We start from the raw sequence: 70,820 nt of genomic DNA on the forward strand, positions 1-70,820 counted from the left end.
GAGTCGAGTGAGCTTGTATGGCAAGGTCGAGCATGACAGAAATTCGAAATAAGCTTGAGTGAGTTGGAGTTACCAACCGAGTCTTGAGATAAGCTCGGCTCGGCTCATTAATAACCATAATTTATATATTTTTTTTATTTCTAATTAAATATATAAATTGTAAAATTATTAAACAAATAAGAGACTTATAATTTTTGAGCCAAGCTCGGGTTCGCTGGTGAGCTTTGAGCTTGACTCGAATCTCAGACAAACAGGTCTTGAATCGAGCTTTTATACCGAGGCAAGATCAAATAGCTCACGAGCATGTCCCCGTTGAATCGAAGAGTAATGCTACTCAGAGCTGCACGAAAATCCTGTTTCAACGGAAGTTTAAACTGTTTTTCTGAGGTTGGAAGTCTTGCATTGATCGACCGATCATGGGCAGAAGCAAAAGTATAAACAAGTTTGCAGATAACACAAACAGATGCCAAAAAAGAAAGGAAACGAGCAGATTTTTCGTCAACATACATAGAGTTCGAGATCTAGTGACCCAACCATGGCGAGATAGTCATCAAGCCTAACAGTTAAAAGTCTACCAAGAAAACAAAACACGTCCATTAAAAAAAACGAAAAACAGATTATCTATAGGGTTGAGTTACAACACATGGGAATCAATCAACAGGCCCTAAAGATGAGAGGCAGCACGGAGCTAGTGCCTGCTGGATATGCTGAAGGAGGTGACCTTCATGGGCGTGGCCACCACCAGCGGCGCCTCCGGGGAGTCGCTGACGGCGTACTTGTCGTGCATGAAGCGGCTGGCGACGATGGACTCGTCCTTGGGGATCACCTTGTAGCAGTAGCAGCTCTTGAGCCCCTCCTGGTACTGGTAGCACTCGTGGTGGCTGTTCTTCACCTGCAGGAAGTTCCACACCACGCTGTACTTCCCCACTGTGGCCACCAGATGTCGCTCCTGCTTCCCGTTCTCCGTGACCTACACAATCCGATAAAAGTAGACAACGGTTTTTTGTTAATCAGAAAAACAGCATCCAGGATGTTTGCTCATTACATTTACTAAATACATCGTTGTCATTTGCTTATACGGATGAGTATTCGGTAACATGGAAATCGCTGTGCAGGTAATTCAAGATGTAGCAGATGCAACAATGTTCCACTACCATAAGTTTCCTAATACAATAATGAGTAATGACTATTCTTTCAAAAGCAGCTCAGACAATGTGTACCATAAAACTGCATCATTTGAAGTGGTACAACAAAGCACACAACCTGGTTTCCTGTAACAGTCCAATTTTTCAAAACCAAGAAAATTAAAAAAAACTTTTCCAAAGAAAATAAAAAAAGTCTTGTAAAAACTAAATAAAAAGGCTGAAACCCATCTCTCTTTCTCTCTGATCCTGCCCAGCCCAGGCCGCCATCTCCTCTCCTCTTTCTCTGCTCAGCTCGCATAGCAGCAGCCTGCCGCCGCACACATGGAGATCGTCGAGTCCGAGCCAGAGAGCAAGCAACAACCACCAAAACGGATTCACTGGGGACCCTAGAAGCTAAGGCCTGCACCGAAATGCACAAAGCCCGAGCCGGTCATGAGATGACAACAAGATTGCATCCGCCAGCCGCATGGGAAGGAGATCAAATTCGTGAGATCGTGAGATTGAGTTAGAGATAAGCTTCGGATCAAAAGAAGGAAGAATACAAGGATCATACACGAGTTTTTGCCCAATAGATAAGAATCTGAGGCCACTTGAATCGTCGGAATCGAGTTTGATCCGCCGCCGCCACCTCTTTTCAAATCCGAGTCGAATTGGAGATAATAGAGCCACCTATGTATAAATATGCGATCCCAGAGCATTGCGTAACTTTTGCCCATCGAGCCGAGGAGAAATCGTCGACAAGAGCCTAGCTCCGACGAGAGCCAAAGCTTCAAGCAGCTGTTCACCGTCGCTAGCCCCAACCGCGCATTGCCGACGACAACTAGTAGCCTAGCCAAGTTCGTCGTGAGCACATGGTCCTGTTCCGCCGCTCGTCGAAGCGTTTGGAGCACGACGATGAGCTTTTCACCGTTCGCCGATGACATGCCATCGCGGAAGCCCTCGGAGCCGCCATCCTCAGTGTCGGGGAAGGAAACTAAGGTGAGTCGTCCGATCTCGGGTTAACGATCGCGATTAGATGAATGTGTACTGATTTGTCGGATAGATCTGAGCCATTCGATCTGAGATGAACGGTTAGGATTTAATGAACATAACAACGCTGTCACGAGACCCTAACGTCGTTCGTCTACCATGTCGTCTACCATGTAGGTTGGCCACGTCAGCGTATATGCACTCATGGCAGTCCCACATCAGCAGCTGAGCTGACGTGGAGTGCACAGTCAACTTTTGTTTTTCTTTTTGATTTATTTCTGGATGCTGATGTCATAATTGGTATATATTATGCAAGAAATAGATTTCCATTGTAAAAATAATTTTAAAAATAATAATAATTAGGAAATTAACTTTTAATAATGTTTTATAGGTTTATTTAATTCTGTTTAATAGTTTTATATAGTTTAATAATTCAAATAAATTCTAGAAAATTCCTAGAAAATTCCAAAAAATCCCAAGCAACATAATTTCATATGTAGATAATCTTTTTAGCTCTGTTTTGGTCTTTAGAAAATCATAACTTGTTAACCATAGCTCCGTTTTGACCCGTTCTTCCGTCGAAGTGTCCGGAAAAGCGTGATCTTGTATGTGATGATGTTTGTTGTGTGATGTTTGATCCTCTTTGGATCTTGGTGTTTATGTATTGCCTTTTTCGTGCATGTTGCAAGTAGAAGCCAACGTTCCGGATGAGGTAGAAGGACTGCAGGATCAAGATTTCGAAAGTCCAACTGAGTTTAGTGAAGGCAAGTTGTGTTTTTGAACTTATTTATCCCAATTTTTAAAATATTTTGTTTTACAAACATGCGTGCTAATAAATTGGTCGGGAAACCCAAGAGTTAGGCTTTACCCTAGTTTTTCCTTATCACCATAGTATGGTTTTGGGTTATGAAAGGACAAATGATACTTAGACTTGCTTTGGGATGGAAATCATGATAATTACTCTACGAAATTAATAATGGTCATATGTAACAATGATAAAATAATTATCATCGCATAGGGATTTGAGCATGTCATATGAGGAGACCGGCATGGGATGTACGGTTAGGAATGTGATAGTCTTGCTCAAATCTAATGACCGGTCCATGAGGTAATATTTCGGTGCTTACAGTGCACCCACAAGCTTGATATGGGATGAGCCTTACTAATTAATTTATTTTACTCTCAGTATAGTCTAGATCAAACAGAAGAACGGTGAATGGATGAGATGTCCTGGGATCCGAAAGGCGCAAGAGGTGGCTTTCGTTGTTGAGGTGTATTCACGCGGCAATGAAACCTTAACGGGTAGGCACATGCTGAGAGGGGAATTGTAAAGATTTTGCAGTGGATTCCTAACGCACACCTCTGAAGCGTGTAAGAGTTTTTCATCAGCCAACGGATGCTCGGCAAGTAAGACGAAATGTCTTGTGGATAAAGTGTACAATCTCTACAGAGTGTAAAATGGTTAATCAGATGTGTTCACAGTTAAGAGTGACATAGAAAACCTACCATGATTAGAACTTGATATTTTAGTTAGTTTGGTCAGTTATGATTATGGGAATCATAGTTGATGTGTTGTTAATCGTAGTAGTGGGAACTATGATTGAAGTGTTCAACCATGATGGATAGAACTTTGGTTGAGGAGAGAGTTGGTTAAGTCAAGATGATTGGAATCGTGAGGTGGTTTGCTATTTATAGTTGTTACTTAATTAGTATTGGTTTTCGAATATTTTTACTTAAATGTTGTTTTATGCAAAAGTCATTTAGCCATATTCTTGTCAAAGTCTTCATATGCATAATATTTCCTTCACAATTTATTGAGTACGACACGTGCTCGCTTTTGCTATCACCAAACACTTAGTTGGAGAAGGTATTGAGAAGTACGCTAAACATGGATCGTTCTAAGACATTTTCTACATCGATCATGCATGTGAAAGAGTCGTAAAGGATTAGAGTATTTATAGTTGTTTAGATTCCGCTGCAATTTAATTGGTTCTTCAACCCTTGAAGGTCATTTGTGTAAGACAGTTTATTCGATTAAGGTATGGATATTATAATGATTATCATTAATGAAATCACTATATGTTGGAATTGATTCATAAGCCCATCACATAGATGAGATTGGTTTGTTCTTTAAACCGGTCTCAACATTTCTATATAGTCACAAAAATGTTGTGTTTATCAGCATTGAACTTGGAGCCTAAACACTCGGTAGTTAACTCAAAGCATGAACTCAATTTAAGCCAATGTGTTGATGGCAACACTACACAAGTCAAGGTAGATAGAAATTTGCAATAGCTACATTATTCTGTTAGTGTGGCAAAGCTAACAATATTCCATCCTATCTGCTACTAAACTCAAACTACTGAGTTGCTGGTTGTGACAGTATACAGCACCATAAATAGAACAGAGCATCATGCTGTCGTGTGTAGGACTAAAAACTCCTATGTATCAGGCTACATATCTAGTACCAAGCAACTCCTATGTATCAGTCACAATTCCATGTAGTAATAATAACTTAATATTAACATATGAAAAGGATGCACAATCACTGAAGTGAAATCCTAACATCAATAAGGAAAAGCTGCGTAAAAAATCTAGCAGGGAATGATCTGGGATAGATAGATCTAATAAATTCATAGTCACAGATTACAAGGTATACTAGATAACCAAAACTGTCATTTTTTATCATGCGAATTGCTACCAGATAAGCGCAGCATCATTTTCGCATACTGCACCAGTGATAAATTTGAACAAAAAGTCATAGAAAAAGAAATGGTAAGATATACTGACCCATGAGAACCTGCCCTCGCGAAACTTGCTGTTTGCCCCTGCTAGATGAGAATCCAGTGGATTGAGCTTCAGCAACCTTGGAGCAGCAATTCTATTCCCCATTCTCCCACCAAATCCGGTCTTCTCCTTCCCATCCTTGTCGATGAAAATGGTACAGATAAGAATCAGGTATGTATCAGTTGTCCCCAAAATCCACTTCCCATCATAAGTCACATCCACATGAGTGATTGGCGAACCCAGCCCTGGGAAGGCTGTCTTCGCCATCCTCATAGAGCTCTTTGAATACAAGCGGATCTTCCCATCCAATGATCCAACTACAATGGAACCATCACCAGTAGAAGCAAAGCACTGAAAGTTTGTCCCCCTGGAAAATTGATGGCCCTGGGTCCATTGCAATACTGGTGATTCAGCTGCACTTGCCAAGTTCTGCACAATGCCCCTACGGTCCCTCATATCCCACCGGCACAACCGGTTGTCATCCAGACCCAAGAAGGTGGACTCGGATGGATCCATCTGTGCACCTTTGCTATCATTTGTGATATCCCTCATGTTAATATCCGCTCCATCCTTCTCAAACTTCCATTCCGACACCACCTTCCCTGTCTCAATATCCATTTGATGCACCCCTTTGGCATGTGGCTTCCCATCAGTCGCTGGGCTCATCAGGAGCATGTTAGTCTCGGCCCGCATCAGAAGGGCCTTCTTTGGTGTGGAGAAGTTTGTGCTCCCTCCAGAGAACTTCACGGACATGCCCTTCCCGTGTATCCCATGCTCGAAATTTCTCACCACCTGAATGCCCGAATCTCCGACGAGGAAGCTGTTATCCAATGCGCCTAGCGCAAGACTCTGTATTCCACTCCCTTCCTCAACTGGCTCCTCAAATTCCCGTAGATCCTCCATCAATGGCTTCAGCATCGGGCTCCGCGCAGGCATCGGGCTGCCCCTGGGGCCTGGAGAGAACCCGTCCGTGGCGTCCTCCCATATGGACTCGTCACCGTCCTCCGGGCGCGCCCACGCGGCGAAGTCCTTCCCGAACACCTTGGCGCGGCCCTCGTCCGTGGCGGCGACGCCATAGCTGTTCTCGAAGAGACAGCTGTGGTACTTGGCGCAGAAGTCGCCGAAGCCATCGGCGTTGAGGAACTTCAGCGCCCAGACGCCGTCGGCGACGAAGTCCACGCGGCGCTGCGCGGGGAAGGTCTTGAGCTGCAGCTCGGGGCCGACCCTGGCCCGGATCTTCGACCCCACGACGAGGCACCACGGCCCGGATGCGGGAGCGTCGTCGTCCTCGTCGTCGCCGGAGCGGACGAAGGAGGCCGCAGCGAGGCGGTCGGAGACGATCCACTTGGCGGAGGGGGAGGAGCCGCCGATGTGGAGATAGAGCTTGACGGCGTTGAGGGCGGCGGGGTTGGCGCTGGGGGCGGGCCCGGGGCTAGGGTTCGGAGAGATGGGCTCGCTGTACTTGAGGTGGAGGTTGCGGAGGTGGCGGTCGATGGCGCCAACCGAGGCGGGGGTGGCCCCTGCTCCACCAGGCTTGGAGGAGGCGGAGACCGGGGGAGGCGTGCCGTAGTCGGAGGAGTTGTCAGAGGCGCGGGACTCGGTGTCGTCGTCGGAGTCGGAGAGGTCCAGTTCCTCACGGCTGTGCGAACCCCCCATGGCGGCGGCGGTTAGGGTTTCGGCGAGGATGCGGATGGGAGGGGAGCGTGAGCGAATTTGAAATTTGGGAGCGGACAGGGAAGGTGGGGTTTGCGTTGCAACTAGCAAGTGAGGGGAGATCTGGGAGACGAATAGAACACCGAGATGAGGGTTGGGGGGGGGGGGGGCAGAAAAAAATTCAGAATCGAAGACGACCAAACGGTACACTGATTCAAAATTTTCAAAATGGAATCTATTTCTCAAATTATCAACAGCTTCAACTAATTTTCGAAGTTAAAGATGATCAGCTCTATCAAACAGGTTCTCGCTGATCTGAATCACCCATTATGCTGCTCAGATTAATTTTTCAAGACCATATTATCCAGTAAACCAGAGGATGGACCGAATCACCTTTCTTTTTTTACGAGAAGGGAATGGGGTTATATTAAAATTTAAAGCATAGTACATCCTCTTTTACAGGACAACCTCTTTTACAAACAACTCCCAAAGAAATAAAGAAAAAAAAACAAAAAAGAACAACAATGTCCTTTTTGTAATCTTCTTCGTCTCCGGAACCTTCCACCAGTCGTCGAGCTGTTCCGCAATGAAGCGAAGCAGACCATTGATGTCGAAACCCAGACCTCCACCCGAGACCAACGAAGTAGTCCAAACATTGGGTCGTCGCATCATCCAACACCCTAGACCTACTGTCAGGGTGTAACTTGCACACTGAACGGATATCGGCAACCACCTCGCTAGCAACAGAGGAGGAACCTCGTCCCCAACATCTGCACCGTCGAACACACCGAAAATGGAGACCTGGTACACCAAGTTGTCGCCATCGAGCCAAAAACCAGCAGCCCGGGAGCACAGAAGCAAAACAAAGGTAATTCGTTCGGTAATCATTCTTAGGAGGTCCGTAGTTCATTGTGTGGTCAACTAGGATGATTTAGTGGTTGATTCGCTCGGTTATTGATCCTATTGCGTCGGTTTTTAGCCTGATGCGCATGGTTATTACCTTGTACTGGCAAGGGTTGTTAATATTGGTCAAGTTAATTATTACTTGAGACATTTATGTATGACTAGGAACATGACAGCACATGTTTATCAATTTAACATGTATGAACATAATTATTAGTAGGTTAACCATTGAGCTTTCTTCTTCCAACAGAGACAATACAAACTAATTGATGGCGAATAGAGATGTGGTGTGGCCGCACGGGGACAATTTGGCCCCGAGGTTTAGTGCAATTACTGCAATAAGGAAAAGAAAGGCGGTGGTGCCACAAGGTTAAAAGAACATTTGGTAGGGCGTGGAGAGGTTAAGTGTTTTGAGAGAGAGAGAGAGAGAGAGAGAGAGAGAGAGAGAGAGAGAGAGAGAGAGAGAGAGAGAGAGAGATTGATTTTCACTGGGCCTGAGGGACTTCCGGTTCTCCATGCGCACCACCTTGGATTTTGAGCGGTTCGGATGCTGCGCCAGTTGAGGTTCCTCAGTACTTCCAAGAGTGAGGTGTCATAACGAGATGTGTATAAAAAACTAAGGTGTTGGTGTCCAGACATAGCCATGCATGTACGGTTTTGACCGGGAAGCGCCCATGAGCCCCCTGGGTAGTAAATGATAGGACCGGGGATATTTCCCAAAGTGGCTCCACCTTCCACCCTAGGCGTGAATCAATAGTTGGTCAGGCTATAAAAGCAGGAGTTACCCAGCCGGCCACCCATCAATGCTTTTTTGCAAGGCAAGAAGACAACTCTTCTTGTGGATCATGGCATCCTCCTCCCATTCTTCGTCAAGAAGGTCGATAATTTTGGAGGATTTGGAAAGGGTTGAGTCACCTTAGACGCTAGCTCCACTTGCTGTGGTTCCCCTAGGGGCAGAAAATCTCAAGATCCTACTCGCAGGGTTGGAGCCGGCCGCCATTGTGCTTCCCTTGCTACAGAGAGGGTCTCCCCTTTCCACTCCCACTTGATGTCCAGCCCGAGCGATTGTCCCGGTCGAGGTTATTGACATCTCCGGCGACGAGGAGGAGATTGATTGGGACCTTCTGAAGGAGGAGGCCGATGAAGAGGAGAAGCAAAAGGAGGGTCAGCTGGGTTCACTGGCACCGGTCAGCAGCTCTAGCAGGATCTTCGCGCCAGCCACACTCCCTAGCCCCCACGCAGGCCGTTGTCTGATTCCCGAGGCGACTAGCTGCTGCCCCAAGGAAGAGTATAAGAGGTTCCTCGACTCGTTTAAGGACAAGTAGGAGTCCATATACTTCTGAATTCTTGGAGGTGGTGGATCTTTACGATTTGCAAGAGTTAGGCGGAACCTTTCCGTTAACCTGGCTCTAGCCACTCGAGTCGAGAGGGAAGAAATAAGCATGTAATAGGGTAGTTAGCCCAGTTGAATGTAATCGACATGCCTGTAACCTATCTTTCCCATGGACGAACATATTCCGTCCATTTCTGATGGTCTCGTCGATGGCTGGAAGACCGTACGGGAGCCCCACGGGTTTTGGACCGTCTGGTCCAAACCACTGTTTGGAGTGTTCAGAGAGTTTTTCCTGTGCTATCACGGTGATTAGGCTTTGATCATTCCGCCTTCCTCGTTAGTTAGGCTTTCAAAGCGTAGGACAACCCTTAGCACGACAAGTCCCTCGGCGGCGACCAACGCCTGACCTGAGTGGATACTTGTTGCCTTGCAATCGCTATCCCGAGCCGTTCGTACCTTTGATATTGCACGAGCAATGATCCTACACTGTTAAAGAGCCCCTAACCATTTGGTTATTTTAACTTCTTGGTCGCGAGATCCCATAGTGGTTGTCAAGCGTTGTCGTGTGTTGTGGTCGGAGAGCCACTGTGACGGGGGTCCGTTGTTGGTCGTGAAATCCTGCAAAACAGAGAATCTGGTCGTCCGGAAGATTCTACAAAATAGAGAAATAGGCTCGTCTCCGAGCAACCCTACACATAGAACTTGCGCAGCAGGGCGATGTTTCTGGAGTTGTGTAATTCACAGGTGTCCTCTATGGCTAGCTTGACCGCACCAGGTCGGGTGACATTGACCACTTTGTAGGCCCCTTCTCACTTAGGGGAGAGTATATTTCGACCAGCCTTATTATAAATTTGCCTAAGGACGAGATCACCTACGACCAGTCTTCGCTCCCGCACCTTGCAGCTATGATAGCGTCTAAGGCTTTGCTGATATCGGATTGCTCAAATTAGAGCACGCTCATGGAACTCTTTGGTCAGGTTTACATCATCCTCTCATTGCGCCACCTGGTCGTCATTCGTGTAGTTGGCCACTCGAGGCGATTGAAAGGTGATCTCAAAGGGAAGCATTGCCTTTGCGCCAAAAACAAGGAAGAAAGGGGTTTCATCCGTAGCCCTACTTGGAGTCCTTCACAACGACTAGAGTACTGTGAGTAGTTCATCCACCCAGCATCTTGAATAGCTTTTAAGCCGATCAAAGACTCGGGTTTTGATCCCTTGCAGTATTATCCCATCTGCCCTTTCGACATGTCCTTTGCTCTGTGGGTGTGCCACCAACGCATAGTAAACTTTGGTCTCGATCTCTTCGCAGTAGTCCTGGAAAGCACTACTAGCGAATTAAGCCCCGTTGTCCGTAATTATGCGATTTGGACTGCCAAACCGTACTACCAAACCCCATATAAACTTACTTGCTACTGCGGTGGTGATCTTCCTGACGAGCTCAGCTCTATCCACTTGGTGAATTTGTCGACTGCAACGAACAGGAACTCAAAACCGCTTGGGATTTTAGGGAACAGTCTCACAATATCGAGCCCCTAGACGGCAAAAGGCCAAGAGAGTGGTATAGTTTGCAATGCTTAGGCTGATAAGTTAGTTTATCGACCATGGTATTGACATGATACACACTATTTCAGCAGGTCGCAAGTATCCTGGAGGACAGTGGGCCAATAAAATCTTTGTCAGAACGCTTTTTCGACCGATGTGTGGTACGAAGCATGGCTACCATATATGCCTTCGTGGATATCATAGAGCAATGTGCTCCTCTCTTCTTGAGTGATGTATTTCAGTAAAAGGTTATTGCTCCCCCGACGGCAAAGACGTCCCTCTACCAGGGAGTATCTGCGGGCTTGCCACGAGACCTTTTCTGCTAACGTATCATCATCAGGGATTGCTCGATCCTAAAGGTAGTCCGAGATCTGATCCATCTATGCTGAACCCAAATCGAGCAGGACGATCACATGATAGACACCCGAGGTCGATGACATAGAAGGAGACGTTGCCTCCAAAGGTGTTGCCTCTGGTACTCCGTTTCCAAGTGGAGCATCCCCTTCACCTTGGTCCGAGACCATGATGGATGGTAGTGTGAGTCTTTCTTCAAAGATTTCGACTGGGACAGGTTCATGAGAAGAAGCTAGACCGATCAGCTCATTGGCTAGGAAGTTGTCCTTACGAGAGACGTGCTTGACATCGAAACCGAAAAAACATCGCTCTAGTCTTCTCACTTCGGTGAGGTATGCCACCATTGTTGGATCAGAGCACTAAAACTCTTTATACACTTGGTTAACAACCAATAGCGAGCCCCTTATTGTTAATAGGCATTTAATCTCAAGTGCGGTGGCTGCTCGCATTCCAGACAAGAGGCGCTCGTATTCTGCAATATTGTTAGTGGCTGTAAAATATAATTGAACTACGTACTTGAGGAGGTCATCGGTTCGTGAGGTCAGGACCACTCCATCCCCCGCTCCCTTCAGCGTGAACGATCTGTCAAAGTGCATGGTCCAGTGCTCATCTGCCTCTAGTTACTGTACCTGCTCAGGCTCAAAGCACAACCACTCAGCCAATGTTTGGGACTTGATAGTCATTCAGGGGATGAATTGTAGATCAAATTCCCTAAGATCTATTGTCCACTTTGTTATTCTTCCTGTTGCATCCCTATTATGAAGAATTTCTCTAATAGGGTGAGGAGATCACCTTGATTTTATGGGCCTAGAAGCAGTATCTGAGCTTGCGAGAGGCCATCAGAATGGCGTATAGTAGATTCTGAGCATGTGGGTACTGAGCCTTCGCATCGTGTACGACCTCACTGACGTAGTACAATGGTCCCTGAAGATCTTCTCGCTCAACAACCAGTACCGCGCTCGTGACTTGTGGGGTAGCTGCAACATAGAGCAAGGGATCCTTGTCTGGTCGAGGTGCGGTCAGTACATGAGGGTAGGAGAGGTACCTTTTTAGATCTTGGAGGTTCGTTTCCGCTTCTGGGGTCTACCGAAAGTGGTCGCTCTTCTTCAAGATCTTGAAGAGTGGCAGCAACCCCTTTTCTCCCAGCCTTGATATGAACCTACTCAAAGTTGCCACACATCCCGTTAGTTTCTAGACTTCTTTTAGCCTGGTCAGGGATTTCATCCGGTCGATAGCTCTGATCTTGTTAGGGATTGCCTTTATTCCTCAACTGGAAACGAGGAACCCGAGCAACTTCTTGATGGGACTCCAAACATGCACTTCTCAGGATTCAGCTTCATGTGGTATTTCTGAAGGTTGTCGAACATTTCCTGGAGGTCCACAACCAGGTCATCCTTGATTCTACTCTTTACAACCACATCATCAAAATTTGCCTCGATGTTTCTACCGAGCTAAATACAACATAGGTAAGTGGCACAGACACTTTTTAAACCAAAAGATATTTTTACATAGCAAAAGACCTGGAATGGTGTCACAAAAGCAGTATTCTCCTCATCTTCCCTATACATGCTAATCTAGTGATACCCCGAACAAGCATCTAAGAAGCTTAGAAGATCACTACCAACGGTTGAGTCAACAAGTTGGTCGATTTGGGGTAGAGGGCAGAGATCTTTTGGGCACACCTTATTGAGGTCGATGAAGTTGATGCACATTCTCCACTTACCATTATGTTTTTGGACCATGACTAGGTTAGGCAGGTATTCTGGGTATTGTATTTCTCGGATGAAGCCTGCCTCCAAGAGCTTGTCAATCTCCTTATGAAATGCTTCCTTTCGGCCGGCTGCAAACCAATGCACTTTTTGTTTAACTTGTCGCGCGTCAGGTCGCATTGATAACTTGTGCTCAATCATGCCCCTAGGGCCTCCTGGCATATCAGACGAACTCCATGAAAAGATGTTTGCGTCCGTCCAGAGGAAAGTGATGAGCGTAAGTTCCTATTTGGTGTCCAGGCTGGCCCCTATCTGGACCGTCCTGGTCGGGTCAGAGTCATCAAGGCATACTGCCTTAAGCCGTTCGTCCTAGCTAGGGGCGACCAGAACCTTCATTGGGCAACCACTAGGCATAGCGTTCTCCGACTGCGACCTGGGAGTTAGCTCGACCATGTTGAGGTTCCTCTTGTCGCAGTGTAGGGTCGTCTTTGCATCGCCAAAGATGGTGATAGCTCCGGTCGGACCAAGGATCTTGATCGCCTGATACGCATGGTGGGCAACAGCCATGAACTGGGCCATTGTTGGTCATCCAAGGATCATGTTATAAGCGGTCCTGAAATCCACCACATCAAACATAACCTTTTTGTTCCTAAAGTTACTTGGTGAGCTGAAGGTGACAGGCATCTCGACCTGCCCAAAGGGTTTAGCTGAAGAACCCGGGGTGATCCCAAAGAGGGGGGAGACGATTTCAACGTGCTCCTTGGGATTGGTAAGGCGTCTAGCGTGTCGGCGAAGAGGAGGTTGATGAAGCTCCATCCATCGATCAGCACACGACCAAGTTAGATGTTCTGAAAGATCGGTTCGACCACAACAGGGTAGCGACCATATCGCTTAACACTCGTGGGGTGGTCGGCCTGACTGAAAGTAAGGGGCACCTCTGACTACTTCAGACGCTGGCTTGGGCCCCGCGTGGTCATCCACACCTCCCGGATCACTGACTTGTATTCCCTGTTCGAGGAATATATCGTGGCACCCCTGAAGATGTGGTGGACCATGTGATCGGCCTGCTGGTACCCCACTGCCAACTAGTCGGGGTCGCCCTCATTCTCAACATCTTCGTCGTGCCTAGACTTATGGTCTCCAAGCACCTTGTTGATGATGCCTTGCACGACCTTACACTCGACCAGGTCATGGGAATCTATGCGGTGGATCAAGCAGTAGCCGTGGCCCTTCTTACCCCCCTTTTTTCTCGAAGCGCCAGCGTAGTTGGCCGGTTTGCTCAACCTCCATGACGTCAAATGGTACTTCCTTGCGTTTGTTCTTCTTTTTCTACTTCTGGCCAACCCCTTTAGAGGAGGCAGGCTGGTCGAAGGTCGGCCATGACCTGATGTCAATCTGACGCTCTCGAGTCTTGGCGGCCTATGCACACTTGTCTGCGAGCTTGAAGAGCTCGGTAGTGCTTTAGGTTTCCTTTGTGGCTAGCTTCTCAACAATCTTTTGGTATCTGACCCCTCTCTTAAATGCTAAGACCACGAATTCACCTGTGATCCTTGGAATAGTGTTTTGGTGCTCAGTGAAGTGCTGAATGAAGTCTCGCAATGACTCACCTTGTCGCTACCTGACTTGGTATAGGTCGTCCTCGACCCTAGCTCGGGCATAAGTCCCCTGGAAGTTGGTTACAACTAGTCGCACAGATCCTCCTAGGAGTGAACCGACTCGTGAGGGTGGTTCATAAGCCAGGACCAAGCTAAACCAATCAAGGTGGTCGTGAAGTAGTTTGCTATGACTTTCCCGTGGCCTCTTTCTATCTGCACTATTGTGATGTAGATCTACATGAACTCCTTGGGGTTGGTCGAGCCATCGTACTTTTCGGCTAGGACCGGTCAGAACTTGTCCAGCCAGTGCACATCTCGTAGCCGGGTTGATAGGGCATTACACCCTATTCCGTAACGAGGAGTCACCCGCTGATGGGCAACAACACGTGCTCGGAGAGAGAGACAACAGTCACACGATGCTGGGGAGGGGATGGAGGAATCAGATGCCTCCCTATGTGGGGGAGGCAAGTGGTAGGGTTACTTGCCCTTTTCCTGCTCTCTCTGAGCGCGGTCATCCTGCTCTTGTGTGGCCATCTGGCTCTAGATCACGCCGCGGAGGTCACGTTGGCACAGAGAGTCATGCAGGTCAGAGGGTTTGTTGTCCTGATGCGGCGGACATCTCTGAGCACTCCCCGTTACCGAGGGAGGATGAGATCTTTCCTGTCGTGGGGCCTGCCATGATTTTTGGTGATCACGATCTTCACCAATCCTAGCGATAGACATGGTGTTTGTAGCCGTTGTTTGGTGTCGAGCGGTCTCAACCAGGAGCGCGAGTGTCACGTCCAAAATCCTTAATCACGCAATTAAGCATAATTATGCTTTTTAAGCATTATATTTAATTTTGCGTAATTGTAATTCGGAACACTAATGCACTTCGTTAGAAGTCAATTGGATGAAAGAAGGAAATTTGAGAGGAAAAATAATGAAATTTGTAATCAAAACAGACCATTTTCTCTAAAATGTGGGCCCCACATGTGGACCAACCACCCAACCACTCAAGTGGGCACCCCCACCTGCTCTCTCTCTCCTCCCTCACTCCCCATGCCTCCACCTTGCAGCTGCAACTGCAGCTCACCCCTCCCTCTCACTCCCCTCTCTAGCTCTCTTACTCTCCCTTGGATTTCTCTCTCTAGGAGCAAGGACAAGGTATGTATATGGTATCATTGCATTCTCTAGCTCGTGAGCTACTCATCTATCCAATTCATTTTCGTTTTCCCGAAGGATTCGAGCCAATTTTGATGATTTTTGGTGATTAGGGTTGAAACGTGAAGAACACTGAAATTCTTCGTCTCCCGGATGTTCCCTCCATTCCCCGGCGGTCACCCAACTCCACAAGCATCTTGGGTAAGTCCCTTAGGCTTTCTATGGTATGAATTCGTAATTTGGGTGGTCGATTTTGACTTGGAGCAAAGTTCATAATTTTTGAAGTTTTGGACCAAAATGAGGATTTAGATATGATTTGAGTTAGGAATCGAGTTGCTAGGTTGATGAGTAAATTCTAGACTCAATAAACTATCTAAAACATGTTCCCCAAAATGGAGCTTTTTTGGACAGTCCAGAAGTTCCAGACAATTTTTTGGAGGTTCCACAGTCCGGAACTTCTGCAGAAATCTGCGGAACTTCCGCAGTTACTATCCATTAGGCAGTCCAAAAGTTGTAAAATTTATAATAAATTCTTCGTAGCTCCAAAAATTATGAAACTAATTTTGTTGGTTTCATAATAACCTAATCTACCTATTAAAAATTTCCCCAGCCATGAAAGAGTTAATTAACTTTATGAGATAAATTAATCAGGTTAAAGCTTTATTAATTCACCGTTGGTTCCTTGCAAGTCCAAAATTGATGAATCCAATTTTGCTAGTTTCCTTATGACTTGTTCTATCTAGGAAAAATATTTTCAGCCATTATATGCATATTGTGGCATATATTTGCACATCATTCATACTCATTGCATTGCACGCGTTGATCCTTTTTAGAGAACGACAATACGTCGATCCCGGAGGCCGAGGGCGATCTCGACGCGTCCCACCTATTTGAGCCAGTGCATCAAGGCAAGCAATTAACTATATTAATCCATCTTGTGTAATTGGATAAGTCTAAAATTGATGAAATATGCTTATGTATGTATGCATGTTTAGTGAGTCAGTGTTAGGTACCAATGGGTAGAACCTATGCCGATTGCACTCTTTTACCTTGAATACTTGTGTATTTACATTCCTTGTAGCCTTGAGATGTTGTTAATGTCTAGGTATGAGTTCGACTTATATTCTTAGCCATGCTTAGGTCATTCGGTAGAAGTTGAACGACGGCGCATCTCGTTGTTCGCGAGCATAGGATCTTCTTATGATTATATACACTTGTTGAGGTTGAGATGGCTGTATGAGTGGTGAGTATGAGACGAGGTATGGGCGGTGCTAAGAGGTGTTTTATCCTACCCGGATGTGGAGTTCCCCTGGGTAGGTCGGTAGAGGAAACCGGACACCGTAGACCGCTTTACGTCGGTTAAGCACCGATCGTTGGTGTTGTTGGCTTTAGCACTTACCTTACTCATCACATGCCGATCTAATGGTAAGGTGAGCCGAATACCTTCGCAGCTGTGGCTTTTTGGGCGTGGACATCAACGGTGTGATCGGGCGGGCTTGTAGCGGTACTAGTTTGCTCTAGGAGTAGTTCTAGTACCGCCGCGCCGAGTGATGCATGATACAAACAGTTGGGGCTGGTTGGGAAAGGTTGTCATGAGTACTCCCTTATGTGCACTTTGGCCGGTGGCACAAGAAGAATGGTCATCGTGTCATGTGGGCCCAGGAGTATCCCCCTGCAGGGTGTATAAACGGTTCGAACTGCCGCGCTCTCGGTCGTGAGTATGCTTCTGTCCATCTGCATCGGTCATAGAGTTTCAAGTATGGTTTGTGGTTTGGTATGTGGGAGATGGTGACGTTGGTTCTTGTTACTTATTGATACACATGTTGGTTACAGTTACACTTGTTCAGTTGTTAGTTGCAGGGTAGTTTTCATATGTTTTGGTTAAGTTTCAGTCGCTCACACATATGTCTAGAATGCTGAGTGCATATGTTTTACCTAACCTGTGGCTCATCCTTGCTAATGATCAAAGCATAATCCTTGGAGTCGAGCTATGTATATGTGCTCTATATGGTTTAAGTCTTGCAAGTACCTTCATACTCATTACTGCGCTTTCAGGTACTCCTGCTGCTGAGGAAGATGCTGTTTTTTGCTACTTCGTGCCTACCGATCTTTGTGGCGGGCAAGAGTAATGCATCCTACTCTGAAAGTGGCATTTTTGAGACGGTGCCTAAGGGCATGCGGCACCGTTCTCTTTTGTTGTTTATAAGTTTAACTTTCTGCTGCGTAGTTCTTTTGTGGTTAGGAGTTGAGGGGTTTTGTCTCCTCCTAGCTCGCTTTTATTGTAAATTGTTGAAATCAGTTGCATGCTTAATACTTGTAATATAAATGTTTATTACTCGCTCTTTATTAAGCTATGTTGTCATGTACATGTTGGAAGGCATTTGTTCCGATCCTTAGGCACAAAACACGTGCCGGAACTGCCGAAGCAGTATTCTGTTTAATCGCTGAAGTCATGATCGTGTCAGTGATCTACTTAGTAATTAATTAGAATACCGTTTAGATGGCTCCCCATAGTGTAGTCACGCAACCATGACGCTAGTGGTGAACCCTCCGATACTGCTAATGGTGGGTGGCTAAGAAGCATTCACACAGTCTGTAGATTCCGTGCAGGCGTCATGGCCTCATAGTTGAGCTACCGAGCGCAAAGTGGTGACATATCATGAGGGGGAGCCTGCGACATTTGTGCAGCATGACAGTCTTGGTGACGATGCCACCAAGGACCGCATCCTCTGCGGCGGCTCCTCCGGGTGACGCTGTGGTGGTTGGGACCGTGCCAGAGTGTCCCCGTGACCTGTGCCAATCTGGTTCTCCTCTGGGCATGTGGCCTAAGGATCATCGTCGGCACTCAGAACACAGGAGCCTCTGTTGCCCCCTGTTGCATGAACTATAATGCAAATTTCCCGTTGAGCCTCGGAGCCTTTAGACTCCGATTCAGTGTCTCATACCTAGAGCACACCGGGCTCATCTGGGTCGTACCCTATGACGAACACCTCGTCGTGACTGGGGTTCTCAGAATGGGACTCAGCGGTTGCTGTGGATCCGGCCATAGGTAGCCCACTCTAATCTCCAACACTTACTAAAACGCAGAAATGCGCCCCCTACCTGGTGCGTTAACCGTCGAGGGTTAGCCCTTGATAATGATTCCAGGATGTACTAATCGATGGGCTCGTGAACAACACTTGTGGTGTGTGTGTGTGTGTGTTTGTAATGAACTCAAGAACACAGGGGTTATCCCGGTTCATGCCTCCTGAAGGATAACAACCCTATTGCAAGTGTATTTTATTTTCAGTGTTTGTGAACTAGTTAAACATGAGTCCCCCTTTGCTAGACCAGTTCTCTTCTTTATATACAAGAGAAGGAGAACTTACAAGCGGACCCTTTTCTGTTGACCCATACGTAGCTAGATGTACTTTTCTCAGGCCATCATCACGCGGAGCGTGCACGCTGCACCTTATGCTGGTGGTACTGCGGGGCCCATCCCATCCTCTTGGACTCCTCCACTCTTATCTTACCTCGGTAGCCCTGCCTATCCACTCGTCGTGCGTTGCAAGCTTATCTGCCAAGTCATTCTGTCCCAACCTTCCGTGAGTCCTCCTGCAAACTCATCCACTTACTTGGTCATTCTGCAGACCCTGTCACATCTGTCATGTGGTGCTAAGTCAGTATGTACCACACCACTCCATAGAAATTAATGCTACGAGATGGGGTACTACCCATCTATGCTGGCCAGGACTTTGTTCGCTGGAGGAGGAGCCTTAAAAGGAAAACACTTTAGTAGATATCAATAAATGTGACTAGACAGGTTAGATATGGATGATCCTGTGACCAGCCCTTCGCAAGGAGGTTCGTCATGCAAGCCTCGCGCTGGTCGTGCGAGCCAATGGCTAGTCACATGATGGGCAAGGGTTTATAAAATATTCCCCACCGGACGCCATATCCCATGTGGGGCCCGTTAGCCAAGATGCCCCCTTACTCAATACTCCGATAGATTCATTTTCTATATCTTAACATTCTCGAGTTCATATCTGTTTATGGATTTCCTTGTTTCGATTATGTTTTTGAGAGAAAATATGAAAATATAAATGGTTTGGGTTTTTGACCATTTCTGTCTGTTTTTATCCCTGCCTCTACAGCGTCATGGCTCTGCCTTGGCCCCTGTCTCTGCTGCGGCAACGCTCATTCACATCGAGCATGATGGGGTTGGTGGGCTAGTGAAGCACGACCCGAGCCACCACTTTCTCTCTCTCTCATCCACGTGGGCTGCGCGTCGGTGGCCATGTGATTCTCAATGGGCTGTGCCCGTCAGGTTAGGTCGCATTGCCATAAGGCTGACACCTTTTTTAAAATATTTTATAATATTTTCAAAATTACATGGCTATTTAGAAAATTTTCAAAAATAGGCTATCGTCGTCCATTCATAAGGAGAAAGCAAGGTCTCACACGATGAATGGACAAGACCTTATGGGCCCCAGTGGTCAAAGCATATTAAATGCATTTCACTAAGGTCTCACTCGTTGAGCGGATGAGACCTTGCTCTCGCCCGCTGAATAGGTGAGATCGTCGTTGGTGTGATGTTGGGTGGGCCCACCCAAAAGGTGTCACCCACTGTTGGGGTGAGACCTTTTGGGTATAAAACGCAGTGTGTCACTCTGGTCAACGTCAGCACTATCATTTCTACTGAACCGAGCCGAGAGAGAGGGAGTAGAGGAGAGGGGAGGGGAGGAGGAGAAATTTTACAACGAAGCCCTGCTGGAGGAAAAATGTATATTTTTTCTCTATTTTTTTACAAACCCAGTATGATATCCACTAGTGCTAGGTTTTGACATAGGTTATAAGTTAGATCTAGGATTTTTTTTTTTGTTAGAAACACGGTAAGATAGCCACTAGATGTTGGTTAGAATGTAGATCTAGGTTTAGAATTAGGGTTACACATAGTTTAGTAATGGACGTATATTTTAGCAATTAGATGTAATATTTAGGCAAATGTTAGTTATTATACATAGGATTTAGATATAGTGTAGGCATAACTGAGGTAGTAGCTGTAGGATTTAAAGATGTTTGATGTAGCAACACGGTTAGTTTTTGTTGTAGTATAGACTACATGTTGGGCCATGCTTTTGATGAACTTTTGTATTCTTGTAGATGTATTTTTATGTAATTATTTATGTTATGTCACAATAATGTTAGGGTTTGTGTCAATGGTTGCTAGGTATGTCAGATTAGCGACAGTTTAGGATTTTTTATGGGGACATTAAATAATTATATGGTCCGAAGGGGGCAGTATTGTCCGTATTTCAGGTAATGGATAAGAGTATCTCCTGGCCTATGCACAAAAGTGTCGGACACTTATACGTCAGGTTGATGCGGGGTTTTAAAATAGACCCTGAGGTTAAAGAGATGATCGTTAGAATTGTAGGCAACCGTATGAGATATGCTATGTACTAGGATGCGTATCCGCTCAGGGAAGATCAAGCCTGTAGGAGGTACATGCAGGATATTGTGCATAGAGGTTGGTCTCCTATGTTGCTTGTGCAATGGAATAATAAGGAGCCAATTAGAGAGATACATGGTGGGAGGTACATAGAGGAGGAGGGTGATGAGAAAGAGTATGCTGAGGATATCGATCCGGATGGTTCACATTCATCGGATTATCTAACTGAATCGACCGATGAGATAAACAAGAGGGAACAAATCCATTCTCTAATTGAACAAATGGAGTGGGATGATCTTGAGGTTGACGAATCTCTTGAGTCTGATATATCGGATGATGAGGACGATGCTCGTGTTCCAGTGAACTAGAACAATCCACAGTTTAACAACCTTGTGGTGAATGAGGGGAATCAGGTGTCCTGGGAGTATACGCAGAATGAGGTGACCAAGGGTGCTAGGTATCCGACCAGTCAGACCATGAAGGATGTTGTGACTCAATGGGTGATATCGTTTAGACGATAGTTTTATGTTGCACTACTACAGAAATAGGCTTATATGTCGGTCTATCTCAGTTTCTTATGAGCTGGCAGTGATGAAATATCACTGGCGTTTCGTATCATAGACTAGCACTAAAAGGCCATTCGAAAAGAACCGGCAGTGAAAATTCATTTGATGTCATTTAGATATCCAAATAATCGTTTGAAGTTTCAGACAGAAGATGTCAAAAGTATTGTATATGCTAATGGTATCACTAGTACTTCTGTGGTGGGATGATAAGGACGTATCCCGCAAGCTGAGAGGTTCTGAGTTCAAGTGTTACGAACCGCATGCACGCGTATTTCACATGAAAAATCGCGTGACTTGTGACTTGGGACGGCGCAGGCGTGGGGGTTCCTCAGGTGTAAAAAATATATTTTTTCAATTTTTCCAGCCCCAAAAAGATTGATTCGGTGCCCAACTACCACTACGGCTGAAGCCTTCAGTCGGTAGTGATAACCCCTTCACTGCCGGTCCCCACTGCTGACTCCAAAACCGGCAGTGAAACCCCTTTATGGGTCGACAGTGAGGGGTTTTTTTGTAGTAGTATTTTCAAGTCAAGCAAGAAGAAATGTGATGTGAAGTGTGTGAAGGAGGGTTGCCCGTGGTGGGTGCACGATTTTAAGGGGAAGTGTGTTGAGTATTGGGAGGTATCGATTGAGGTAGACCACACTTTCACGATGGACGAACCTGAGCCCAGTCATAGGAACATCACCTTAGCATTTGTTGCCAATGTGATGTAGAACCAAATTATAAACAATCTGAACTGCGAACCAGGATTCATAATCAGGCAAATTGAGAATAAGTACAAGTACACTATCAGTTACATAAGACATGGAGGGCAAAGAGAAAGACAATTGAGATGAGATTTGGGACCTACAAAGCATCGTATGACAATCTTCCACACATGATGCAAACCATGACTCGAAGGAACCCGGGAACGTATTATGATATTGGCAAGTACCTATTATTGTTCAAACCTAGCAAGTATGTCAAGCGATGCTTCTTTGCATTAGGACTATGTATAAAATCTTTCGAGCATTGTCAGCTTATCCTTTGCATCGATAGCACATTCTTTACCGGCATGTACAAGGGACAGATTCTGACTGCTATTGGGGTTTATTTGAACAACCAAGTGCTATCGTTGGCCTTTGTATTTGTGGAGAGTAAGAACACTACCAGTTGGTATTGGTTCCTGTACCATGTCAGGATGATAATTGTTGGTGCTCGGTCGAACGTGTGCCTTATACATGACCAGCATGCTGGGATGCTCCCGGCAATTCAAGATCTGCAGAATAGAACAGAATATGGCATGATGGGACCTGTGTGTCCAGATCTACAGAGTAGGTTGTGCATGAGGCATTTGGGGTGCAAACTTCTTCCGCCAATTCAAGAACAAAAACCTTATGAACATGTTCAAGAGGCTATGCGGTCAGAACTAGCAGTGAAAGTTTGATACTCTTTGGAAGACACTGGATGAGCTGATGAAGAAGCAAACACAAGAGCATGCAGGGAGACCCGTTAGGGGAACGGAGGAAGAACCAGTACCTCTTGAGTCCCTACCAACGGACAATTGTCACATCCTAAAACCGTAATCACGTATTAAGTCTAATTATGCGTCATTAGGGTCATGATTAATTTTGGGGCATTTTACTATGGAACGTTAGTGCGATTTGTATAAAGTCAATCGAATGAGAGAAGGTAATTCAGGAGAGAGAAAAATAGAAATCACATTGAAAATGTATTGTTTCTCTAACACATGGGCCCCATCGAAGTGGGCCAAGCACCCCTCTCTCTATCACTCCCGTGCTCCCAACCGGCCCAAGGAGTTGAGAGTTCTCTCCCTCCCTCCCTCTCTCAAGCATTCTCTCCCTCTCCCCAAAATCCAACCTCAAGATAAGGATTTGAGGTATGCATGTGGTACTCACGTAATCACGAGCTCATAAGCTACACATCCGACCAATTCATTTTCGTTTTCCTAGAAGATTCGAGCCAGTTTTGACTCGTTTTGGTATTCTTGGTTGAAGAACGAGGAGCACCAGCGTTCTTCCTCTTTCCGAGCTTTCCTCCATCCCCCGCTGGTCACCAACCTCCACAAGCACCGTGACTAGGTCCCTTAGGCTTCCCATGGCAAGAATGCGTGATTTGGTTGGTCGATTTTGAGTTTGGAACTAAAGTTGTGAGTTCTTGAATTCTTGAGCTTTGGAGCTAAAATCAGGATTTAGGTGAGATTTGAATAAGGAATCGTGTTGCTAGGTTGGTGAGTGAGTTCTAGACTCTATGAACTATCCCAAACATGTTTCCCTTTAGCTTGGAAAGGCTCGCAAATCAAATCAGCCGAGTTTTCCCCCCTCGAAGAAACGTCTCTGGACAATCTAGATACTCCTGATCAAACCGGATAGTCCGGGTAGCCCAGTGAAAACCCCATCAAATTGTATTCAAATTCATGTGGAGTTAATGTATAATTTAAGTCTAGAACCCTTTGTATAGTGCATATACATGTTTGTGTAGCATAGATTTAACATTCGAGTGGAATAGACCGAGGAAAAACACTTTAGAACTCAACTTGGCCAGAAGCCGTAGAGTCTGGGTTAAACCTGGAGAGCCTGAGTAGATTCGTTTTGGAGTTAGCAGAGAGCCCCACTCAGAGCCTCACCCGGAATGTCTGGCCTGACCCGGAGTATCCGGACTCACCCGGAGGTTTCGGGTTAATCAGAAAATGGCTAACCAAGACCCCAGTCCGGAGGATAGCCCGGAGGTTTTGGAACCCAGAGTCTCCGAGTTCAACCTGGAGTCTCTGGCCTCCTATTACTTTCCCGGTGTTGTTTAGATCGTAAGTTTCGTTATTCCTCCGTATGTCTTACACTTTTATCTTATTGTTATGCATGTTGTAGCATACATTGTGCATTTTATTCATGTTCATCATTGCACACGTTCTTCTTTAGTGAACTAAGAACTGGAGCGTGTCGTGATCGTGGTTGAAGGCGACGCCGATCTACCGGAATGCTGTGAGTGTTGCGCGGGTAGAATTAGGTGGTCACCTGAGCAGCAAGGCAAGCATCTAAGCATACTTCTCCCAATAATTTAGATCTCGTATGATATAAATTGATAAATATGTTTTATGTATGTTATGCAAAAGTTTGAGTTGTTGTTGGGTTTGGTATGGGTAGAACCTATATTGATGTATTACTTTCCCCGTCTTGAGTATTGGAATTCCATATCCTTGTAGCTGGGCTTTAACTTGATGATGTCTAATTCAAAAGCTAACCGAATTGCTTAGCCATGCTTAGGTTCTTTGGTAGAAGTTGAGCGGTGAAATGTTTCATCGTTGGCGAGCATAGGCCTAATTACTTACACTATGATCACAATGATGGGTTGATGGTGTTGGTTGCATGAGTGGTGAGGATGAGTCGAGATGTGGGCGGTGTTAGGAGTGTTTCTCCTGCCCAGATGTGGAGTTCCCCTAGGTAGGTCGGGAGAGGAACCAGGATACCATAGACCACTAGCATCGTTTAAGCATCGATCGTTATTGTAGTTGGCTTTAGCACTTTCTGTGCTTACTACATGTTGTATATGGGAACGATAAGCGGATTACCTCTGTAGTTGCAGCTTTTTGGCATGCGGGGTCAATGGTGTCAGGCATGAGGTCGGTTGGGGTATCCTGTTTGCTCCGAGAGTAGTTCTGGATGATCCCCGCACCTATCGGTGCATGATCAAACAGTCAGGGTGTCACGGCCCAGAGTTTCTAAACATGTACTTAAGCGCTAATGAGCATCATTAGCATCATTTGTTTTTGTTTTGAGTAGTATAGACTTGCAATGTGGATTAAACCGAATTTGGTTAAAGCATCTCCCAAAACTTCCATGGAACATAGGGCTGGTGACAATTTTAGAAATTAGTAGATGCCAGGAGGAGAATATAAATGAATTTTTCCAAATTTTTGGGAAATATTTAGAAGGCATAAAATTTATCACAAGTTGGAAAATATAGCATCTTTGAACAATTTTTATTCAAAATTGGCTCAAGCATTCTGGATCAAACAAGTTCAAATGGGTTCCTTATGAATTTTAGTTCCAAACAAAATTTGTTTTACCAATTTTGGACCTTGGGAAGGCATTCAAATGGATAGCTAAAGTAGTGGGGATATTTTGCCGGCCGGTTACTGTTCCTCGGGTCCGCTTGTCATCCCCCCCCCCCCCTCCGGCTTCTCTGCTCTCTCGGCCGTCCCCTCTCACAGAGCAAGCGGCGCCGCCCTTGTTGACTACGGTGGCCAGGCCACGTCGCCGAAAAACCGGGACACTGCACCGTGCCTTTATCTTCCCCTCCCTACCCTCTACTTCCCTCTCTCTCTCTGCTCCTCCTCTCGCACAGCCGGCGCAGGCAGAGGCAGAGCACACACACACAAGCACCGGTCGCCGGCCAAATCACCGCGCCACCGATGGCCTCCACCGAGCCCGGGCCACGAGAAGCGCAGAGGAGGGTCGCCGAAGCTCTTCCCCGCCGTTTCCCCTCCTTTCCTGGTGTTTCCCGCGCGATTTGAGCTCGGTCGAGCCTTCTCCCTCAACGCCGGCAGCCTCCTCTCTGCCCCTCTATATCGCCCCGCTGTTCTACAACCTCACCGGCCCAAACCGCTGCACGGTGAGCTTCCCCGTGCTCCTGTACACCTTATGCGCGCGCCGTTCTCCCTCCGTCCCGTCGCCGGCACGGTGGTCCGCGATAGTCGAACCACCGCCGCCTCCCCACGCATGCCGCCGGCCGTGCCGCCGTCGAGCTCATCGGCCGGGAAGCACGCCGTTAGGTCCACGCACTAGCGTAGAATGTGTAGGTGTGCTCGGCCAGGCTTATTACGCCGCCGTCTAGCCGCCGGCGGTCTAAACCGAGCCGCCGCCGTGCCCGTTCCGCTGTGCGTCACCGCTCGCCGTGCTCCAGCCATCGCCGGCGTCAACGTGTGCCCCCACCAGGTCCGCGTGCCTCCCCTGGTGGTGTTGCTGCCCTCCCCGGCTACCGACGTGGCACCGCTCGCCGCTGGCCGTTTTGGCGCCGTGCGTCTTTGGCGCCTGGCTGTTTTGACCCGGGGTCAAATAGCCAGCCCCACTGGTCAGTCCCTGGGTTAGCCGGCCCGGGGTAGAAAAAGTTTTAGGGATTTTAATATCCGGTAAATGGGGTTTTAAATTTGTTTTCCAATATATAAATTCGGCTAAAATATTGTAAATTGCGTAGAAAATTGTAGATAGCTCCAAAAATTATGAAACCAATTTTGTTGGCTTTGTTATGGCATGCTCTACCCATTAAAAATACCAGTGGGCATGAAATGTGTGCTGTAATTTATTGAGTAATTGAAACATGTTTAGGCTTTGATAATTCATAATTAAATCTTGGTAGCTCCAAAATTGATGAATCTAATTTTGTGAATCTTGATAAATTGTGCCCTGTTCAGTAAAAATATACACCCTCATGTTAAGCATAATTAACTTTCCATTTTGGTTTATGCTTTAAAGTATTTCGGGAAATGTTTAAATGGTTAACGCTAATTGCAATTAGGAAATATTTGATGTTTTAAGCGCAGGGCATAATGCATGTCACCTTCGTTGTCGTATGGCTTTCATACTCATCATTGCGTGCGATTATTCTTTTAGAGAACGTCAATTCGACGACAGAGGCAAGCGAGGCTATTCCCGGAGGTTCTAACGGTGGTGATCGTGGTTCGGGTAGTTGTGAGCAACAGCTAGGGCAGCAAGGCAAGCATCGTTCATATTGCACCGCGTCTACTTGAAATTCTAATATGTTATCTACGCTTATGTATACATTGCATGTGTCGGGTACCGAGTTGGGTAGAACCTATGCCGATGCATTCTCCCATTTCGGTCACGTGTCATGTGTTATTCCTTAGAGACTAGTGGTGTCATCGAGGTCTAATTATAGTTCGCTATGCTTAATGGTACTTAGGCTTTCCGATAGAAATCGACGACGGTGTCCACCGTTGTCGCGAGCCTAGGGCTTATTACTTGTTCACACTTGTGGTTGTGTTGATGACGAGTCGTTTTGGTGAGTGGTGAGTTGAGACGAGGTGTGGGCGGTGTTAGGGGTGTCATCTGCTCACGAGGAGTCCTCAGGCAGTTCGGGGAGGGAACCCGGACACCGTAGACCGCTTGTACCGGTTAAGCACCGACCGTCGGTGTAGTTGGCTTTAGCACTTACCTTACTCACCACATGCTGATATAATGGTAGGCGAGCTGATTACCTTCGCAAACGTGGTCATGTGGGCCTCGTCATAGACGGTGTGAGTCCGGTTTGAGTCTGGGCTTTTAGCGGTATTGGTTTGCTCGTGGAGTAGTTCTAATACCGCCGCGCCGAGCTATGGTTGATCCACATGGTTGGGTCTGGTTGGGAAAGGTTGTCACGGGTACCCCCTTGTGTGCATCTTAGCGGGTGGCACAAACCATATGGTCCCTGTGTCGTGTGGGTCCAGGAGTATCCCCCTGCAGGGTGTATAATCAGTTCGAACTGCCGCGCTCTCGGTCATGAGCATTGCTATCGCTTATCTCCACCGAGCGACCATGTTTTGGTCGTAGAGTTTTCGATGTGGGTTGTGGCATGGTTGGTGGGTGGTTTGGTCGGTATGTGGTCGGTGGTTTGGTGGTAATGGTTTATTCTTATACATTTGTTGTTTATATATCTGTTCTGATCAGTTGGTTGGCAGGGTTTGAGTGCGTGGTTGGTTAAGTCCGTTGCTTACACCTAGAGTCTAGGTTGCTTACCGCTTAATGAACTTAAACATGTCTTAATCCTTGCTACAGCTTTAAATGCATGATCCTTGGAGTCGAGAATATATATACTCATACTGTGTAAGACTTGCTAGTACCTTCGTACTAAGGGTACTGCCCTTAAGTTTCAGGTTCACAGGTTGGCGAGGAAGAGGCAGTGTTCGGTTACTTTGTGCCTGCCGATCAGGGTGGCGGGCAGGAGTAGCACCTTCTACTCTGAGCTCCGGCGCTTTTGGTATGAAGCCTAAGGGCATACGGCTCCATACTCTTTTGTTGTATAGGTTTATCTTCCACTGCGTAGTTGTTGTTGTTTCTCTTTTGTTGTAAATTGTGGAAGCAGTTGCATGTTTAAGTATTGTAATACAGCTTAATTACTTGCTCTCTATTAAACTGTGTTGTGATATTTAAGTTGGAAGGCATGTGTTCCGATCCTGGGCACAAAACACGTGCCGGGACTACCGGAATCGTATTCTGGTTAATCGTCGAGGTTGTGATTATGAACAATGATCCTCCTGATGATTAATTAGAATACTATTTAGACGGTTCCTCACACAGGGTTTATTGGAAAAGGTTGACATGAGTATCCTTTTGTATGGACCTATGTGGTCATGCAAGTCGTATGGTCCTCAAGTCGTGTAGGTAAAGGAGTACCCCCTGCAGAGTGTAAAAATATTTCGAAATACCATGCTATCGGTCATGAGCATGCTTCTGTCTATTTGCAGCAGTCGTAGAGTTATGAATGTGGATTGAGATGGTTGATGGGTTGAGATGGTGCTTTGCAGATTTTATTCCTATGGTTCCTTTTACATTCTGTTCAGTTGATGTTTATGGGCTAATTTGTTACTTTAGTCTAGTATCGATGCTCACACATGTTTATGTTAAATTTACTTTTGCATATGAAATTTACTTAACCATGTGGTCTTTTCTTGCTAATATTCAAATGCATGATCTTTGGAGTCAGCCTATTTATAAGTGCCCATTATGGATTAAGTCTTACGAGTACCTTCGTACTCACGCTGCTTTTCAGGTGTTACCGTCGAGGAGGAGTTGGTTTTTGGCTACTTCACGCCTGCCGAGGGTGGCGGGCATGAGTAGGCAACTACTCGGTGGTCGCGCTTTTGAGGTGAAGCATGAGGGAATATGGTTTCACCCACCTTTTGTGGTCTATAGCTTTTGTTTGCGCTGCGTAGTTTCTCTTTTGGCTAGGAGTTGATCAATTTTAGTATCCTCCTAGATCTCTTTTGCTGTAAATTGATAAACTTGTAAATGCTTAAGAACTTGTAATATAATTTAATTACTCACTCTTTATTAAGCTTGGTTGTGATTGCTTATATTGGTAAGGCATGTGTTCCGATCTTGGGCACAAAACACGTGTCGGGACTACCGGGATAGTATTCTGGTTAATCATTGAAGTCATGATTAAATAAATGATCGACTTAATGATTAATTAGAATATTATTTGGACGGTTCCTCACAACAATGAAGCAGGCATAACGTAGAGGACTGGGCCATCTACCAGGTCATTTAGCGAGTAGATTGAGAATTAGTCGAATGAGAAGTGAGCTTTGCTCTACGACACAAACGAAGATAGTTATGACATTATGACTACAAATTTAGCAAATGCTTATAACTGGGTGATGAAAGGTGTGAGGGGGTTGCCGCTTGTAGGGATTGTAGAGTTTATACTTTAAGGGACTTGCAAGTATTTTAGGGAGCGCTATGCAATAGCGCACACAACGCGAAGATGACTAAGTACATGGAATACAAGACGGAGAAGGCAAAGATGCACCGGGAGAAGATCATGAGAACTTCATAGCACAAATACAAAATTCTATGCAGGGACTAAGGAAGGAGGAGGGGCAAGCGTGAGAGAATTATCCACGAGGGCACCATCTTCAATGACAAGTGCGTTTGCACTTGTTACAAGCTGATGCTACTGCATAAGCCATGCTCACATGTGATTGCCGCATGTGCTGTGACAGGGATGAAGACTCGAAGGTTCGTCTCTGACTACTTCAAGAACAAAGCTGTGTTCAACACATTGAACCATGAGATCTATGGTTTTAGGATTTATGGTTCTTTCACGAAGGAACTTGTGCTTGATTGTGTTTTCATCCTTGATCCCAATAAGATGAAGCAGAAGAAGGGACGGTGCAGGACTATGAGGCTGTGTAATTACATGGATGAAGTAGAAGCGGGGTGTCACGTGAAATGTTGCAACAAGTACAACGGAACATAGCACACTTACAAGAAATACATTGTTGGTGTCCCAAGTGTGAACCTCGTAGAAGCAAGTCCTTCTGGCTCTACTGCAGATAGGAGACGTCTTCATGGTCATCAATCATCACCTTCGTCGACTCATTGAGTTTGATTAATGTTGTAATTCATGGTGTGATGGATATTCATGTGCATAATATTGTAGTTTACTGTTGTAGTAGTGAGACTATCATTATGTTTGAGATTGTAACGTGTTAAGTTGTTGAATGAAGGGACGAGCTGCTGGGACGCTCCTCCATCGTTGAATAGAGGGATGGCCTAGCCCCGTTCAGGGCCTTTTTAGGGACCAAGAAGCACGGCCCGACGAAGTCATTTCTCGTTCAGTTTGTGGTATGTATGTCTTGTACTATTTTGTCATCTCTTTTACGTTACTAACGGATAAAGATATTTGTAATTATTCCTTTTTTGATAGGTGGACAACATTTACCCACTGGTAGGTGATGAGGACATCTCCCGCCACCTGGAGGTGTAACTCAGGTGGTTGTTCGAGTGGGTCATGATCACCGGAGACCCATGACAATATGTCTCGAGGAGCATGATCCCCTACGTCAGAGAGGTTGTGAACGCTAACTCGAGGGAGGTCCCATGGTATAGATGGGCTTCTATTATGCTGGTTGTGACATACCACGGGTTTTGCAAGTACACCACTTATGGGGACACAACTCTCCCAAAATGAGTACACCATTCCACCGGCCACTGGATAGCCTAGGCAGCCGATCGTTCCACCGGACCACCTGACATACTTAGCTAACCAGGTGAGATGAGGAGGCGCAGGGCCCCGAGGCCGGATGCGACAAGGGGGGTCGTCCCCAAGAGGGGAAGTAACTTATAGGCTACTAGGTTATTGTTAGCCTCATGGTCTTATGTTACTATTGGTGTTATGGTGCTATGTTACTAGCAATGTAATGATATTTTCTTCATGCTACTATGTTATTGTTACTGTCATAATATCTTTCATATACCATGTTTTTGTTTTGTGATTCTATTTGGACCATAGACTCATACCACGACAATTCCATAACAATCATAATAAACATATCGACCGAACATACAATAGCATATACGATACCTCTATTGGTATATCGGAGTTTCGCCTAACATGCCTTAGAGAATATAAAAAGGGCGAAGATTGATGGGACAATACATAAATTACAACGTCATCCTGATCGTGGTTCTAATCGTACTGACTTAGAGTGAACTACGATGAAGCTCTTGAGTCTTAATAATCTCCAGCACTGTATTGCGTTGTCGGAGGAGGAGGAGGAGCACGAGGTGGAGGAGGAGCATCCCTATTGTGGCATAGGCAAGTGCATCATGGATTAATGCATACAGAAGTGTCCTCCAGGTGTATTGCAGGAGGATTTGGCATGCTCTCAACCTCCCTTTACAAGATGAAGATTTGGTCTCGTAGCTTGTGGGCGTAATCTTGTATATACTATAGAATAGGAGGATCGACCATCTCATGTATTGACAGTTGTAGGGGTTGTCATTGGAGGCCTACAGAAATATGAATATCGCAATGTATAATGTTTTAAAAAATGATACAAACAGACATGGTGATATAGTTTTCACCCTACCAAGAGGACATCAAAAGAATCGACACCCCCCATGAATGCTCCCAACACACATCTGAACGACGCAGTCGTAGCCATGGGAACACTTGGGCTAGGGCATATTTATGGGCTCGTATATCCTTAAGTGACTTGAAGGACAAAAATCACTCATCGGGTGCGTGATGGCGGAGGCCCGTGAGACGGAGAGGGAAAGAAAGCGTGAAAGGGCACATCGGGTGCGTGATGCAGAACCCGAAGTGGCGAGGAAGAGAAAGTACTCACGTTGCACTTAATAAACCACATGTTTTAATCATGTTGTTTGCATTCTCTAAGGCATGTTAGATTTAGATGTGATACTTGTTTACCTCATAATGATCGTGCACCATACATGCCAACGCTCATGTATAATGTCATTATTCCTATTAAAATTATCGTGTTAAAATTTCTGTTTCTATCAAATCCAGCTATCGAAAATATCGCACAAACATCTAATGACACTTGACGATTTGACAACACAAACAAATTGTGACGCACATATGCCTATTTTGTCATAAATTTAATTATTTTAACCAAATTAAGATGTCGCTCCTTCATATGACAACTACTTGTTGTCACCCAGATATCACCCATTCAACAATAATATCTCGCCCGATGAACAAGTGCTGAGAAGCCGCTTCAATGGGCTAGACTACTTAGAGAAACATTGCTTAATAAAATCACCTACAAATCACAGCAGTCTCATCAATAAACACCTTCGCTGCGATTTGGATCATGTGATGTGATGCTCACAAAGAAACGAGCAAAAGGTCACAAGGGTGTGTGTGTTCCGTTATATATGTCATGGCCTCAAAAGCTTAGACAATGATCAGAAGGCAAAGAACATGCATGGGAGAAACAAGAGAGGGAAAACTTAAAGGCACCTGAAATTGTGGAGGTCCAAGGTATAGGTGGTGCGTACCATGTACAGTACACTATCAAGCGTGACGGAAAGCGCCATGTGCTTGCTCCGAGTTTTTGGAGAGAAACCCCATTGCATGTGGCCGTCATGTGGGGCATCCACAACGTCTGTCCGTCCGTCCCTCCCTCCCTTTTTCAAATCACACTCTGGCTGCTCAAAAAGCTTCACCTAGCTAAGCCAGTAGCCACCACACAATTACTAGCAAAATCTACTATCCCTGCCCGTTGTTTCTTTCGCCTACATTCCAACAAGTAACTACTCCAAAGTTGTAAGAAAAAACCCCATTTCACAATACCCATAATGGAGGGCTAGAAGAATTTTTACTACAAGATATATAAGCTGACCGATCAGAAAGAAATTAACTTCCATTGATCGATATGGTTGCAGGTTTTTGTCTCCGTTTGTAGTTTTGGGACCTACGACAGCTGCAAGTTTTCAGAAACTCGGCATGCGATAGCGCGTTGCTTACACTACTGGCAGATTGTATATGCGAAGCATGAGAGGGCACATAGCATGCATGCCGACGAATCTACGTTGGTTCTCGCTTCATAACTCGCGCGGTTGTCAACTCGGGGTGGCGCTGCATGTGCCGCCATGTGCGCCTTGCTTGCCCATTCTCGTGGCGGAGCCCGGCGGCCGAGCCCACTTAATTTGAAGCCTCTCTTTGATCATCTCTGAAATTATATTCGGATATATACTTGGGAAAATATAATCGCTACTATGTTGGTTGTGTAGTGCATTCAGAATTGAAGCACTTGCTGGATTGTACATTTGTTCTTGTCATTGTACTTTGCTCATACGTGTGAGATCGATGTAAACATGAATTAGAAGAGAAACTTGCAGGGAATAAATACTATTACAAGAATGCTCTGTACTGTCCAAGCCTCTGTCAGGACCTTAACCATATGTTTGACATTATATTTGAGCTGTCTATTGCGCCTACTGCACACTTCATTTCTTAACTGTCTCAAACTTGAAAAGAAAACAAGCCGTTCTATTCACCTCATTCAATTGTACAACAAGGGAGCATGTGGCACATGACCAGAAAAAGGGAGGAAACATGCATGATGTTAGAGGCGGACCACAAAATGACGGCAAATGCATGCTAGCTCACACCACATGCCATCTTCATTCCTCGTGGTGGAGATATAGATACATGGGCGCGCACACATTGCTTCCTATCTAGCTCTCTCATTTTTCCAATCCTCAGCCAAAGCGATGCGAGGCCCCAACACCAAGCAGGCATTCAAGCAAGGCTTCCTCAAGAACTTGATCTTGAGCCTCCAAGCCTTCAGGAGCAGCACCTCCTCCTCCTCTGGGGGCGCCATGAATCTCCAAGAGAGGAAGCGTGCCATCAAGTCGTCGGCCGACATCGCCATGGCGACCGCCCGCGGCGGCAGAGCACGGTGGCCACAGGCCCTCTTGGCTTCATCGTCTAGGCCATGCATATCGCCAGGGAAGGTGCAGAGGTGCAAGAAGATTGTGAAGATGTGTCACCACAAGAGGAGAAGAGATGGCACTGGTACTACTTCCCTTGCAAGAACAGCACTGATTAGTAGCAGTGAGATTGCGAGGAGGCTGGTGAGGAAGAGGACCAAGATTCTGAGGAGGATGATACCCGGAGGCGAGTTCCTGGATGAGGTCTCATTGCTTCGTGAAGCCATGGATTACGTCGCTCATCTACACGCGCAAGTCGACGTGCTCCGGTGCATCTCGAAAGCCATGCAATGAGATCTAGCATGTCAGGTTAGTTAATTTCCTGCATTTTGGCAACTGTTCTAAGGGAGATGTATTGTTAGCGTTGTTGATGAATCCTAATGAACTTTCTTGATGTGTTTTGTGTTACCTCAGCATGCAGGGGTAGTGCAAAGCTAAAGGAAGCGATGGTAAAAGTTTCAGGTGAATCAGCGGCCGGGTAGATTGTAGTAGCAGGTACTTCAGAAGAGGAGGAAAATTTCTTGCAGAAAGAATTCATGAATTTAATTGATGTGAGATATGTCCCTGATCAGGCTGTGCAAATGGTGAAGGATAGATCAAGAGATCTTATCCTTTACAGAGAGGCATGTGATGGAAATTTGTAAGGTTGTATTAGCTACTTTTGTACTGGAACTAAAGAGACAACCCATTGTAGCTATAGTACTAAATCTTTTTGACAGCGGTATTTTCTACCGCTAGGTAGTATTTGTTGTCGACTGAGAGAGGTTTGCACATACACTACAAAGGAGGATGTCTAGCCTGAACCATGCTTGCAAATGTAGTTCAATCCTTTCTTTTGTTTTCTTTTCTATATCTCTACCGCTTAAAAAGCACCTAAAACATCATGTTCCGTCCGATTCCCGTTTCGCTCCCACCCGTCCCCACCGTACAAATCCCATTCCCACAGCAAAACGTGCCAACGCATGCTGTTCCCTTCTCAGACCCAGCCACGACGTCACTGCACCCTCTCAGATCTGGCCCAGCCACCCCCTCCCCCATCCCCGTGTCTTCCTTTCGCCGCCGGCCAGCTCCATCTCCCCTCCATCGCGAGTGGACACTGTCGATACCCGACCTCCTCCTCCAAGAACCACCACCAGTCGTACCACCGGTTTCTGGCGCTTCCGGCCCTCCTCTACCTCCACCTCGCGTCGCCCTCCCTCCCCGAGGCCAAGTAGATCACGCTCCGTGCCAGGGTACCGCCCACCCACTGCTTGGCAAGCACCTCCTCTTCCACCTTGACCCCCTCCGCACCCCGTCGCTCCGCTACGCCGTCGCCATCCTATCCCGCATCCTCCCCAACCCGAACCCCTTCTCCCTCAACACCATCCTCCGCATCACCGCATCCTCGCATCGCCCGACACGCACACCTACCTGCCGCTGCTCCAGCGTGCACGCGCCTCCTCGCGCTCCGTGACGAGGAGCGCCTCCACACCGAGGTCGCCAAGAACGGGCTTGCCACGCTCATCTACGTCAAGATTCTCTCCATGCGAAATTTCTTCACCATTGGTCACGCCACAACCCTATAGGTACATCGCCTCCACAGCTCCATCGATCCCACATCTTGACCTCAATGTTCATTGACGCCATCATCGGTTGATCGCTGCACGAAAGCATGAAGTTGTGGTTGGTGAGGAGCGACATGTGTACACGGACTTCATCACAGTCATCGCAGTCAGAATCCGCGACTTCATGGAGCGAGAGCTGCTTGCATGTAGTAGAGGAGCACCCGTGCAAATCGGAGGGGAAAACGAACATGCCTTCCAGCTATGAAATGCCTAATGCACCAATGTGAGCATCCTGTTGGTACTTTAATCTATGTTTGTGATGGTAAGCCTTAATTTTGTTTTTTTTTATATTGTGTAAAAGAATTATACTTAACATACAATATGTTTGCCTTAATTGCTCTCCATCGCATTTGTTTCGTAGTCGGGGTGCTATATGATAGGATTGTTTTATCTCTTATACGTTGTTGGGGAGCAGGATGTTGTGTTGGAGGTACTAGAGGCAGTAGTCGCAGAGGTGTGGTGAGGTGACTTGTGCTGCGGCTGGCAGGTTGGGGGTATGGTTGTCAGTACGTGGTCATCCTTCCATAATAGCTATGGGTGACATCCTACTTGACCCTCTGTAGTTACTACTGCTTTTATGTTTCAGATTATTTTCATTCTTTCTTGACAAAGGCTGATGTTTGTACATGTTTGATGGGTATTTTTGAATTATGCAGTGTGCACGGCCGTGAACTTTGCAGTTCTTACTTAATATGCTTCAATGTTTTAGTTTTTTCAGCAACGCGAAGGACCACGAGAACATCAAACAAATACAAAGACATATGTTTTCTTATGGCATGGTGTGTACCTCCTTGGAATTTTTGTACCACTTCCTACTTGCTTGCTTGTTTAGATTGTTTTCGTTGTAGATTTTGATATAAGGATGGGAGTACCAATCTGATCAAATTTTGCACTGCAGTTGTACTTATATCATTCCCGGTTGTCCAATCTGTTGTGTTTAAGATTGAATACAAGTAAATTGATACACCCTTTCTTGACCTTTTACATTGAAAGTTTGTTGTAATGCACCATATTAAATGAGTTCATTTTATCTCATAGTTATGTGAGGCACATGTTATGTTAGCAGATCACCGAGAGGATATCTTCTCTTTACCTTTCTAACACTGGAAAGATGGAAACGATGAGTGATTAGTGGGCAAGCCGGTTTGTCCTTTCATTATTTGTTTTAGAATATATGAGTAGAATGTTTCTTTCCTTTATTGAATTATTTCCGACTTATTGCATCAATTTTAGTTTTATGGTGTTTTAGTTTTAATAGTGTCATTCATTTCACAGTAATATATCTCTCTATTTTTTTATTATGAGTAAAAATAGTTACCAAAGTTCATTAAAAAATTAACCATGAATACAAGTAAATTTAAGGTTACGTATCAATTTGCAGTGTGCTTCGGCATCAAAAAGCGTTCCAATGCTTCTACTGCTGAGCAACTCATGTCTTTTCCTTTTTTTTTTTACTTTCTCAATAATATATTTTTCTAAGTGTATCCCTACTGACTGCAGTTTAGTACTCAACACGGAATATTTTTCTAATCTTAATTTTGCAACAGTCATATCAACACTATCGTTCTATTTGTTATAAATTTTGGAAAAATCAACATATCGTGCTTTTTACCTAAATTTTCTATTCGTTATAAATTTTGGCTCATGTTGCGAAACACATGTATTTAATTAGTCTATATATATACCTTTATAAATTACATAAATTATAATAAAACTAAATAATTTATACCATACATTATAATCTATATAGTTAAAAAATTTCTTTAGCTTACTTACCTTTTTCGCATCTTTTACTTACCATTTTCGCATCTTATGGTAATTTAGAAACCCCTCCACGGCTTCGTAAGACTATGCCAAGGGTAAAGATATTTTCGTTTACCTCAGCGCTCTAACGGTTTCCCTTTATGATTTCTGTCACGAAGAAATTTTTAGAGTTGTTCTCTTCAGGACGAGATTATTTTTTTTTTCCTTTCGCGATTTCACTTGAAAGAAAATTATTGAAGATGAGAAAAAATAAAATGAATAAGAATGAAGAATAGAATCGAGAAGGAAATAAAATGAAAGAGAGTATGGTTAAAGATGATCTAAACTGATATGGACGCCCCCTCAAACCGCTCGACCGCCTCCGCCTCCGCCTCCGCCTCCGCACTCATCCCCGTCACCGAACCCACCCGCGCCTCCGCACTCCTCCCGTCACCATCCCCGCACTGCCGCCTCCACCTCCGCCTTCGCCTCCGCACTCCTCCCTCACCCTGAACCCGCCCGCCTCCGCACTCCCATCCGTACCGGAACCCACCGGCTCCTCCGCACTCCTCCCCATCTCCACCCTGCCGCCTCTGCCTCTCCCGTGACCCCGAGCGACCGCCACGGTTGCTAGTAGTGCAACCGCGCCTCCGCCCCGGGAGAGGCCCAACTCGGCGTGTTCTCCGGGTACGAGCAACCACCACGGCCGCGTCGCCTTCTCCGAGTACAAGCGGCCCAGCTGGGCGTTTTCTCTCTCTCCAGTTGCACGTGGGCTGCAATCTGCAAAGCTACTGCCCATAGCAAGATGAAGCGAACGGTGGCCAAGAAAAATGCCAGCGGGTGAATGCATCTCTCTCTCTTCCCTGTGCCTGTCTGCCTGTTACTGGATCTTGATCTACAGGTCTCATTTTGTTTTGCTTTGATTTATATGCAGGAATCTGTTGGTTGCTGCCCACAACAAGATAAGGGGAACGGCGGCCAAGAAAAACGCCAGCTGGTGAGTGCCCCTCTCTCTCTCTCTCTCTCCGCCTGCCTGGCTGCTACTAGAGTTGGATCTGCAGATCTCATTTTATTTTGCTTTAATTCATATGCAGGAATCAATTGTTGACTGCACAGCTTCTCTCCAAAAATCCAAGGTTAGTTCTCCTTGTATAAATCTTTCCATTTTGTGGCATTATATTTTATTCTCAGGTCTTTGGAATAGGATTCGCCAACAAATTGTGTGTGGTTCTGTTAGCTAGGATAGCCTGTTTTGCAATCTAATGTATTTTTTTTTTTACAATCCTGGTTAGTGATGGTTACTGTTCTTGATCTTGATCAGTTGTCATAGACAATTGCAGCGTTAGTCTTTTGTACCACATGTTCTCATGAATATTTTTCTCATCATCTAATTGATTGGTTTTCTCATGATATTGCCAAGAAATTCGTGGTAGCCTTGGCAGGGTAGATATAGGGAGTTGCTTTCCATGGGCTTATTGCAAATGCTCACATATTTTGTTAGAGATACTCCTCCTGAGTCAATGAAGAGGAGGCAACCTCTGTACTCAGAGATTTCATGATTTTTCCTTTGTTACCAAGTTGCTTTGTATCTTACCCCACCCCCTATTTCAGGATTTGGCAACCTGGAGAAATTGTGTTGTTTTCTACATAAGAAAAAAGTGATGCTTTACTAAGGATCTGTTTGTTTGTGTTTCTGCTTCTGGTTTCTCTGAAAAGCTGTGCTTTTGATTTTTCTGAAAAGTTGCTTTTGGATTTTAGCTGTTGAATTTCACAACAATTTTTTTTAGCTTCTCAGCACACTACTTCTCAAAAAAGCTACTCTCAGCTAGCTTCTCAGCTTCTAATTCATTTCCCTAGAAGCAGGCTTCTCCATAAGCCATTTTTCAGCAAATCCTTTTGTTTGGACTTCTGGCTTCTAGACTTCTGATAGAAACATAAGCCAGAAGCAGCTTGAAACAAATATGCCCTAACTATACCATCCTCTTTGAATGTTCAGCGAGGATATGCTCTTCACGTGCTATTTGGTCCAAATTAACAATAAAAGCAACAAGTCTGCTTTAGTGTGCTATAGATGATTAAATTTCCTTGTCTATTTATGTGTACAAAATTATTCTAAATTTCATTGTTAACTGTTTTTTTGTTGTCTTCCCATGAGTAACAAGACCATATCCAAAAAAACGACAGCTCTGTGCCTGCCTCAGCAAGCCCACATGTGTTCAACTAGCTCCTACTTGAAATAGAGATTTGCTCATGTATCTGCATGTTGTGTTTTGCTGTCAAGGCTTCAACAGGATTAATGGTTTACTCTTTATTTGTTGTTTCTTACTATTCTTTTTTTTTTTTTGTTCTGTGACCACATAACGATTTATTCTTTCTGAAGAAGCAACATCACTACATGATATATATCACCACATGACTCAAACACCATTTTGTTTCAATCAGCCATCATATCTTATTATTTAGCATTGTCCTACAGTTTTCAGATATTATTAGATGTTGTCAAACAAAGGTGCAAAGCTCCTTAGATAGTATGACAATATCAAATTAGCATGATTGCAAAGTGTTAATGCAAACCTAATCAACTTTCACATATGCAGGTTCTTTCTTTAAGTGATGTGAGGCTTCGATCATGCACAAGAACCGGCAGTGATAATTTGAATATCACTGCCAATTCATGTTATTAACTGATAGTGTTAATCACTATCACTACCGGTTTTGCTGGCTCGATTTTTTATGTGCGTTTGAAGCTTCCGAACAGGCAGTGATATGTTATCACTTATCACCGTTGGTTATTTTTTTAACCGGCGGTGAAGAGGAGGCGTGGGTGATCCTTTCTGTAGTAGTGACTCGTAAGTTATTTCAATCTTATGTTCATATTTCTATGTTGTTTGATTTTAAACAAGTTCTTTCCTTTGCATTGCCAGATGAACAACTTCAGCAAGGAGTTCGGTAGATGGAGCTCTAGCTTCCGGGAAGTCACCCAGCATAAGTGTGGCAAGTGAGAGGCCAATGATTTTTTAGGTAATCCTGATACATTATTGTGCTTTGTTTCATCAAAACAAAACCGAAAAATGAAACCCGATGTTTTCACACAGAAGTAGATTTAAATCTGACTTGATTTCCTTGTCATTGCAGTTATGTGTACCTTGGCCTGTATCTTGCTGTATCATTGCCTGATGTAGAATTTCCTGTTGGTTTTCGACAATTTCTAATTTCTGTTATGCTAATCAAGGCTTATGACAAGGCTATAACCAAGTGGTACAAGGTGTGAGTGACTAATTATATCCCCAGGTGTCCAAATACAACGTGAGTGTCCCTGACATGTCCCTTTTTCTTATTTGCTAGACTTTCAAACTACTCCACTCGTTTCTATATCCAAATGTTGTTTGTGAGTGTAGCTTGGGACGTTGAGCGATGTTGGCTCAGCCTGGGCTGCACGGGTGGCAAGAGGGGAAGGGATCCCATTACCGGTGCCAAATGACATGGAAGCTTAGAAAATGATGGGAGATTCAACCCGGCCTGCACATTATCCAAGAATTTTGTCTATAAATAAGTCATCACCCCATATAAGCCTTAGATAGTAGTTTGCAAATACTGCCGCTATGTTGTACATTATCCGCACAATTATTCCTCATGCATGCTACTGTAACAATAACACTTGCTTCGGCGACCATGCTATTGATGTCTTTTTCTTTAGTTTGAAGAGATACTATGCCTAAATTACCTAGATATGTCTTCACGAGATTGTTGTTACGCATAAAATTATTTTTAACACATCAGGAACCGTTGCAGTTACTAGCACGTCTAATGCTTCTCTTTTACTCATTATCGTCAGTTAAAATATGTTACCTCAAACAAAAAGAGCGCTTGACATATTTTCAGTGGTAAGTGATCACAGATCAACTAAGACCAGCTCCAGCAGAGTCCTCAAAAGCGATCGGCTTTCCTGTGCTGCATTGTAGCACCTGAATTTGAGGCTTCCGTATTATTGTGCGCCACTTCAGTGGAGCTTTTTTCTACCGATATAGGGATACAGGCACAACTTTTTTGGGGACGGGAGCAGCAAATTTGCGGGAGCTTGACAGCTCACGTATCACTGTTTATAAAGTATGCATGTGGGTCTGTAGAGAGAAAGAGAGTAATTAAATGTAGGAAATAGGGTAGCTGCTGGAGATGTAAAAAAATAAAGGATACTGTAATAGTATTAGATGATGTTGTAATAGTATTATAGGGGATAAATTTTTAGAGTATCTGTTAGAGATGGTTTAAATCCAGATGCTAAAACCAAAGAGTGGTGCACCGTTGCTCCCTCCTCCTAAAAATTTACAAATCTTCAAGCAAATAATTATTTTAAGGTTAGGGGCAAATATGGGTAAAGAAACTGTAAACAAAACAATTGGCGGCCTAAGGCACCAACGCTGATCAAATCCTTGCGAACTAGGTAATCTTGGATCTCTCTTCAGAATGAGGTGCAGAAGCTGAGGTCAAACTCCTGTGTAGTGCTGAGGGCCCAGCCCAGTCTTCTGACGGCGGCCTCACCTGAAACTGAGAGGTGCAATGCCTGGGCTTGGAAAGCTTCAGGAACCACTTCTTACTGAACTAGACTTTCGGCTCGGTGTTTCGTGCTAACATTACCCGGCTCAAAAAGTATGGGCTAGATTGGCCCAGCATGACTAGACGTGGGATTTTTGTGACTTTATCTGAAGCTTAGTAGGCCTGACAGAAGCCGGCCCGTTGAGATGTAGAGTCGAGATTGGACCTGATTTTACAGCCCGGCAAGTTCTTCGGGCTGGGCTCGGTCTTCAAACTTTGCAGGTCAGGTAGCCCGAACCAGCCGACCGTGGAACAAAATAATAAAACAAAAGCTCCAGCTTACTTGCAATCGGCCCATCCCACTTAGAATATTAGATATGTAGGCCATATATAAGTGTGCCTCCTAAATTTCAGATGCCCTGTGAACGCGTCGGAGTTGGCGAGTTTAGGGGAAAAGGTTAGGGTTTGGGGTTTCGGAGTTCACCGATGACCCCAGGTGTTATAAGGAGGATGGGGCGGTGGTGGGACCGGCAGTGTTGCAAGACGACGAGAGGAGGCAGGCCGTGCAGGGAACACTGCACTGCCAATCGATGTGGAGAAGAGGAACAATTACGTGAGCGGGAGGAAGAAGATAAGATGATATCCGTCCAATCACGGATCGATGGCCGAGCTTTAGAGAAAAGGCATTTTCATGTCCTATATATAAGCCGTTTGCACCCACTTGGTACCCTAACCCTAACTCAAAAAATTTCCCACCCAAACTATAGGAGAGATGGCGGCTGCTTTTATTGTTGGGTTTTTCAAAGCTCGGCTTGACCCGGGGTTTAAACACGAACCACTTATTGAAACTAGGCTTTAGCTTGGTGTTTACGTGCTAACATTACCCGGCCCAAAAAAGTATGGGCTAGATTGGCCCAGAATGACTTAGACGTGGGATTTTTGTGACTTTATCTGAAACTAGCAAAGTACATGTGTATTACAACGAAAATACAAATATTAGTTGTAATAGTATCAATCATAAACTCGATGCATGGAGATATGTATATGCTATGGGAGCGTCGCCAAACGAATACATCGGGAGTGATACCGTAGTTTGATTTCAGATGAGATAAAAAAAATATTATTCACTAATTTCTCTCCTAATTTTTTATTTATTTTTATTAGTAAAACGGTCTCATATCCGTAACCGATAATGAAATATGAAGGCTGGATGATAAGGATGGATAACAAAGGTGGATAAATTATTTAAATTTTAAAGATTTTTAATGGATGGGAGGAGAATAATGATAAGAGCTGATTCCATCTCCCAAAAAAAGGGGGTCACACTCCTCGTTCAAAATGATCATGGGCCAGCAACACTCTGCCTCACTTTTTATCGTTTTTTCCTTGATGATCTTACTGGGATTTATCATAGGAGCAATTTAGTTTCCTCTAAAAAACTAGAGCAAATTAGTTTTATCAACCTTCGAAAAGGCAGGACCAATTTGTTATTCTGATTAGGATTTACATCGATGCTCGGCAAACGAGCTGATCAAGAACCCAGTGACCTCGAAAACGATACGATTGGTCTCCTGCCAAACCGGTATCCATACATTTATGGAGCCTGGAGCTAGGAGGCTATCGCCCCTGGAGGTGTGCACAGCAAATTCGGCAAGAATGGAGTACATGAATAGCCGTCGTCGAGCATGCGACGGTGTTCGCGGTCGTCTTGGCTGCTGCATTCTGCGCCCGCCCGCGCCTCACCGCCGTCCTCCGGTCACACCGGCGTGAGTCCGTGCTTGAGCGCCGCCCGCCACACGACGTCGATCCGGTCGACGTCGATGGCGCCGACCTCGTGGTGGTCCCACCCTTCCAGGAAGTGCACCACGCCGCCGGCGTGGCACGCGTGCACCACCCCCCGCTCCATCGTGTACTGCGTGCATGGACACCATTGCAAACACGTCAGCGGCAAGCTCGTATGGTTAGCGATGTGCATTGATGTCGCTGCAGCTGCGTGATCTGTGACTACGCACCTCGCAGGAGCCGAGGCCCTGCACGTCCTTGGGGAGCCTCATGGCGGCGAGCTTGCCGTAGGTGCAGTCCCGGCGGAAGCCGATGATGGGCGGCACCACGAACTGGTGGAAGTGCGTGCCCGCCGGCGCCCACCGCTGCTCCCTCGGCGACAGCCACTTGCCCACCATCCATGTCTGCAACACCCACCACCAACGACATTGTTACCATCTTTGCAGCAGGAACAAGCCGCAGTGCAAGCCAAACCTTAAGAACGTACGTGTCAGGCCGCTGTGCGTACCTTGCAGTTCTGCGCAGCCTGGTACTTGGTGACCTGCACGAGGTACTGCTGGAACTCCGCCGGCGCTTCCCTCTGGATCTTCAGGAACCTCTCCGACGACATTGTCAACATCTGGGACACGAGACCACAAGTTCTGGTCGACACTTGTTTACTAGACTCTCACACTCTTTCACTTTCAGTACCATGCTGTGAAGTGAGCACTGTGATGAGTGCGTAGGTACGTACCAGGACTCTGATCTTCTTCCTGCAGAGGTAGAGGGCGATGGCCCTGCCAAGCTTGGACGTGGCGCCGGTCAGGAACACGTCCATGGCGTTGCTGGGGATCCCGTTGAGGATCACGGCCGCCGTCAAGGTGTTGCCGTGCACCACCCTCACCCGCAGGTCCGGGTGCTTGTTCACGAACAGGGTGCCGCCTCCATTGAGCGCCTCGTTCTGAATAGAAGACGGAGAAAAACAAATTGGCAGACGAGAACTTTCAAGACCAAATATTGTTTCGAGCTGTGCTCTCCAAGAACAAACGTGGACGTTTTTTCATACTAAAAAATTGTGGAGAAATTATCACTAGTCCGATGGATAAATTCCACGCACTCAAGGCTTGCTCGAAACTCATGCATGATTTTCACATCAAGATTCATTCCCACATGAACAATGTAAAGTTACCGCGATGAAAACGTGTACTATTGACAGAGTATCTCGAATTGGGGCCTTTGGGGGGCGGTAGCTTTTGTCACTCTTGTTCAGGTTCAGGTTCGGCAGAGATGAGAGAGAGATCGACGGACGAGCACAGCTCGCTGCTCGGAAACAGACAAGTGCCTGCAGGCTGCAGCCCTGCAACGGCAAGCAAGCGGCTGTACCTGTACGTAGCATCTCTCTCAATCTCGCTACAGTTCTCCGTGTCGCCCGTCTCCGCGGTGATTGGCTCGCAGGGGACGCGCCCGCCCGATCTACGGCACTGCACACGCACCACGGGCCATGGACACCATTTGCTTGGATTCCATCGGCCCCTCAACTCATATGCGGCAGCAGTGACTGGCACGCCGCCTGCCGCCTGCCTGCTATGGCGTCGTGGTGGAGCAGGTGGCAAGCACGGTGGATATCGAGGAGCCTGGAGCACTGCCTGCCTCACCCCTTCACCTCGACACGCACACTAGTGAGTGAGTCGTCGTGGCTAGTCCCATGCGTTTTCGTCGCCTTGCGTGGCGTGGCCGGCTCGCCGCTGCTCTTCACTGCGCCCACATGGCCTCTCATAAAAATGCTAGTGATCAGAACTTAGTTGGGGTACTGTACGTACTCAACGGACGCAGACCCGATGGGCAGACTCTCTCTTCTTCCTCCTTTATCTCCATCTTCTCCTTGTCCTTCTCCACCTCTAATATTCGGGCTGGAGCCGCCCTGTAGATCCGCCTGTTACTCGACCAACCAATACAGCCTAACTACGTGTACATGCTGGCACGCATGACCAAGGACAAGGTGATGCAGAGAGAGAAAAAAAGAACGAGGCGACGTGTACACTCCAGCACGGATCGATGAGCATGAAACAGGCATGGAGATTCAATTCTCGTCAAAAAATAAAAAGAGGCATGGCATGGAGAAGATATGGTACTGAGCTAGTAGTGCCATTAATGCCGGCCATTGAATTGACAAGTTGATGTGGATGCTGAGTTGCTGACCTTGTTGAGCGCGGCGAGACTGAGCACCTTGACGCCCATCCTGTCGGCCCGCAGGATCGCAAGCTCGATCTGCTGGTTGATGCCCTTCTTCGCCGCCGGCAGGAAGTACTGCAAATACCGGCATGCCGGCCCAGGCAGTTCGTTAGATGGCTGTCACAACTCACATCTGGCGGCGTCAGTCAGATTTATTACGGTGCTCCGTCACGAGCCGAGTGACAACCGATGATCAGGAACCATCGGTTGTCTCTCGCGTCAATCCAATCATCGCCATTGTCGTTTCCTACTGGGGTTTGCGACGAATAAAAAAGCCAACGTTTTCGTGTAAATCGGGAGAGGTGCAGCAGAGATTTGTGACCTGGAAGCCGTATCGGGGCACGGTCCAGGTCTGATGGAGGTGGCCGCGGAGGTAGTAGAAGCTGACGACGAAGGTCTTGGAGCAGCACCACATGAGGAGCATGAAGAAGATGGCGACGGGCCAGAAGGGGAGCAGGATGAAGTGGTTGGCGAACGGGGTGGAGCTCAGGGACCGGAGCACGAACGGCACGTGCATCGACGACATGATGTCCACCACGTGCGCCAGGAACACGAACTCCGGCGCCCGCATCGCGCCGCCGTCCCGGCCCTCGTACGCCGCGCGCTGCAGCTCCCAGGCCCGGCGGTCCAGGGTGCCGCCCAGCGCGTCGAACGCCGGCATGAACAGGCAGAAGTTGGCGCGCTTCTCCCGGTGGTGCAGGCTCACGTACCTGCATGAAATTAACATGGTGATTAAGGGCTTGTTTAATAGAATTTTAACTCTAAGAATTTTTAGAGCTACTTATCTTTAATTTTATAATTTTTTGAGTTATAGTTACGGAGCAAATTAAGAATTATTAGTTGAGATATTTTATTCCTACTTTGATTAAATATATATATATATATATTATTTTATTTTATCTTACAAACTTCAAATTTTACACAGATCTTCAAGTTAAAGCTCTCTAACAAACACGGCTAAGCAACTACTAGGACTTCTTTAATTTCAGTTCTAGAAAACACAAAACTTCTTTGATGTAAAAATCATGGGTTTGAAACAGATCATTTCCTACAGTTGCATCTGCACTCTGTTACGTACATGCGTATCCAAAGCATTGTGTGAGTAGACAAAAAAAAAACTGGAGCACTCACGACGGGGTGTAGAGGATGTATCTGAGCGGCGGGAACGCGTCGAAGGCCCTGGAAGATACGACCTCCACGTTGCTGTACCCCATGGCCCTCAAGTAGTCGAACACGAGGGCGTACCCATAGACTAGGCCTACGGAGCCGGCCCCCATCAGAAAGGCCCCTGCAAGTGGGGCCCCCATCACCAGCGTCAGTATCAGGCACTCCAGTGGCGTGCCGAACCCGGCTGCAATCAAGTCAGGGCAAACTTATTATTTTGTAAGTACAATTCGGCCACACATGTTTCTGCACGAACACCACACTGGTGTGTTTGGATTTTAACATACGTTCAAATAAGATTGAAAGTAACTTTATAACATATACATATATTATTTCTTTCAAAATTTAAATCCCAAAATACGAACACCCATATTAAATTTAGAACTCGAATTCAAATAGTAGATTCTACTACAATAACTCGGTTACCATACTAAGTTTAGAACTAGAATACAAATAAATAGATTCTGCTGCAATAACTTTAACTAACCAAGCTATATTTGGTTCGCCAGGGCAGACGAAATAATAATGCAGTGATCATTGCGAATGTTCTGTGAAATTGTCGCCTCAATCAACACACACATGCCTTGGTCTGCCTTTTTTTGGCCCTTTTTTGGGGCTCAGCAAACTCATTGAGGGAAATGGAGGGTTCCGTCCGTACCTGTCAATGGCTGGGTGACCGCGGAGGAGTGGTGCGCAGAGTGGTAGTGACTGAAGAGCGGGCCCCGGTGGAGGGCCCGGTGGGCCCAGTAAAAGACAGGCTCTGAGAAGCCCACGTGCAGCAGCAGGACGATGGCCCACCCGCGCGGGTCCCACAGGCAGAGCTGCCGCAGGCCCGGGAGCAGGGAGCTGTTGACCACCGTGGCCCCAATCAGCGTTTGCAGCAGCAGAAAGTTGTCCCTGCGCACCGGGCCCCACCCCGGCACAGAGAGTAGTACGTCAGAGGGGACAGCGCTGCAAATTTACCTCACCTTACTGGCTGAAGAATTACAGCATGAAATGATATGTTGACATACATGCAACTTTTTTTACTACGTGAAATTTCATCGGTAGCCAACAAGTAAAATTTCTAGTGAGATGATTAATGCATTGGATAAATAAATACTCCCTCCGTTTTTCAATACTTGTCATTTTTGACCAAACACGTATACCAAGACATTTCAAAGGTAGTACCAATTTTAAATGAGAAATGAAAAAATGTCCTTAGAAACTAGCCTAAATATTCTAGAACCTACCGTAAATAGGTAGGTAAGAGATATTTTGTAAGGGTAAAATTGAAAACTATATCTCAAAAAACGTGAAGTGACAAGTATTTGAAAACAAATAAAATAGTTAAAAGTGACAAGTATTAAAAAACGGAGGAAGTATATTTTTATAACTGTTGAAAACAAACTTGAGCTAGATTATGTTTGCCAAAAACTTTTAGGGTATGTTTGGTTGGCAATTAAATTTGGCACATATTCTTAACTAAGATGGCTAAGTTTAGTCTTGTCACTTTTGTAGCAAGAAAAATAGCTAGCTAACCTTATACAAAATTAGGCAAGAAACTATGATAAATGGATCAAAAAGCTAAGAAGTTAAGTGTGACAACAATTAAATAGGAGTACTTGACTACTAAAATTGTAGTTGACAAAGGCGTGGCAACCATATGTTATATGCCCTTAGTTCACGTCAAGGCTTTGACGACGAACAAAACTGTGTTTGCCGAACTTGTACAAGACTGACGTGGCAACCATAGGTTATGGTCTAAACATGCCTTTAGTCCACATCAAAGCTTGACAACGAACAAAACTGTGTTTGCCGAACTTGTACAAGATTGTAGTAGTCCGCTAGAAGTGTTGAAGCTACCTCAACTGTATATGGAGGAGTACAAGGCTACCTCAACTCCAAACTCCAAAGTTGTTTGATAGAGGTCCACGCTCCCAGCAATGGCGCAATCAAGCTCGGAGGAAGAGAGGTAGGTAGCTAGTGGAGTGGATGGATGGTCGGTGACTCACCAGTCCCACTCGGCGTCAATCTGCTTGAAGTCGACGCCGTCGGCGACAACGCGGCGGCGACGGGTGAAGAAGAGCATGTTGGCGTAGGAGAACCAGAACTGGTAGGTCAACCCGCGCACCGCGAACAGCACCAGCAAGTGCAGCCACCACGAGTCCAGCGGTAGGCCCCTTTGCTCTTGCCATTCTTGCACCACCTTCCAAACCAGAGGCCCATACAACAGGTACTGCATATTTATACACAGACATGACAAAATATGTCAAGAGCTACTATGAATAAACAGTAGCATCATTCAAAGATAGATGCATATATCACGCTTCATAATCTTCATATGCCTGAAATCGCGAGAGGTTAGGTTCAAGGTTTCCGTCGGCGAGCTTTTCCAATGAGGATTTGTAGAGAGAGGTCGGCGGGCGACAGGCTGGCCCGGCGGAGGTGGTGGGCACGGAGGTGGAGCGGCGGGGGCATCGTGGGCCAAGCGACGGACAGCCACCGGTAGACCGGTGTTAGCGTAACCGGGTGACGGGCAAGATGAGGGTAGGCTAGCAGTACGGGAGAGCAAGCACGCCGAAGGTTGAAGAAGTTGTTAGCTTGGCTAGAGGTTGAATAAAGGTTGTGACCCATCCAACTGCTCACACCCGTTGCTTGAGAAAAGAGGAGAAACAAGTGTTGAAAAATTAGTTACTCCATTTGTATATATGGTAGCTTGACGAGTCAGAAGGGGAGGAGGAGGAGCCATTTGCCTTGTATTGGCCAAGGCTTGCCCATGGCCAGGAAGAGAGGGGGGCAGCCATGGATACTGGTCTTCCGAGATGAGTACTAAAGAGGCGACGGTGCTTTGTTTCTGGTAGAGAGGGAGAGATAAGCAGAGTGCCAATGTGTGTCTGTGTGTCTGGCTACTGCCTCTCTCTCTGCTCTGCGCTCCTGATGCCACACTGCATACTTATAAGCAGATCGAGGAGAGAGGTGCACCACTGCACGCCCCGGGGCCCACCTGCAGGTACTCTATTAACGACCGCCACAAGTACAAACTAAAATTGTTGTTGAGAAATCGCGATATATCACCAGCAATCGCCGATGGATATCGATCAACGGGATTTTCTTTGCCACTGGCACTGACGATAGTTCGCAACGACTTCTTTTACTCCGGTTGTTGGAGCTCAGCTCAGAAACAAACTGATATATACTGCTCACTAGCTTCGCCAGCCCAGCTCCGATCGGTGCAACCGTGATGGCGCCTCGATCCATAACTCGGCGTGCCATTGCCATGCCAGGCATCTTAATCATAGATGCCGTCCTTGCCCGGCTACTGCACATCGTACTTGGTGGTTGTTCAGCCGGAAAGCAAAGCGGATCGATGGAGCCGAAGCAAAGACGTAAAGCGGTCGAGCAGTCATGATGGTTTCTGACCAGGACCGCTGAACGAGCCGGCCGGCGGCCGCGATGGATCCAACGGCGGCACGCATTGGCATTGGCCGGGTTGGTTGCCGACGGGACGAAAGAATGACCAGTTCTTGTGACGGCCGGGCCTTGGGTGGCGCCGAAGCAGAACTGCAGAGACGACGGTGCGGCGTGCTTGCGCTTGCGGTGCCTGCTCTTGAATAGGACGGACGATCCATCCAGCGAGTTGTTTTGAAGTAGCTCGCAGATCCATCTATGCATACGCGTTATTATTGTACTACATGTTAGCAGCATGGATCCGGCCGGCCATGTGAGCGCGAGGCCATGTCTTGCCATGCTCAACGCTGCAGGCCGGTGCCTGCACCGGAAGAGTAAGGACGTGGCAGCGTATGGGATCGAGCCGTACGAGTCGTGGTAATACCCTTGTCCTATCTCCGTATGCTTCTCTCGTACACGGCGTACCTTACAGTGCAGGGCCAGGAGTAGAGTGGTGCAGCCGAATAGCGACTTGAAATTCATCCGCCTGTTTCGTTTGGTCGTTGCAGATCCAGCGGAGGGTACGTGCGTGCAGCCAGAGACTCAGAGTGCTGCGTGCGGTAGCTAGATGGCCTGGGCGCGTCAAGAGAGGGGTCAGGGAACGTGAGCGCACCGGCGGCCGGCGCCGTGGTTGCATCTTGCATGCATGGGTGATGAGCGCGTGCCATGCTGCATGCCACGGCGTGTCGGCATGCGCGTTCGGTCTCGGCGTGCCCGGTTTGACTGGTTCGTTCCTTCGGCGCGCCGGGATGGGCTGGGCTCAGTTAATGTGGAGCTCTGCTCCACCGGGGTCTCCCACCGGCCACCAGCATGCAGACCACCGCTTCACCGGGCCTGGCTGTCGATCCGTATGTGCGGTGCGGCCGGCGAGCGGGGTGTGGTGCGCGTTCCTTCGCGTGATCGCGTCATGGATGACCACCGCGCCCCCCGGTCGGGCGTTCCTCTGAAACTCTCTGCCGGAGCCTGACCATCATCGGCCTCCGTCCCGTGCATGCGTATTTAACGGCATGGGAAATAAAACTCCACTTACACTTGCGTACATATACTTTCGCAACTCCACCTACCTTTGCACACATATGTATCTCAATCATCTATCATTTTCATTTAATACTTATTCATATGTTGATTATTCTTATATACTTATAATTATTTTTTCATCTAGCCTTTCAACATAAATCTCAATATAAATAGATAATTCTGATAAAACATACCTTCACACATCCTAACGAAATTTTCGTGTTGTTAACCGCATGAATGAATTTTGCCAACTCAGTCGCAAGGTCTCTTGCTTGTGAACTTATACTTTATTAAATGAAATAAGCACGGTCTCTTGGCAGTTCGTTATAAAACCTCTATCATGCTGTGCAAGCAAGAAGCAGCGACGAGTAATTAGTTAATGCGAATATGCGATACATATATAAACGCAACCGACCAATATGGCTAAGTGCTACTACTCTGACTCTGAGGCAGTCGTGCAGCACTGCAGCTAGATATATTTTGAAAGATAGACAAATGGAAGGCATGCTAACACGGCAACGGAAAGTAGCAGCCGAAACAGAGAGGCCGTTGAGCAATGAAGAAGGTCACACCAAAAAGTGGTTTTGTTTTTTTTTATCATTTTGATTTATAATTATTGACTCAGATAAGTTTTATATTTTATTGATATGAGTGATATCATAATTAAATAATTAATTTTTTAAGTAGCAAATCATTAATTTAAAAACATACCGCAATATGTATCCTCCTTAACTACATGCTCCAACATTGTAGGCTGTAGCATCTTATATAAAAGTTAAAAGCAAGGCGGCCAAGGTTGGTACCATGATCAATTCGCTTTCTCTCGAATCTCCTTACCGCGATCGATGATGTTAACTCTCATTGTCACACACCTCTATTGATTCAGATAAATCTTATATTTTATTGATATGAATAATATCATAATTAAATAGTTTATTTTTTAAGTAGCAAATCATCAATTTAAAAATATACCGTAATATGGTCTCCTCCTTAACTACGATGCTCCAACATTGTAGACTGTAGCATCTTATATAAAAGTTAAAAGCAAGGTGGCCAAAGTACCATGATCAATTCGCTCTCTCTCGAATCTCCTTACCGTCTGATCGATGTGTTAACTCTCACTGTCACACATCTCTATTAACCTTTTACTATTTTTTAAAAACCAATACCACTTATAAATATATATACACTCGTACCACCATACACATGCACTAAAACATCTACAAATTCGTAAGGAAAAAAATACCTAAACATATCTAGGGTACTGCGAACGAGCAGCAAATTCCTATCAATGGCAGAATGGTAACTCGCGATCAAGCTAAAAGCTTCTCTGGCCCCTTATTCGTCAGGTGTGTTATCCGCCGGTTTGTCATCCCTGGTACTATTATCCGATGTGCCTTCGCGCTTATGCCGTCGCACAGTCATTACTAAGTACCTGCTTGCACAATTAAGCTGTCATGTGGTCAACAGTCGTTGTCATACGTTATCCTTGTAGATCAGTTGAACACACACCCGCTCTTTTTTTTTTAACACACACCCGCTCTTTTTTTGAACAAAAAAGTATAAGTCAGATAAACATATACTTACGTATACACACCCCACTTACATCTACATATACTCACTTGAATATGTACTAACACAGTTTTAAATAAGATTGAAGATATAATCTCACATAGCGTGAGCATACGTTTTGACTACTAAATACACGTATAAATACATATACTATTCTTCTAGTAATTTTTAAGTCCTCACAAAAATTCCAAAAAATTTGAGAAAATTCACAAGTATTCCTCTAATGTAATGTAATAATTTATAAAATTATCTGCCACTCTAGATTATGAGGTGAAAAAATGACTTACTTTATAATGTCTATTTATTAGTACGAAGAGTTATGGAGTAACACATACGATTTCGAGAGTTTTTTTTATATATTTTTTGATTAAAAATTTAAATAAATAGATTTTTCGTGAAAAAAATTACAAAACTAGACGCCTGTAGCCCCCTGAGAAGGCTGCAGTCCTCTGAGAGGGCGATTAGGCCTGCTTACCGCCCCCTGGGAGGGCGGGTGGCCTAACCGCCCCCTCAAAGGGCGGCAAGGGTGCTAACCACCCTCTCAGGGGGCAGGTAGGGTCTGGGAGGGCGGTTAGTAGCCTAGCCGCCATCTGAGGGGGCGGTAATGACATGTTTTTTTTGCTAAAAATTGCAAAATTTTGTGTTTTTTTGTTAAAATTTAAAATAGGGAATTTACAAAATTTGGAATTAAAAAGGTTGAAGAGTAGTGAAAACGGTATACTGAGGAAGCAACAATTTGGAGTAGGTTACGTAATTTTTGGAGAATAAAAAATCAATATTTGTGAACAAATTGTATATGTGAAACACTCGCAATATATTACGCAGGTATGAGGTTGCGAATGGCGACAAACATAAGATTAAACATATGGTGGAAAACATTACATAAGACTGTAACCACGACGACACAACGAGGAAAAGAAGGTGACATGTACGGTTTGCACAAAGACCTACTTATTAGTGCACCGCTCCTAATCATAACATGCCTTAGTGAGTGGAAGTATGTCGGGTTACATTAGATACTCTCTACTGAGTGCATCTAGGATATTTTCCCTTTTAGAGAATATCCGGACCTGCTGCCTTAGCACGGTGGGCTCTCTCCTACTTCCTTGCCCTCTTAGCCTCCCGAGCCTGAGCCACGGTATGGTCGTGCGCCTCCTTCCTCATGCGCTCTTCTTCCTGCCGCTTTAGGTGAAGTTCCTCTTGTTGTTGCTCGTACTCCCGACGCGCGTAAACTTCCCTTCTCCACCTCATGCTCATGTCGACCCACTGCTTCTGTTCATCATTTTGCTCATTGTTGAGCCATTGAATAAAATCACAAAGCGGTGGAGGAGACTGAACAAATAGAACAAGATGAGCGGTTAATAAAACAGGGTGCGAAATCGGCAAAGATGTGGCTGATATTTGTTGCTATACAGGTGGATACTCATATGTTCCATGTTGAGACTTGTTATATTGGTAATTGGCACACATGAAGAAGAGCAGCCCATAGGTGTATGAGACGTCCTGCAACTCGTGGAGCCTGCAACGGTCACCACAGAAGCACATCTGTAGTTCGATACCTTGAGGGATGAAAATCCCCCAATATTTCTTTGGTAGGCTTGATGGAGCTGAGAAAGATATTGCACTTAAGAGATATAAGAAATGAGTGGTGCATCAACATATAGAGGTTTAGCTATTTATAGTGAGAAAAGGTAGAAGCATTAAATTTCCTCTTGAAAAAAAGAATGAGTAGAAGGACTCAGAGGGTGGCCTAATGGCTTCCTATGTGAGTCCAACATCACATAAAGGCCTAATGGCCTCCTGTCTGCCTGCCTGTTTCGATTTTTTATTTCAAAAATAAAAAATTGTAAAACTAGATAGCCGTTTGAAAATTATAAAAATAAATTATTATCATTCTTTCAATGGGCGACACTTTTAAAAAATAAAGATGTCACCCTTACAACAGGAGGTATGTTAAAAAATCAAAAGAATGTTGCGTTCTATTGATCTTAAAATTCAAAACACTATCAAAATATTTATAAAAAATTCTGAAAAATATACATTGTAGATGATACTATAATATTTTTTAGATTAAGAGAGCTTATTTCATTAAATAAATAAAAATATCTCGGCCTCTACATCCAATGATATATACTATCGTTCATTATTACAAAAGTGCATGCTCAGGCAAATACTCCGTCCACCCATGAGCCAACAAACTATTATATGAAAACGGAAATGTAAAGAAACAGACAAGTTCATCTCAAACAATTGATCTATTACTAAACCGCCAATCGAACTTAACGAAAGTGTCCATCGTGGTGGTCTCCAAACGACGATTTGCCTACATCATTCGGTCCTAACCTTCCTCTTTCTGAAAAAGTGCCCAAAGCCGGCCGTATCCAGTATGTGCTCTTGTATATGACTTACATAAAAATATGTTTTGGTACCTTGTCAAACACCAATTCATTTCGGCTGAGCCATATAGACCAGCAAAGTGCAGCAGCTCCAACCAAACTTTGTCTCTTTAGCCCTTTCTCTATTCCCCCAAGCCAAGAACTGAATATATTAATAGCATTGGTTGGAGGTTGTAGACCAAAGGAAACGTGAATGATTCTCCATACAAACTTTGCAAAAAGGAAAAACAATCAAAGAAAAGGTGTTGTATCGTCTCATTGCAATTACAAAAACAAATCTTTCATTTCCATGCCAATTTCTCTTGATTAAATTATCTTATGTAAGAATGACCCCTCTCCATAAGAAAAAAAACCATAGGAAGATCTTAATCTTTAAAAGAAGGCGCAAGCTCTATAGCAATCTATTGTTCGGTATAATGTCATCATTTAGTACAACCTTGTACATAGTTTGAATCAAAAATTGTCCATTTTGGTGTAGAGACCAGCTAAAACTATCCGGTTCATCATCTAGCTCAATATTTCCAATCCTAGCTATCAAACGATTCCATGCTTCCAATCTATTACCCACTAAGTATCGGCGAAAGGGAACATTAATCGGTTCATAGCTAAGGACATCAACCACAGTGACATTTTTTCTGATGGCAACATTGTATAAGATGGAAAACCGCTCACTCAAAGTGATAGAACATAACCATTTATCCTCTTAAAAACATATTTGTTTTCCATTATGTAATCTAAATTTCTCATAGAAAAGGAACATATCTTTGACATTCATTAATCCAGTCTAAAATTGTGAATCACATGGTTTTTTCTCTCCACTTGAGTCATCGTTTCATTGCCTAGATATTTTTTTCTAAGCAATCATTGCCATTGCCCATCATCATTTATCAGTTTGAATAATCACTTAGTAGACATTTATTTTGGATTCCTAGGTCTTGGATTCCTAAACCTCCTTGATCATTTGGTCTACACAGAATATTCCATTTCACTAATCTATACTTTTTCTTATGATCATTCCCTTTCTAGAAAAGAATGGAGCGATAGGAATCTAATTTCTTTAGAACCCCTTTTGGTACTTAAAAAAGGATAATATAAACATAGCTAGACTGCTAAGAACAAAATTAATCAGTTACTAGCCTCCCACCATAGGATAGATGCTAGCCCTTCTAACTGTTCAATTCTTTTCAAAATTGTCTTCTATTACTTTCCAATCTTTGTTGCTAATCTTCCTATAATGCATCGATATTCCCAAGTACCTAAAAGGATAGTCCCCCATTGTAAAACCAAACAACTGCGTGTGTTCATCTTCATAGTCTTTTGCCTCTCCATAACAGAATAATCCACTTTTATGAAAGTTGATCTTAAGACCAGATAATTGCTCAAAAACACATAACAAGAGCTTCATATTTTTTGCTATTCAAGATCATGTTTCATAAAGAGTATGGCATTGTAAGGAACCGTTCAAATAGTATTCGAGCTAATCATTAGGACAATCATTTTCCATAATCACGCCCACAATTATTAATCGGAATACCATTCTGGTAGTCCGGGTATGTCTTTACTTCTAGGATCGGAACACACACCTTTACAAAAAGCACATCATCACAAGACATAATAAAGAATGAGTAATTAAATTAAGTTACAAGTCTTTAAATAGATTAAACTTTATAACAAAATACATAACTCAAACATTTGCTAGAGTAGCTATGCAGCGGAATAAGTTACATGACGATAAAAGATGGGTAGCGTCATTTGCCCTAAGGAGCCACCCCAAAATAACAACACCGGAGCCGTTCCGAGTGCGAATTTGATAACAAATTCAACATCCCGGTTGGGCGGCATCCCTGGTAATTCCTTAGGAAAAACATCTAGGTACTCGCAAACCACGGGGATATTCCAAAAGTCCGTGGTTGCAGCACCCTTCAAAGCATAAAGATGGGGACCACCCTCTCCTAGGTGGAGGGGTATCTGGATACCGACCGAATTTATGAGAGAGATGATCTTCCATGCACAATCAATAAGAGCACAATTTTTGGTTAACCAATTCATTTCTAAGATGATATGTATCCCTCTAGTGTCAATCAAGATCAAGTTTGCAAGAAAAGAGACCTTAGCAATGAGAATCTTTACCACCGGAACTATTTGATCAGCTTGCATTTCTACACCAGGCGCATCTATGTGGAAAGTGGCTGGGTGACAAGATTATGATGCAAGACATAATCCACCTTGATGAACGAATGATATGCTCTAAAATCAAAAAGTACGATGGTGGGTTGAGAGTTTACAAGTAGCATACCCATAAGCACACCATCGTCCTCTTAAGCTCCTTCAGTGGTGATGTGGTTCACCTGGCCATGCTTGGGAACTTGGGTAGCCTTAGATGCCTGTTGAGAGGGTTGCACTGGTAGTGATGGTATTAGAGAGGCCACCACGACTCCTGGCTTCGGGAATCGGTAATCCCGAGCGAAATGCCCGACACGCCTGCAATTGTAAAATAGACCACCGAGACCACAAATCACACTTCCCTAGGATCTTGCAGGCCTTGCAGTCTTTCCTTGAGAGGAGGGGGATGGATGTTGTGCTACCCACATTGGTTGTGGAGAAGCTAAAGTTGCCATATGAGATGGAGGAGGTTGACTCTACGTTCGCGAACGTTGATAACTTCCGCCCACAGAAGGTGGCGGGACCCTCTTACGTTTTTTTCTCCTCCTGGTGGTTCTTCAGCTTATGTTCGACTGTGAGGGACATGCTCACCAACTTGTTGAAGTTGGCAAACTCAAGTGCGGAGAATCGGTCTTGCATCTTGGATGAGAGACCGCTCACGAAACGATATTGCTTCCTCTCGTCAGTGTTGACTTCTTCCGATGCATATTGGGCAAGGTGGTTGAACACCTGCATATACTCCATGACTAACTTGTCCCTCTGCTGGAGGTCCAGGAACCCCGCTTCTTTATTTTCATCATCCCCTTCGGAATGTGATAATCGTGGAAGGCTTGGCAGAACTTCACCCATGAGACGAGATGATCAGCAGCGTGCATGGCAAGATAGTTCGTCCACCACGCACCGGCCGCGCCTTGGAGTTGATGTGCGGCAAAGAAGGCCTTCTCGTGGTCCTCACACCAATGGAGAGCGAGCTTTTGCTCGATGGTGCGAAGCCAATGGTCCACATCGAGAGGGTCCTCGACACGTGTGAATGTGGGAGGACTAGTGCGGAGAAAATCCAAGTAGTCGTGACGACGCCCGACTCCTCCTCCTCCTCCTTAAGGGGCCATATTGCGCACGAGTGCCTCAAGCAAAGTGGTTTGCGCTTGGCGATTTTGCTCGCTTTTCAAGAGCACATCTTCCATGCTTGGTGGCGAAGGTGGCATAGGATTGTTCTCGTTTGAATCCTCAGGAAGATCACCCGAATTGCCGCAGGTCCTCATCCTGCCATCAATTCCAAGATTAGTGATGACAAGATCTTGATAAGTAAGATAACAAAAAGGAATTTAGGACAGCAAGGAATGGATAAACAACAAGAATGCGGTTGGGATCCTTAAAGCCCATGATAACTGGTTGCGTGCAAAATGAGAGATAGGAAATAAAACTCCCCAAACAAACATAAAAATCACAATCATCACCCTTCGCACGAGAAAGAAATGTTTTTCACGTGAACGGTGGTTGTGCAACTCACCGCACAAGCGACATTTCGTACATTGTTGCCAACGTATTCACTTCCCATACCTTCGCCTTACGGGATACCCCATGTATCGCCACATAAGTAGACGACCATAACTACCATTGTATAGTGGATGTTCATACATTATTGCTAACGTATTCACTTTTTGTACCATCATTGTACGGGACACACCAGGCTCCTACCTCGCACTAGTTGAGTCTCCGATATTAACCGCTATCGAAGCGTGTCCCTTATCTTCTTACCTTTGTCGTCGATTGTGTCGATACAACATGAGTAAAATGACAGCATAATAAATAGAATCGACAGAATTAAAAGACATATTAAATAGTCATAATACTCATACAACACAAAGGTACATCATATGAGTCTCATACATAGGGCATAATATAACTAATTTTTAATCGTCCAAAAGTTTCGCGAAAAGAAATTACACCATATTACATAATTCTTAAATCCACCGACTTAAAACCACCTACGATATGGATCCCAAACAAAGTTCTCTAGAAATTCATCCAAGATATGATGTTAGGGGGAGCCCGTGTCGTCAATGGCATCGGGGTGAGTGAGAGGCTATGACTCGCCTAACAACATTTCCCTCATGTAGCCCGAGTGGTGGAACTACGACACTTGCAATCCATTGGATACCCTCACACCTCGGCCACAGGGACGAGGTACCCGTGTTCCCTACACCACTGGAAAGCGGTGTGTCTAAGGCGCCATGCCATACGGTGTCATATGGTTCTCTCCATACAACACCTTGCGGTTCACCAATCCGCATCGCACATGTGGTTCCATCGTGTGCTGCAGCCTGTTGTAGCGCCTTTGCGTCTCTCAAAGCTCAGCCACTACGTAACAGTAGGATCGATCCAAGGAGCGAACCAACTCTACCATACAATGCTCATTTAGAGGGGCCGCATATGGGGCATCTTCGAAGTTGTTGACGTTGTTGCCCCGAATTGGAAAATAGATTAACAATCATCCATGCAGAATGGGCAGCTCATCACGAAGGGCAGTCATTGCCTTGTACACCATAGCTTGGACCGCCATTTCTTCCGAAGTTCCAACTGCCTCAGAGTAGTGGGGATTGCCCCCACCTTCGATAATTATCGCCCGAATGTCTACGGTCGCCAGGTGGTCCCCAAATCTGGCCCAACTCCTCGAGCATACACCGCGTACTCCGGCGTATAGGTGAAGTTCACACACTAAAGCATCTAGTGGAGGAGTGCGGGAAAACCTTCCACACCCTTGGCACAAGTAACCATCACCAACGTAAGAGCGACCATCCTTAACCCATTAAGAAAGAGATGAGTTAGAGATCATATTTAAGCAGAATATTAACAAGTAGAGGTACGAAAAGCTCTAAGATAAGATGAGAAATAAAATAGAGCAAACACTTCAGAACTAAAGATAAACTTTAGTGTATTGTCTTAATGAGGTTGACATGTTTTATTATCCCATCCTAAGTATTTTTTTTGCTACTTTATTAAGCCAAGCTCTGATCCTACGCTGTAAGAAACCGTTCAAATAGTATTTGAGCTAATCATTAGGATGATCATTTTCCATAATCACGCCCATAATGATTAGTTGAAATACCATTCCGGTAGTCCCAACATGTGTTTACTTTCAGGACCAGAACACACATCTTTACAATAAGCACATCATTACAAGATATAATAAAGAACACGTAATTAAATTAAGTTACAAGTCTTTAAGTAGATTATTTACAACAAAATACATAACCCGAACATGTGCTAGAGTAGCTACGCAACGGAATAAGTTACATGGCGACAAAAAATAGGTAGCGCCATTTTCCCTAAGGCGCCACCCTGAAATAACAACACACGAGTAGAATGGCACTACTCCTACCTGTCGCCAACATCGACGAGCATAAAGTAGCCAAAAACTAAATCTTTCTCACCTGAAAAGCAAATAAAACACGTGATTACGAAGGTACTCGCAAGACTTAATCCATAATAGACACTTATAAATAGCCTGACTCTAAGGAGAATGCATATGGGTAATTAGCAAGGACTTAGTCATAAAGGTTAAGTAACTTCATATGCAAAAGCGATTTGTACTCAAGTGTAAGCATCTACACCTAACCAAAACAATATTGTATCCTGATATCATCAACATAACAAAGTTGTAACTTGTACCATACCAACTCTTCATCAACATCAACAGCTATGTCCCAACAGTCCATCACAACATCCTAATAACGAAACTATGCGATTGATACGGATGGACAATAGCATGCTCATGACCGAGAGCGTGACAATTTAAATTGTTCTTACACCCTGCAGGGGTACATCTTTACTCACACGACACGAGGACCATTCGGCTTGTGCCACCCGCTAAAGTGCACACGAGGGGTACCTGTGTCAACCTTTTCCGATTGAGCCCCGACCATTTAAACATGCACCTATAGGTGTAGAGAATTACTAGGGCTACTCCCGGAGCACCCTAGTTACACCTAAATGTGTGAAGGTAGCTAGAACTACTCCTCAAGCAAACTCTAGAAGCTTATTATGCCATAACACATTTTCAATGTTACCTCTACAAGCCTATTATGCCCACGACTCCATAAGCCCACAAGCCAAAAGGTCACAACTGCAAAAGGTATTTGACTTATCTTACCATTATATTGACATGTGGTAAGTACAAAAAGTGATAGAGCTAGCGGCAACAACAGACGATGCATAATCGATTCAAGCGGGCCTATAGTGTCCGAGACTCTCTTGTTGAGCCATCCCTATTGCTTGTTTAAATCTCGTATCATTCTCACTGACTTCAATATCCTCCACTATCATTATCTTTGTGATATAAATTAAGCCCTAAGCTCACGAACGATGTTCAAACCATTGCTCGACTTCTACCGAGGACATATGTCATGCTAAGCATAACACATTCTTTTTAAGTAGACCATTATGTGATATGAACAACCCAGATTATAAAGGATCAAGCGATAAACAATATCAAGAGAGGGTAATGCAACAAATAGGACTAACCCAAAACCCGTCATAAGACTCATTGATATGCAAACATACATAAAGCATAACTTATCAACTGACATAATATATGATCCAAAATAATGGGATAAAAATGCTTAAATGCTTGCCTTGTTGACCAGCTTCATAAGCAAGGGAAAAAACTTCCGGATCGCCCTCGATCACGCTTGTGTTACCCTCCGGTCGTTCATTCACTAAGAAGAACGCATGCAACGATGGGCATGAAAAAGATGCTACGAAAATGCTACAAAATTTTAATAGGGATGTAGTACTGAGTAATAAACATAATGCTGCAAGAACACTCAAATTGAAGCACATAGGCTCGTGGTATAAATGATTTATTTAAGGGCTATCTAAAAAGGACCGTAACTAAATTAGACATCAAGGTTAAATGAACTTCAACAATTTAAACTGCACTTTAATACAAAGTATATTTTTTCTAGATAGTACTGATCAAAACATGAATTTTCTAAGTAGTTTCATAATTTTAGGACATGATAGTAATTAACTATGATTTAATTAAGCTAAAACGCATTGATTAATTAATTAATTTTCAAAAATTATTTTCTTGAGTTCTAATATTTTTAACATGTATTTATACTCATATCAAGCTAACACAACTAGTTTCATGATTTTTGGGGTTCATACGAATTAATCATGAAATTTACAAGCTATCAACAAAGTAAACCCAAAAAAACGCATGATGAACAGGACAATCCGGATGCTCCGGTTTGAACTCGGAATCTCCTGGTGAACCTTCGGGTAGGGATCCTAGGATATTTTTGGTTAGTATCAACTGGAATCTCCGGGTGATGACCTGGAACCTCTGGGTTCCTTTAGAAAACATGTTTTGTGATGTTTTTTTCCGACCGATTCAACTTGCATGTCGAATTTCCAATCACTTTTTAAACATGCATAGGCACTAAACCAAATGTTATAGACCTATTTTATCCACTCCACAAATCCGATTCACTAGCTCATCTTATCCAAACATCTCGCAAATGCTCCATTTCATCAAGAACAACATGCATCACTATTCTTCAATTTGCAACTCCAAAACTCGAATTCATCCATCCTAAAATATGCATTGTTGCTATGAGATCCTAGTAACTTACCCAAGATCTTTTCCAAGGCTTGTGTTCGTTGATTTGAGGAAGAAACAAGGGGAAAAGCTTGGAGGAGAGGAGACCACACTGCTGAAAATTCAGAAAAAGAAGGGTGACAAAAATTTATTGAACTCCTCCAAATCTTTATACATGTAAGAATTTCTTAAGTGGATAGAAAGCTTAGGAGATAGGGAAAACAGTGAGATAACATGTACACCTTGATTCTTTGATCTTGAGGGGGATTTTTGGTGGAGAGTAGAGAGTGTTTGAGAGAGGGAGAGGAGAGCTCCTGCTGCCTTGGCTGTTAGAACGTGAGTGACGGAGAGAGGGGGTGCTGCTGCAGCTGAGGAGGAGAAGTGAGGTGGTGGACTAGCAAAGGTGGGTCTCACTTGCAAGAGAGACAATACCAAATAGCTGCAAAACCCTCTCTCTCTCTCTCTCTCTCTCTATTTTCTCCAAACAAGATACTCTAATGCCCAAGAATTCTAATCCAATTTAAATGGATTCACACGCTACGCCTACGCGAGACTTAAATTAGCGAAAACTCTAACATTGGTTATTTTCAAAATACATAGTAAAGATCAAACCACTATTAGAAATAACAAGTACTCAACCATACTTAACAACTAAAATTGATGCTTATAATGCTCATGATGCCTGATTATGCTTAATGACGTGATTAAAAAATTAAGATGTGACATGTATCATATGCATATTATAATATGGAGAGGCCATTATCCACTAGATGAGGTACAATACCATATATTTGGCCGTCTCCTTTTGCTCTAGCTATTAGGATAGAAAGTATATCTATAACTAAATTAAAAAAATAGAGATAAATAATCTCCCTGTCTTAGTTCTTTTTGGTTCGAAAGAAACACCCAACCTCATCATTGACTTTCAGTGCCACACTTCCTTTCGTTACAAATTGTTCTATCCAAGAACACCATTAAGTAAAAAAAAAAACCCTTCATCCTTAAAGTTTGTTGGAGAAAAATCTATTTTACTTTATCATACGTCTTTTTAAGATCAAGTTCAAGGATTACCCCATTCATTTTTTTTTGGATTCGGCTCATGGATAGTCTCATGTAAAATAATCACCCTTTTCATGATATTTCACCAAGGTATAAAGACAGTTTGTGATGATCTAATTAAATTATCCGTAATAGAAGTTAGCCTATTTTGTCCTACATTAGTGAAAATCTTGAAGCTCATAGTAAGTATGCAAATAGGTCTATATTGTTTGATCTGAGTTGCTTCTTTCAACTTTGGTAGCAAAGTAATCATTCTAAAATTGAGGCTGAAGAGAGGCAATGTTTCATTATGAAAGGCAATATTTCATTATGAAATTCATTAAAAAGTGCCATCAGGTCACCCTTAATTAACTCCCAAAACAATGATCTAGCTCGTCTGTTCCCTCCCTTGACTACAATGGCAAAACATTTCAGATGGTTTCGCTGATTGCCAGATGGTTTTGGTTTCCTGAACCCTGAATGAGTTGCTTGGAAACATTTCAGATACCAAGTGGCACACATCAGGGTGAACAATAAAAAAAAAGTCAAATTAATTAAAAAAAGTCCGACGCCGGGACTCAAACCCGGGTCTCTCGGGCGAGAGCCGAGTATCCTAACCAGCAAGACTTCAACGGACTGTGTTACAATTTAAATTTACTTACCCTAAACAATATTAGACCTTCCACCTTCCACAGAGGCCTCATGTCAGGTATGCAACCGTCTACCTTCGAATTCACAGATACGCAGTCACTGAATCGAGAGTGCTCCCCCCCTTGATCTAGAAACTAGAGGAAACTGACCAGGTGAGCAAGATCACGGGTTCATCGATCCATGGGAGAAATGCGGTCGACATACCGATGCTTCCCTGCCTTTCTCGCGCCTTTGGTACAGAAACATCAACTTACCGTTGCGCATCACATGGTTCTTGGGTCTGCAGGCTCACATTTCTCTCCAGCTGGTTCATGGATCATGTGATTCATGATCTTTGATCCCACTGATTAATCGATGGCATAAATAACTGTGATGCGGAGCAGCACTGCCTCTGTTGATATCTCATGTCTGCTTGCCAATGGAAGAAAGAAATTATGGCGCAATGCAATGCGTTTGGTAGGTCATCGATGCAGGGATCTCCTTACTGATGAGGCCTATCATCTCATTGATCTTTCTTTTCTCGTGCGCATTCAGAGCAGTATCTGTTTGATACGTGATCATGACTGATATAATTCGATCATATCGCTACTTTGCACGGGTCGATGATCTGATCCTGACCAGGCGAAGAGTATGGACTGCGCTGTGCTCACAGATCTCGTGGAAAATAGCGAGTGATCTTTCAACTTTTTCTGTTGTGCCGTGATCGATCTTCCCTTTACAACGGAGAGCAGGTACTTCACGCTGATAGATCGAGCTCGCTCAACAACTCTTGCAGGACGCACTGAACTAGAATCCTTTTTCAAAAAAATTACTTTATTAAAAAATTGTAAAAATATAATTTAAAATTAAAAAATTACAAATATAAGTATCAGTTGACACTCCGATTACTAACTAAACATGTATCGATAATGGGAGTGCCACCATCCTACATCCTATTTAGCATTATGGTAAAAACTTGTCGGTACACCAAAAGCTGAAAGGACTGGTTGGCATCCGTCGATTTTGCAACGCTAGTCCCTCGTGTCATGCATGGAAGACGATGACGACGACACGGCTACGACTGATGTATCTGCTACCGTCCGATTAGGAATCGACGCTTTGGACCCTCCGACGGAGCACGGCCCGATCACTGGGAAACAGACGGCCAGGATCGATCCGGCCCCAAATGAAGCAGGAAACCCGACGCGACGGCGATTCGGATCCCATGCGGCCGGCGGCCCCACAGTTTGATATAAATATCTCGCTCCCCACCACCGGCCACCGCTTCTTCGTTCGTCCTCCTCGTTTCGCTCACGAGAAAGCACGCACGAGAGGTCCCCTAAAGCCTCGCCCCCCCCCCCCCCACGGATCCACCCATCAAGATCCCCACCGGCCGGGAGCTCAGATCGGCGGGGCAGCTCGCGCGGCCAGCTGGTGCGTCGTCGAATCGATTGATCCGGGTCAATTTCGTTCAATCCCTTGTTGAGAAGGCCGGGAGGGAGAGGGATCGAAGATGTGGTTCACGGAGAAGGGGAAGAAGGGGGGACCGTCGACGCCGAGGGGGAGGAAGCGGGAGTTCCCCATCCGAGCGGCGGACTACGAGCTGCTCGAGCCCATCGGGGACGGCGCCACGGCTGTCGTGCGCCGGGCGCGGTGCCTGCCGCTCGGCGGCGAGATCGTCGCCGTCAAGATTATGAACATGTCGCAGCGCACGGAGTCCGACGTGGTACGTACCCATTTGATTCCGCTAAATATCTCATCAGCTAACTGCTTGCTTAAATTTCTACATGTTTGAATTGCGCACTCATCCACAGCATGCATGCATGCAAACTTCGCATTTGATTGCTAAGGTTTAATTTGTAAGTTGTGCTCGCGGCATATACACATGCAAATCATCAAAACACATCACTTGTAAGAAGAAAAATAAGTTCCAGTATAGCTAAATAAAAAAACGGACGAATTTGAAAAATAACATCGCAAATATCACATAAGTTGGAAAATACCGACATTGGTCTTAAGGGCCACATGTTAATGATATTTTTTTAATATAGGTATTTTCCAGTAAGTATCTATATAACTTTTGCTATAAAAATGATTTAATAGATTCGTTCTAGGAATTATGACCTGCAAGGCTGCAATAGCTAGAAGAATTTTGACCAGTAGTTACTTAGGGCCTGTTTGTTTGAGCTGGAGATTGTAAAAAGCAGCTTATAGATTGTAGATTGTAAAAAGCTGGATTGTAAAATCTAGATTGTAAATTGTTAGAATCTGGTGGAAGACGGATTGCTGGATTGTTATAATTTGTGTGTTGGATTATAACAATCCAGCTTTTCCAACCAGCTGTTTGTTTCAGCTTTTGGGTTGTTATCACAATTCAGCTGTTTGTTTCAGCTTTTAGATTTTGATAACAATCCAGCTTTTATAATCTAAAACAAATAGGGCCTTAGTGAGCCGATTAATTGAGCTAACCATGCATGCACAACTGGGTTTATTTGTCTCCTTCTGCAGAACAATGCGACAGAGGAAGTCAAGACCATGATTATGGTTGACCACCCAAATCTTCTTAGTGCGTACTGCTCATTCACCGAGGGTGAAACCTTATGGATCGTAATGCCGTATATGTCTGGTGGTTCATGCTTTCACTTGATGAAATCTTCGTACCCGAAAGGGTTTGAGGGCGAAAACTTCATAGCATTTGTGCTGCGTGAAGCATTGAAAGGTTTAGAATACCTTCATGAAAATGGTCACATACATCGGGATGTAAAGGTAGGGATCATTGTCATTGCTATATAAGTATGTATATATGCACTAGTCAACATCATTAATTTGTTTTGTGTATTCTATTAGAATCTGTATGGTTCATATGCGTGCATTTTGATAATAAAGTGTATGTTTCATGCATGAGCACAGGCTGGAAACATACTTCTTGATCAGGAAAAAGGAGTGAAACTATCAGATTTTGGAGTTACTGCCAGTCTTTATGATTCAATTATCAATAGACATGGCAAAAGAAAGACACTTGTTGGGACGCCTTGTTGGTAATTACCAAGAAAAATATAGCATATTTCTTATTTTTAATTATTTGATAGTGTAATGTAATTGACTTTCTCTTACATATTAACGCTGCACTTCACTTTTTTTTTTCAAGGATGGCCCCTGAAGTTATGGAGCAAAAGGATTATGATTTTAAGTATATTTTGATTTTCCTTATTATTTAACATATATCAGTCGAGTATATATATTGATTTTCTGAGTAAAAAAACAATTACAGGGCAGATATTTGGTCTTTTGGCATAACTGCTGTTGAACTTGCTATTGGTCATGCTCCATTTTCAAGTCAACCTCCAGCAAAGGTATTGCCTTAATTTAGTCTATATTTTTTTTAATCAGATTATGAGTAAATGAGGTTTTTGAAATGCTATGTAGGTCTTTCTCATGACGTTGACACATGCTCCTCCATCACTTAATAACACAAAGGAGAAGAAATTTACAGAAGTATGGAGTTTAATATAATTCCTTAGACAGTTATTTTATGTCGGACTAAATTCATTTCTCTACTTGTTTTGTAGTCCTTTAAGAGTATGATTGCCACTTGTCTAATAAAAGATCCAACAAAAAGGCCATCGGCAAAAATTTTATTAAAGCACCCATTTTTCAGAAAAGCGAAGTCAGAACATAATGTCATGAAATGCATGATAAATAAATTGCCATCGTTGGGTGAGCGGATGCAATCGATAAAGGTATAAACACATAATTTTCTATCTATGTATCTTTTTCTAATATGGTAATATTAATGTGATATCAATTTTAAACAGGAGAAGGAAGAAAAGTTGCAAGCAGAGAAAAAACCCAATGACAAAACCAAAGAGAAGGTATCACGGGTTTCTCATATGATTTTTTCTGTTTATGTATAAGTTCTAATGATATATTTATTTAGCACTAATCTTTTGTATTTAAATTTCAACTAAAAATGGTTGTATTGAAGTTTGCAAATTTGTTCCTTTAATGCCTACTTAATGTTCTAGTCCATCTTTGGACAATGAGGTGGTCTTTTAAACGTACTATTCTATATGGATGGTATTGATTCACACTTTAAAATTAACAGGAGGAGTATAGAAGGGGTGTGAGTGAGTGGAATTTTGATATTGCGGACTTAAAAGCACAAGCTGCATTGGTACGTGTCTAATCATGCAATAAAGTTCCATGAAGACTTTTATGTTGTTTACTTGCATGCAACTAATCTTCTATTTAATTGCAGTACCCTGATGGGAATGAAGCAGATGATTTTTTACGTTTTCTATTTGAAATTGATACCGTTGACGAAACTACTCCGCTACAAGATATCCAAACACAAAATTGCTCTAGGAATGATGAGAAAATGGTAACATAAGCTTTCTACTATGTTATTAGTATTTTTCTTAATATAACCAGGTTAGAATAATTTATTTAACAACTGAAGTTGCATTGACAGAATATATGTGATGAAGCATCAGGACAATCAAATCCAACAAGTTCCTTGTCCTTATCTCAAAGGTTGTATCGTTTGATTTTCATTAATCTAAATGTTATGTATTATTGTTTGTCACTAATAAATAATTTCTCTCTTGCACAATCACTCTTACAATTATGGTTTATTGTACAAAAATACTGAAGTTAGTGCTATTTAGTTTTGGCCGTAAAAAATATGTTCACATTTTTAAGTGATGATTATTCATAAGTGTGGATTTGATTTATTGGCACAAGCATGCATTGCTTCATCTTTAACATTACGTAATCTATAAATTAGACATGTGTTTTTCTCCTAACTTTAGTTGCCTCTACCAGTGTGAAACAGCTCGATAAAGGAAGCCTTAATGGCCTTCTGCTCAATGAGTCGTTGGAAATTCATCCTGTATCACCTGCTAAGCAACTCACAAGAGCAGGCATGTTTGAAGTTTTTTTTATCCTCAAAGTAAAAAGTTGTGTATGTAGTTTGTATAAAAACAATTTTAACTTAACATAACATGTAATATGTGCTTATTTCTCGACATTTATTTGTGCCGCTTCTTGTTATTTATATATTTCATTACTTTGATTTAGATATATACTGTTAAATTTGGAATAGTCGACATATATGTCAACACAAGTATGATTGTTATGTTTTATGCAGTTTCCACTTGTAAGGACATTGACGAATATTTAGAGAAAACTTCCTTCCAAAAGGGTCGTTTTAAAGTAATACATGATTATAATAAGGTATGGATTTTATCATTGCACGTATTGTCCCAACTAATTAGTTTATCTAAATTGCATTTGGATACCTCTTTTTCTTATAGCACCTATGTTAAATTCATATTGTGGACCTTTTTCATGAGTTCAGCTGATGTATAGTCTTATTGAAACTTATATTACCTTTGTTGGTTGTTGTTTGTTATTAGCTTATATCTTTGTTACAGATTGGCAAGATTATTAGCAATCATTACTACTTATCCTGGCATATCAATTCGGTATAGTGGAATCTATATTGCAAAGTGAAATTTTCATCGACTTCACATCTTATTTACTATCATTCACATGTTTCACACAACAGTCTAACCATGTTATGTGTGATCCAACTTTTTGTCCATGAGAGCAAAAAAAAGAAGCTCTTCTCACATTTGGAAACCCATTTATGAAGTTTTAAATGAGCCACTCTAAAGTTTGTAAAGAAAATGAACATAACCTATCTACATTGGTTATCTACTTTCAAGGTAAATATTCGTATGCTTGTGGGATCGATGCATATATATTTCCTCGATCAAACAATAGTGATCTTGGTAGCCTCTATATATTGTATATGCAATACTTGTCTACTTATATTTCACAT

At 44.3% G+C, this 70,820-nt stretch overlaps 4 protein-coding genes and 1 long non-coding RNA gene across 9 annotated transcripts in view; 3 read left to right on the plus strand and 2 right to left on the minus strand.

Moving 5' to 3' along the window:
- Positions 1 to 464: 464 nt before the first annotated feature.
- On the minus strand, positions 465 to 6,685 carry LOC133918482 (protein CYPRO4-like). Its single transcript, XM_062362375.1, has 2 exons — positions 4,905 to 6,685; positions 465 to 970 (listed from the first exon to the last, which is right to left on the minus strand). The coding sequence occupies exons 1-2, from the start codon at positions 6,555 to 6,557 to the stop codon at positions 689 to 691; spliced, it is 1,935 nt and encodes a 644-aa protein (XP_062218359.1). The 5' UTR covers positions 6,558 to 6,685; the 3' UTR covers positions 465 to 688.
- A 27,119-nt stretch (positions 6,686 to 33,804) lies between these two features.
- Positions 33,805 to 34,804, plus strand: LOC133917388 (transcription factor IBH1-like 1). The gene is made up of 2 exons (XM_062361290.1): positions 33,805 to 34,397; positions 34,503 to 34,804. The coding sequence occupies exon 1, from the start codon at positions 33,870 to 33,872 to the stop codon at positions 34,380 to 34,382; it is 513 nt and encodes a 170-aa protein (XP_062217274.1). The 5' UTR covers positions 33,805 to 33,869; the 3' UTR covers positions 34,383 to 34,397; positions 34,503 to 34,804.
- Positions 34,805 to 37,829: 3,025 nt separating this feature from the next.
- LOC133918483 (uncharacterized) lies at positions 37,830 to 41,131 on the plus strand. Of its 3 annotated transcripts, none has more exons than XR_009909768.1 (7): positions 37,830 to 38,275; positions 38,370 to 38,432; positions 38,530 to 38,571; positions 40,033 to 40,284; positions 40,360 to 40,456; positions 40,571 to 40,741; positions 40,834 to 41,131. It is a non-coding gene; the product is annotated as an uncharacterized LOC133918483 (long non-coding RNA). The 3 variants fall into 3 exon arrangements; XR_009909770.1 differs by having other exon boundaries at positions 40,571 to 40,726; XR_009909769.1 differs by having other exon boundaries at positions 40,668 to 40,741.
- Positions 41,132 to 43,446: 2,315 nt separating this feature from the next.
- Positions 43,447 to 50,017, minus strand: LOC133918486 (very-long-chain aldehyde decarbonylase GL1-2-like). The gene is made up of 10 exons (XM_062362382.1): positions 49,861 to 50,017; positions 49,120 to 49,343; positions 47,784 to 48,022; positions 47,093 to 47,312; positions 46,284 to 46,671; positions 45,929 to 46,036; positions 44,484 to 44,690; positions 44,259 to 44,369; positions 43,981 to 44,154; positions 43,447 to 43,880 (listed from the first exon to the last, which is right to left on the minus strand). Exons 1-10 carry the CDS (start codon positions 49,909 to 49,911, stop codon positions 43,725 to 43,727), a joined length of 1,878 nt encoding a protein of 625 aa, XP_062218366.1. The 5' UTR covers positions 49,912 to 50,017; the 3' UTR covers positions 43,447 to 43,724.
- Positions 50,018 to 66,332: 16,315 nt separating this feature from the next.
- Positions 66,333 to 70,820, plus strand: part of LOC133918484 (serine/threonine-protein kinase BLUS1-like) — a 5,041-nt gene continuing 553 nt past the window's right edge. For 2 of the 3 annotated variants that reach the window (XR_009909771.1, XM_062362378.1), the window contains exons 1-13: positions 66,334 to 66,701; positions 67,484 to 67,741; positions 67,886 to 68,013; positions 68,124 to 68,165; positions 68,247 to 68,328; positions 68,402 to 68,470; positions 68,545 to 68,715; positions 68,791 to 68,847; positions 69,081 to 69,149; positions 69,234 to 69,356; positions 69,447 to 69,508; positions 69,800 to 69,897; positions 70,125 to 70,210. Coding sequence is in view for 2 of the 3 variants with exons in the window: in XM_062362378.1 (XP_062218362.1) it covers positions 66,489 to 66,701; positions 67,484 to 67,741; positions 67,886 to 68,013; positions 68,124 to 68,165; positions 68,247 to 68,328; positions 68,402 to 68,470; positions 68,545 to 68,715; positions 68,791 to 68,847; positions 69,081 to 69,149; positions 69,234 to 69,356; positions 69,447 to 69,508; positions 69,800 to 69,897; positions 70,125 to 70,210 (1,458 nt within the window). In the remaining variant the exon portion in view is untranslated. Of the gene's footprint in view, positions 66,702 to 67,483; positions 67,742 to 67,885; positions 68,014 to 68,123; positions 68,166 to 68,246; positions 68,329 to 68,401; positions 68,471 to 68,544; positions 68,716 to 68,790; positions 68,848 to 69,080; positions 69,150 to 69,233; positions 69,357 to 69,446; positions 69,509 to 69,799; positions 69,898 to 70,124; positions 70,211 to 70,820 lie in introns of all 3 variants that reach the window. The other variant, XM_062362376.1, reaches the window with a different exon arrangement.

The sequence above is a fragment of the Phragmites australis genome, chromosome 5, assembly GCF_958298935.1.
Source record: "Phragmites australis chromosome 5, lpPhrAust1.1, whole genome shotgun sequence".
NCBI lineage: Eukaryota > Viridiplantae > Streptophyta > Magnoliopsida > Poales > Poaceae > Phragmites > Phragmites australis.

What these genes read in the sequence shown, in the direction of transcription:
- LOC133918482 (XM_062362375.1), bottom strand. Translation starts at nt 6,557, where the DNA reads ATGGGGGGTTCGCACAGCCGTGAGGAACTGGACCTCTCCGACTCCGAC. An exon ending in GCGAGGGCAGGTTCTCATGG is followed by an intron (nt 971 to 4,904) that starts GTCAGTATATCT and finishes CGGATTGTGTAG; the next exon opens with GTCACGGAGAACGGGAAGCA.
- LOC133917388 (XM_062361290.1), top strand. Translation starts at nt 33,870, where the DNA reads ATGCGAGGCCCCAACACCAAGCAGGCATTCAAGCAAGGCTTCCTCAAG.
- LOC133918486 (XM_062362382.1), bottom strand. Translation starts at nt 49,911, where the DNA reads ATGGCTGCCCCCCTCTCTTCCTGGCCATGGGCAAGCCTTGGCCAATAC. An exon ending in TGCCCCGATACGGCTTCCAG is followed by an intron (nt 46,037 to 46,283) that starts GTCACAAATCTC and finishes CGGTATTTGCAG; the next exon opens with TACTTCCTGCCGGCGGCGAA. An exon ending in AGGGCCTCGGCTCCTGCGAG is followed by an intron (nt 43,881 to 43,980) that starts GTGCGTAGTCAC and finishes CCATGCACGCAG; the next exon opens with TACACGATGGAGCGGGGGGT.